Here is a 72,089-nt window from a genome sequence, read left to right on the forward strand (position 1 = left end):
CTCAAAGAACAAGAAAGAAGAACTAAATCTCAGGGAGAATGGAATACATTTCCCAGGTCTTTTTCACTCTTTCCTTTTTCTTCATTTTCTCCCACCCGGATCAGCAGCCAGTCCTGTGGGGAAAGTGGCGGCAACAGCAGCAAAGGCAGTGAAAGCAGCTGGCTTGGGAAATGGAATCAAAAATGTGAAGGAAAGGAATTTCCTCTCTGTGCAGTTGGCTGCAGCTCCAACAGGGGCCCCACTGATACATATTTTTTCTTTCTTTCTCTATCCTGCTGCCACTATGGCACACCTGCAGAAGTGGCAGTTTCTGTTCAGAGGACAGAAAAGGGAAGCCCAAAGTAGCCAGAAAGTACAAGGATGTTAGCAGAGCAGAAGGTGAGGAAAGCAACCCCATATAGGTATTTATGAAATACAGGGATCTTCTCCAATCTGCACATTCAGGAATCTGATCTTAATTAGCGACTTTGGAAACTAAGCTAATGGACAGTCCTGCACCTCAGCTCCAGACTGACCAGTGGGAGGCACACACGTGGTAGAGACCTGAGTTGCACTGAAAAAAATTTGTAACTGAACTGATGTTAGAACCATAGCCACTAAAAAGTGGATAGAAACTTGTAGACTAAACCTAACCAAGTCAAGTGCCCACTAAAACAAAAACAAATCAATATTTTCCATAAGATTTAAAAAAGACACAAGGTCTTATAACATAATGTTAAAAATGTCCAAAAAGCAATATAAAATTATTTGGCAAACAGAGAACCATGAAAAATCTTAACTCATGAGGGAAAAGACAATCAACAGATGCCAATGACAACATAACACAGATGTTGGAGTAATCTGACAGCCTTTAAAGCAACTATTTAAAAAACGCTCACATGAACAATCATAAACACTCTTGAAACAAAAATTAAAATATGAAGAATCAGCAGAGAAACAAGATATAAAGAAAAAAACAAATGAAAATGTTATAATTGAAATACATAATAACTGGGGGGGGGGCAGAATTTCATTGGATGGACTCAACAGTAGATGGAGATGAAAGAGGAAGGAGCCAGTAAACTTTATATAGATCAAACAGAAATCAACCAATCTGAACAACAGAGAAAAGCTTTTTATTTTTTTTATTTTTATTTTTTTAAAGAAAGAAAGATTCAGGGACTTGGCAGACAAAAACAAAAGGTCTAACATTCATCATGCTATCAGAATCCCAGAGGAGAACAGAAAGAGTGTGGTGATGTGGTGTGAAAATAACACATGAAGACATAGTGGTTGAAAACTTACCAAGTTTGGTGAAATACATATACCTACAAATTCAAGAAAGTGAGAAAACCCCAAATAAGTTAAAGCCAAAGAAATCCATCATAATCAAACTGATGAAACTAAAGACAAAGAAAAGCTCTTAAAAGAAGTCAGAATAAAAGAACACATTGCTCATAAGGCGGGGATCAGCAAAGTTTTTCTTAAAGGGCTAAAAAATAAATATTTCAGGTTTGCAGGCCATATGATGTCTGTCACAACTACTCAATATTTCCATTGCCTTGTAAAAGCAGCCACAGACAATATGTAGACAAATGGGGGTGGTGTTGTTAAAATTTAATTAGAAGATAAACAGGCAATCAGTCCACAGGCCAGTTTGCCAGCTCCTGCTAGAGGGAACAAAGACACAACTTACTGTGGATTTCTCCTCAGAAACTATGGATGCCAGGAAACAGTGGAGTAACATTTTTTAAAGTATTATTTGAAGAAAGAAAAGACTGTCAACCCAGAATTTAACATTCAGTGAATATATCTTTCAGAAACTAAAGAAAACTAAGAGAATCTGTAGCCAGCATACATGTTCTAAAAGAATTGCTAAAAGAGTTTCTACATGTTCTAAAAGAATTGCCAAAGGAGTTTCTACAGAAAGAAGGGAACTGATTCTGGAAGGAAACTGGAAACATTCAAGTGAAGGAACAGCAATAGAAAAGATGTTAGAATAAATAACACAATTTCACACAATTTCTACCAGAAAATACAAAAGAACATCTTTCAATTCATTTTAAAAGGCCAGTAATATCCTGATACCAAAATTAGACAGACAGTACAAACACAAACAATATCCTTCATGAACACAGATACAAAAATCCTCAAAAACAACAAACAAAATCTTCAATAAAATATTGTAAATTGAACCCAGCAATATATATATATATATATATATATATATATATATATATATATATATATATATATAAACACTAGAAACAAAAATTTATCCCAGGAATGTAAGGTAATTCAACACTTGAATATTAATCAACATAATCCAGCATATTAACAACCTAAAGAAAAAAAAAAAGACAACAACAAAAAAACAGGCACAGGTCCCTTCTATTTGTTGACTTTAATGTGTGACTTGTTTAACATGTGACTTCCATGCTTTTACCTAAGATGGCTTCTCTAGTTCCTGCTAGAATGTCTGTGTCCCAGACATCAGGAAGAAGAAAAAGGGGAAGCAGAGAGCATGAACGATTTTTTTAAAAAATATAACCAGGGAGTTGTAAATGTCACTTTTACTCATAACCCATTGGCCAGAGCTTGATCACATTGTCATACCAAGCATGAAAGAAGCTTGGAAAGTATAGCTTTACTCTGGGTGGCTATATGCCCAGCTAAAATTTTGGGGCTCCAGCAATTAAGAAAGAAGAGGAGAACAAATATTGGAAAGAACTAGCAATTTTTCTCACAATATTTGACTCTAAATAATGTTTCTTTTAAAAGTCAGATGTCTGTAACCCTACAATAATGAGTTATGTTGGCTCCTCAGTTTTCTTCAGTGGGTCTCAAATATTTTATCTCCAAGAATACTCAGACTAAAGATCTAGCTAGCTCTCTGAATGTTGAAAAGAATCCCTGAAAAAGAGGTCTTTTGTTACTCTCTACCAAGAATCACATAATTCAATATTTTGTTGAAATGGTAGATGGAATCCTCCAGTCTCCAAGGGAACTTTATTTCTTGATGTATGAGGAACTATAATAACAAGGAGGTCAGAAAAGAGCTGGGGAAATTACAACCAAGTTTGTGTTAGCCAAAGTTTAATATGGCCCTGTAAGACTTTAAAATTTTTTTTTTAAATAACTTACTTTCTGGCAAGTATTTCTGTATTAGTCAGGGTCCTCCAGAGACACAGAACCAATATTAAATATATATAATATATATAACATATAAAATAAGGAATTGGCTCACACTATTATGGAGATGGAGAAGTCCTACAATCTACCATCTGTGAGTTGGAGAACCAGGAAAGCCAGTGGTGTAATTTTGTTCAAGTCTGAAAGCCTGAGAATTAGGAGTGCTGATGTCCAAAAACAGGATAAGATGGATGTCCCAGTTCAAAGAAAGAGCAAATCATACTTCCTCTGCATCTTTGTTCTATTTGGGCCCTCAACAGATTGGATTATGCCCACCCACAATGGCTTGAGTGGTCTTCTATATTCAGTCTACTGATTCAAATGTTAATCTCTTCCAGAAACACCTTCGGTGACACACCCAGAAAGAATGTTTTTTCAACTATTGGGTCATCTCTTAGCCCAGTCAAGTTTACACATAAAATTAATTATCACAATCTTCAAGTATTACAATAAAAAAGAGACTTAAATAAAAGAAAAAATCCGAGGACTGACTCTAGAGTTAGAAATAGTCTGTTTCATTCTCTCCTTTCCTGTACAGATAATGGTTATTTGGAGGAGTGGCTGATTCCAGGGCTGGAGCAGGGAAAGCACAAAATCAACTTGAAGCATTTTATGGTGCCAGAAAGTAAGAAAGCGGTTAAAAAGTGATATGGAGGCATGTCAAAAGGACATAGGAACCAACAGGAAGGAGTACCTAATGGCCAAATCCAATAGTTGAGAAAAAAACAAAATTATAACCCATAATATAAAATGAATATTCATGAGCCAGAGATGATATAAATAAATAATCAAATAAATAAATGGGGGAGAGTGTAGTTCTTTCTTGCACTATAATTCCAATTAATAAATGTAGAAGCAATGAGGGAAATGGAGAAGCACTATTTGGCAAACACCTCTGTGACAGTTATTATGGGCAAGAGCCATTAATGGATGCTAAAATTAGTGGGTGAAATTTTGATGAGAAACAGGATATTTACAGAAGCTCAAAGTATCTCTTGATAAAATACTTATTAGTTACAGTGAGGAATTAATACAGTGGGAGAACTTGGTAGACCTGACTTAACAAACAGATCAAAGTAAAAATCATCAGTAATGAGCCATATTGTATCATGCTCCTCCAGGTAAGGTGCACTGAGGTCAAGATGAAGCAGGTCCTGGTTGGGACCCCCGTAGTAGAGGCCTCGCAATGTCCCCGGACTCACTGTTCCTTGACCTACCGATAGCTTAAAAATAGATTGTGCCCCTGCAGCGTGAGCTCGGAATGTCCCCTGTCTTAGAAAATTACTCTGGGGTTCATTGTCTTAGAAAATCACCCTGAAACTTGTGATTAATACCTTTAGGCTTATTGATCACAATCTCTATGGTGTAGCATTCTTTCCAGGCTACTCCCATCATTGTTCCTGGGTTGCTGATGCCACCGAAGAACCATGTCACCAGAGGAAAGGGTCCATGTAGGCCTCCCCTGCCAACAGTCATGTAGCCTCTGGAGTAACATACAGATTTCCCCTCTAACACCCTAAGCCGGTCTGAGAATGTTAAGGCAGTTTTTGGAGGTGTTAATCTGCTGCCTTCTCAGATCACCAGTGCTGACAATAAACGCTTATCCTATAGCCCAACTCCCAGTGTCCATCTATTGGCTGAGCGGTGCAGGCAGCACGAGCCCCAGACTCAGTTGCCCTCTGATTTCAACAACATAACTCCTGTGGTATTCTGGCCCAAAATTCATAAACTGAATTTCATCGTGAGAAAACATCAGACAAACCAAAATTAAGAGACTTGTACAAATAACTAGCTAATACTCCTCAAAAATGGCAAGGTCAAGAAAGACAATGAAAGGCTGCAGAACTGTCCAGATTAGAGGAGATAAAGGAGATATGACAAGTAAATGCAAAGAGAGATACTGAATTGGATTCAGAAAATGTATTAGTGGGACAATTGATGAAATTTGAAAACGTACTACAGGTTAGCTAATAGTATAATATCAATAGCAATTTCTTGGTTTTGAGAATTACACTATGGTTATGAAAGATAACATTTGAGGAAGCTAGGTGAGGGTATACATGAAGTCTTTGCACTGTTTTTGTAACTTTTTTCTAAGTTTTAAATTATTTCAAAATAAAAACTTTTTAAAAAGGAATACAATGGTAATAAAGCTTGGGAGGTTATCACAGGCATTGCGTAGGTTCTTCTTTCCCTCAAAGGTAGTTGAGTTGATCTTTGAAAGGGTTGTGTTATATGTATTCTTAAAGCAAAGCCTATATTGTATATCACAAATTTCTAATTCACCCTTCTCTAGATTTTTATTTTTCTTGACTCTGTATTATAGCTTAGCAACCAGAACTCTATGAAGTATTCTAGATATGGCAATACTGGGATGAGATACTGTTTGGTATCCAATATCCTTTCCTGACAAGACCTGGGATTTTATTTAACTTTTGGCTGCAACAACATGCTGGGTCTATGTTTTGAGAGATCTGTAAATGGGATTTTAAGATCCATTCTCCAGATCATGATAGAACCGAGCTTTACAATTTTGTTAGAGGACTTGGATTATCTGTCCCTCCCACCCCCACAATAGATTATCCCAATTTGCATGAATATTTCTTTTGTGTGTTTTTTTTCTTTTTTTCTATGCATTACCAGAATCTATGGTTCCTCTGCAGTGAAGAAAATGCTTGCATCTGGCATGTTCAGACATGGTTGGCGCTATCTGTTCAATGCCGGGATGGCTACATTGGAGCTTATTTGCATGAAGGTTGAAGAGCTCCCTGGAAACAAATGCATGGGAATCCTTGCATGCAAGTTCAGACAAATCTGAGCATTTCTGACAGTATGGTGGGGCAATCTTACAGAAGACTGTAAATAGTAAAAGTCCATGAGGATTCTTCCAGGAGAGAGTTCCTAAGATGAACGCTCCAGGTGTGCAAGCATGACCCAGGAAACAAGTCTTAGTTGGGAGGGGGGCTGATGGCGGTAGATTGTGGAGTGGGAGGCAAATCTGAATAACATATGGTGTAATTTTGGGATTTGGCTGCCATCAAAGCCCAACATAGAGCAAGGAAATTTTTGGTAAAACAGGATCTGCCCACTGAATTATGTCATACATACTTAAAACTATGGCACTGGCGTCATTGCTATGACATTGGATTCCTTACAAAAATGTAACACAGATGTGTAGGGAGTCACTCCCCTATAGCTCAGAAGCTAAGAGCTGGAGGGTCCCAGAGAGAACCACAGAATCCAGCCCAGGAATAAAGGAAATCATGACAGCAAGAATACCATATATTAGAGGTCAAACAAAATAGACCTTTTCTCTATGTTTCTTATTTCTTCAGCAGCTCTGCTATCATACTCAAACAGGGCTCTCAGTAACAAAATAATGTTTACTGTCAGTCAAATATATCCAGTAATTCTATTGGATTGTTTAGTTTAGATGTTAAATTGCATAAGGTGTGTCTTCTCTGCAGTTGTTATTGGGAGAAGTCTAAACATGGACCAGTAAGACCTTTTAAAAATATATTACCTTTCTTTACCATTTCTTGGTCATAATAGTTGTTTCTGCTATTAATAAACAATTTCCTTAACGTTTTTCAAAACTTATGGGTATTTGTCATTCTTAAAGACATGCAACATAATCAAACAGGACTGGAACTTCATGTAGCCTATATAATATTGGATCTAATTATCCCTAACTTCAAAACCATTTGGGAATGAGAATTTTGCTGTCTCCCTCAGTGGTTTCTGTTATCACCGTTTTTCCATATGCTATATACATTTTACACATATTATCTCTAATCTGTTGAGGCAGTAGTATATCCATTTTTCAGATGGGAAAACAGAGGCTCAAAGATTACATAACACCTAGAAAAACATCATTTTGAACTTTGTCTACAAAATTTAGAGTTTGTGATTATTCCAGAATGCCATAATCTCAAAATATTCAGGCAATCCCAGGGAATTTCTAACAGATTCTAGATGGTTTTTACTCTCTGATGCATTTAAGTAGCATAAATATTTACTTCTGGCAAATCACGTAGGGGTTCTGCTTCCTCTAGAATCATATTTCTTTGAAAACCCATTAAAAGAAAACAAAACAAGAACACAGTGTACTCAGCAATCTTTTAAAAAAATAAAGGATAACTGATTCATTTGCATAAGGTCTCTGGCCTAATTCTTAGGCCTTTTGGAGTTACCTTGGGCCTTGAGCATATGCTTATTTTTATATCTCTACTTCTAGATCTCATTAAAAAAAATTACATCCTTACTGGCATCCATTAAACAGTACTTATTCCATCTCTACATAATAGCTGGAAATGGCAATTTTTTAACCTATTAGAGACCAAACTTTAAAAGTGATTTTAAATTACAAATTCACAATTTTGCTTCGCATACACCTAATTTTAACAGAAGCTTTGACTTCTATTAAGTTGTCCTGATAATGTAAGTAAGGAATTAGGGACTTAAGTAAATTATACCTGTAAGGATAAAACATTTTCTATCAAGATATAATACTTCCCATTCATGTGTTTTCAGTTACTGTGCCGCATAGAACATAGATATTTATGGACTTACATTTTGTGAAATATTTGTTTCGTCCAGTTTTCATTTAATATCTTTCTGCTTTATTCAATCTCTGTGAATTTCACAAGGGACACTTTTAGAGCATTTAAGATAAAAAGGGATCTCAAAAATAATTTGGGGCAGAAAAACGAATTGTTGTCTAGAAGTTCAGTGATTAGTAACGTAATCATCGTTTCACATTTTAAGCAGTGCAATGTATAAAATGTCTATTTTCTCTGTCCATATTTTCTAACCCATGGCAAGAAACTGGAGTTACATACCTCCTCACAACTATAGCACCAACTCTAAAAATTCAGATTTTTATCTAAGTAAATTTATTGGTTGGTACTCTGTTACCAAAAGGAAGGTTTTGTTAACTATTACTACTGTTCATCATTCACCATATACTTGATTCTTTCTGCCTTTGCTTGGTTTCGAACATTTGTTAAAACCGAAAATGTTGTAACAAAATTTAACCTGATTATTGGTACTTAGGAGTTTGAGTATCGTAGGTCTTTGGGGGAAAAGAATACCATGGAACACGTTTTCTATATTTTATTATTCACAGCCATAACTTAAACTACGAAATATAAAGAGAATATCTAAAGCAAAACAAACCAAAAAAGACTGAGTCCAAAAGAAAAAAATTACATTTATCTTAAAATTTGCTACTTTCCTTTTATGATTTCATCAGTTTTGATATTCCTTAGATGATATCAGCTATCGTTTAGATAAATAGATTTAACTATTAGAGAAAAAAGAACAAACATGGTGGCATGAAAGGTGCTCCTTGATATTTCCCCTTGAAGTTACAAGTTGAACAGCTGTAATTCAACAAAGGATTCCCTATGCAATACACAAACATGTCTGAGAGATCCATGCATCGAATCATCTGAAGGTGGGAGAACTGGGGTGAACAGGGAAAGAGGAAAGGGAGAAGTGCACAGATCAGGGCCCTGGGATGCAGCCCAGAGCTCACTGTGGCCCCAGGAGAGGGGAGGATTGGGACTGTAGGTGCGCTCTCTGTGGCCCCAGCAATTCTGCCTGAGGGAGTAGCATATAATACAGCTGAACCCAGCGATGGGGCAGAGACCGAATACAGAAGTGCAACAACTGAGGTCTAGTAGCCCTCACTGCCAGGCAGAAAACAAAGCCATGAAGCCTGACTGCCTCCCCCCAACCTCTCAGAGTTCATCTCCCCCACACTCTCCCTCCCAGTGTTAGCAGCAGGCCCAGAAAAATCAGTAGCAGTGTTGGATTAAAGAGCAAAATATTTATAGCCCCGAGAGCTGGAGAGACAGTTCCTGAGTGGCAGGTGCACACTGTGGCTAATTGCAGTGACAAGAGAGGAGCTGTAGGGGCAAGGCAGCTGTGGTCTGGTAGTTGCCATTATTCAGAGGCGAACAAAGCCACAAACACACCAGCCACCCATCCCAGCCAACCCCGCTCCCATCTTTCATGGTTGATCACAGTGGGGGCACCCAGGGCTGCAGAGACACATAGCTCTGCATCTGGCTGCAGGGGTGGCACTGGAATTTTAGGGGCTCAGAACCCCATCGCCCACCACATCCTCCCATGGGGGTGCTGCCCTGAGACCAAGGCGAATGGGTCACAGAGGAGAAGCCCAGACCCCACCCAGGAAATCTCCCACTAAGCGAAGCCAGTAGAGTAAGAGAAAATAAAATGCTCCAGCACTACTTACTGGGCAGCAAACTAAAGACCTCTTCATATCAACCTGCAGAATTCGCTACTGCTGATGCCCAGGAAGAGAAATAGTCCATTAATTGCTACAAATAACCAAGGTAACAAGGCAGCTCAGAAAGAAAAGGAAAAATCTCCAGAAAGTAAACTTAAAGACATGGAACTATGGGACTTAAATGGCAGAGAATTGAAGATTGCTTTTCTGAAAAAACCCAACGAGATGCAAGAAAATTCAGACAGGCAATTTAATGAACTCAGAAATAAAATCAATGAGCAAAATGAATATTTTACTAGAGATTGAAATTTAAAAAAAATCTACAGCTGAAGAACTCAATAAAAGAGGTAAAGAATGAAATAGTCAGCTTAGTAAATAGAGGTGACCAGATGGAGGAAAGAATTAGTGATATCGTAGACAGAAATCTGGAAATAATACAGATGGAAGAAGAGACTTGAGAGTTAAAGGCAATAAAAGAACTCTACCAGAACTATCTGACTCTACCAGAAAGAGCAATATAAGAATAGTGGGCATACCAGAAAGAGAAAAGAGGGAGAAGTGCACAGAGAGCCTATTCAAACAAATAAATAGTCAAAGAGAACTTCCCAAAACTATGGAAAGCATAGGTACTAAACTCATGGACCTTGAATTCAGAGAGGATTTTAATTTGAGTTCACAGGCAAGGGAGGTAAAGCAAAAATAAATGAATGGGACTATATCAAACTAAAAAGCTTCTGCACAGCAAAAGAAACCATCAACAAAACAAAGAGGCAACCAAGTGAATGGGAGAAAATATCTGTAAACAACATCTCCACATCTCCAATGAGGGGCTAATACCCAAAATATATAGGGAAGTCATATAACTCAACAACAACAACAACAACAACAACAAAACAATCCAATTAAAAAATGAGCAGAGGAGCTGAACAGACACTTCTCCCAAGAAGACATACAAACGGCCAACAGATATATGAAAACATGCTCAACTTCACTAGCTATTAGGGAAATGCAAATCAAAACCACAGTGAGTCACCACCTCACACCTGTTAGAATGACTATTATCAACAAGACAATAATAACAAATGTTGGAGAGGTTGTGGGGGAAAAAGGAACACTCATACACTGTTGGTGGGAATGTAAACTGGTACAGCCACTATGGAAAATAGTATGTATGTTTCTAAAAAAAATTCAGAATAGAATTACCATACAATCCAGCAATCCCTCTTCTGTGTATCTACCCAGAGAATCTGCAAATGTTTATTGGTAAATATATATGTACTCCTATGTTCATTGCAGCATTATTCATGGTGGCCAAGACATGGAAACAACCAAAGTGTCCTTCTATAGATTATTGGATAAAGAAGATGTGGTACATATGTACAATTGAATATTACTCAGCCATAAGAAAAGATGAAATATTGTCATTTGTGACAACATAGATGGATCTTGAGATTATTATTCTAAGTGAAATAAGTCAGACAGAAAAAGTCAAGAACCATATCAATTCACTCATATGTGGACTATAAAACTGAAAGCGACAAAGGAATAAGACAAACAAAGAAACGAAAACTCATAGACACAGACAACAGTTTAGTGGTTACCAGAGGGGAAGGGGGAAGGGAGGTGATAGAAGGAGAACTAACTCTGGGTGGAACACACAATGCAGTATATACATGATGTATTATAGAAACATCACTTGAAACCTATATAATTTTACTAAGCAATGTTACCCCAATAAATTTAATTTTAAAAAGTAAGGCAAGATATTTACATTGCTCTATGAAAAGTCTATAATGAGATAATTTTTTTCTCTCAGAGAAAGTCTCTTTCTCCCACTAACTCTGGAATATAGAACATATTGAGAGAGTGTACTACTTTGCCTAAGGAGTGCAGAGGATTTCTGAAATTGGAGATATCAAGACCCAAACTGTTTGCTTGAGACTTAAGTTAGGAAAACCTGTGGGGATGGATTGAGGTGGTCCTGAGTCCAGTTGTAAGAAAAGGTAACAAAGGCACTGGAATAAGATGACCATGTATTTAAAATGGATAGAACCAATGGCTGAGTCTAGAACTCAGCTGGGGTATAACAAAAGCAGACATTGGTGGACTCTAGACCTGTTCCACCCAGTACTCTTGTGAGTTGACTTTCACCTGGAGTAGTAGCCGTGTAACTGAATCAAAGCTTCTGTCACTTTGAGAACCCTGCCCAAGTCGATATGGAGCGATTTTTCCAGCAAAACACTGAAGAATGAGTTTTTCTTCTCAAGAAGAATTACAGCAGAGGCAGGAATCTACACCTGGACAACAGTGGGGGCACCAGTCATATCAAATCGGGCAAGTCCCTTTGTTTGAGTGAGCGATTCCTCACTGTAGCAAAATTCCTCCACAATGGAGAAACTTACTTGCTGTAGACCACAGGTTTCCCGTGTATGAGGTTTCAGGCAGGCAACATAAATGAGTTGGCTTGATGGAATCATCGATGAATTGATTATGTCAACTGCTATTTGTCAAGCATTTGCCGGAGCACTTGGAATGAGTGAAAAAACCAACCCAACCCAATACAAGACAACAATACAAAACAATCCGTATCCTTGGGGAGCTTACATTCTAGCAGGGAGCATTTACATCTAGTTGAGTTGTATGAAGGTAAATGTCAGCTAACAATCTCAGTGTTGGCAATAAAATAGGCGGGGTGTGTGCCAAACGGGACTGCACATGCCCTGTCTGAAGGGGGCAACCATGGTTAGCCCAGGGGATCATTGCAGGCAGGAAAGTGGGCCGAGCATCATTATCCTACCGATTTTTAAGCAGAAGTTATAAATCAGTGTTTTTGTGTTTAATTTCCTGGTTTTCAAATGCAGGCATGTTCCAACATGAAATGTTGTGAGGACTATGTAAGATGTTATTGAGGGAAGATGGGTGATGGGTGCATGTAAATTCACGATACTGGTTTTGCAACACCTTGTGACCTAAAATCATTTCTAAATGAAAAATTTTAAATAAAATATTGCAGGTACTAAAATGTATGGTATGGATGTGGCTTATACGTTGTCAGTTATAAATTTTGCTCTAAAAATGATTCTTAGGTTAAGGAAATTTTAAAGCGCTATAATATCCATTCATTGGTTAGTTCGTTCTTTACCCATCTATTTATTCAAAAAACTACTTACTGAGAATGCATTATGTGTTTCTAGGTGCTGAGGCTGTATCAGTGAACAAAACAGATCATGAAACTTAGTCAATGAGTAAATTATATTTTAAAAAGTGATAAATGGTATGGAGAGAATGAAATGAGGTAAGGGGGTTGGGGAGTGCCAGGTATAGAGAGGGTGGCAATTTTAGATAGATTAAGAAAGTGATCCAGTTTTTGTTGGGCACTACCCTGCTAGAACATAATGCTGAGGTGGAGGGGTGGATATTGTCTTGCTACGGAGACTCTGCCAAGGACTGGTGATGAGCAGAATTCTGTCTGTATTTCCTAGTGGCTGTGCTTAACCCAGTCTCCAGCCTGGCAGTACAGGGACCCAACCAGAAGTCATCATTGCTGAGGGTGATGGAGGTGGTCTCCCGACATAGAAGGGGAAGTTTAAGATTTCAGTGAGATTAGAAGGAAGTAGTTGGGTGGCAGTCTCTCCTGTCACCATCCCTAACTGAGAATCAAAGACTTTTAAGTAGCTTGTTCACAGTCACCCAGAACACTAAGAATTATAAAGAAAATGACTTGGAGTCCCATTGCTAAAAATAACTCTCATTCTACACACACATATGCATGTGTGCACCTACACACACATACTTGTGTTTCTGTACATTTTTACTGAATGTATTTCCCTATGTTATTCAACAGTTTTTAGAATAATGACTTTTCATGGCTGTATAGAATGCCATCATTTGGATGCATACTACATATTTAAATATTCCCTGATTGCTGGACATTTAGGTTGGTTTCTATTACTTCATGATTATATGTAATATAGCAATGAACATGATTGAATATAAATGTGTGAATCCAGGTATTTAAAATTGTGAAATTCTTCTTGCTAAAATGCATTCCAAAACTGTTCCAGTTTATACTTCTACTACCAAAATAATTGAGAAAGATTGTTTCCCTGTACCTTTGCCAATACTGTATACTATCATTTAAAAAATCCCAAATCTTTTTTAGCTTGAGTGGCAAGGAATAGAATTATTTTGTTTTACATTTCTTTGGATGCACTAAGCTTTAAGAAAACTTTGTTACTTGGGATCTTACGTAGGGAATCTGCTGAGTGACTCTTGGATTGTTAAAATGTTTTTCTATCCATTTAAACCAAAAGTTTTTAGCTTGGGTTTATCTGCCAGCTCGATATGTGACCTTGGATAATTGATGAACTACTCTGAGCCCTTTTCTTCAACTGTAAAACGATGATCACTCAAGTTCCTTTTGTAGTTTTTAAATGAGAAACTGGACGCATTTAACGTATGATTTTTTGATGGGATGGTTCTAAATTATAACATCAGGATTGGGCTGTTAAGTCAGATTAAACTGCTATTTAAGGCTGACTAGTACAGAGCTGCTGCAAATTCCATTTCATATTTTAAAAAATTCACAGCGTCTGCATAAACTGGTGTTTTATATGATGAGAAGTAACTTAAATATGTAAATATTCTACACAGCCTCTATCTTTTAAAAAGCATTTACTTTTTTTTTCTTCCAAACAGAGAGAGGATTGTGCCTGGCCATAAGATTCATGGTTGCCAATTAAACCTCGTAATGCAATTACTATCCTATTTCACTCATACCTGTACACACTCCCTCTAGTGGTTCAAACTGTTTAAAATATTTGTTGAACATTCCAGACCAACTTAGTTTCTAGCTGTACTGCTAGATGTACTGATGTTTAAATTTGCTCTCTCATAGTCTTTGTCTATCCGGAACAATTATTGTTTTTAAATATATCATTTAAGGTTTTAAATATATCATTTAAGAAATAAAAGATGGAGGGATGATTTTTGTGCCATTTCAATTTAGCACAAAAGGAAATGAGGTAATCCAGTGACTCAATTTAACAGAAGTTTATTGATCAGTGTGTATATAGTATTAAGGTAAACAAAGAATTACAGGACAGTCTCTGCCCCAGGGTGCTGACAGGCTTGGGGGTGGGAGGTGCTGTGCTATTTCCCATCATGCTTTTTTAGTTGCTGGCTTCCATCCTCACCAGGGTCCTCTGAGATGTTTGTGATCCCACTGGGTTTCCAGTCCCACGGTCCATGCTGCCCTCCACAGCTGAGTCCTTGTAACACAACCATGAGACTCCTTTGGATCGTAAGGTCTTCCTTCTCTCAGCACTTCCTCACTTTCCTGGGGGAAGGGGAATGGCGAGCATGGGAAACTTCCTGTTGCTTTGTTGTGCCACTCTGGGGCCCCAAAGGAAGCTTCATTAGGAGCTGTGTCTGCCTCCCATGCTTCATTTCCACTTTACCACTGGCTGTAGATTCAGCCTTGATGGCTGTAGATGGGGCACACGTTCCATGTCTCCTTTCAGAGCGCTGCTGCTCCTAACCATCTTGCGTCTCTCTCTCTAGACTGCCTCCTCGCCCCAGCTCCCAGAGCTCAATGCAAGCAAGGGGTGGGGAATCACATGCCTTTCTGCCAAAACTTTTGACTGAAGAGCCAAAAATTATAGTGTCTGTTCCTAGTTCCTTCCTGATACTTCCATCCTGCCCCCTTGGAGCAGTGTCAAATCTCATGGCCTAGATAGCACGGGGTCATAGGAAAAACATGTCAGTTAATTCCTCCCTTATCCTAAGACAAGGGATATCCCAGGAGGAGGGGTGTCAGCCTTATAAAGCTGAACAAAGTTTAAGAACAATGAGGGGAAAAGAGAAACACTTCTTTTGGAGGTTATAAGACCATTATTACCTTTAAGAAATTTCAAGCCTTGGCTAGTCTGAGGATGAAAGAAGAACAAGAAGGCAAAGGGTGTACATGGTGGGTGAGGCAGTTTAATCCCTCACATTTATTGAACACTTACTATATAGCAAGCACTGTTTTAGTGCTTTAGATGAATTAACTCATTTAATCCTCAAAACAACTCTAGTACATCCCTCCCCCCTGCAAATACAGAAACTGAGGTTCAGACTGGTTAAGGTATTTGTCCAAGGAGAACACATAGCTACTAAGTGGACGAGGCAGCCTGGCTCCTAAATTTCTACGTGCTGCTGTGGAGGGTGAGGTCCTGGTGAAAGGGCAGCGGAAAGCAGAACCCAGGGATTTAGTTGTAGATCAAGGATATCTGAACAGCTGTAGAGAGAAGAGAAGGAACTGGTTGAACGGGAAGACAACCTATCGTTTAAACATTTATTCAATCACTAACACACGAGAGGAAATAGGTGATAGAAAAGAGCAGGTAGGAGACACGGTCTCGTTTGGGCGTGGAGATGCCTCTCCCTGTGAGTTAGCCAGAAGGTAAGGTCTGAGTGAAGCTCTGAGAAATTCTGAGCTTGAGTTGGTGTCGGACTGCTGGAGAAGGAGGAAGTTATGAACCACTGGTAGGATGAGTTAGATTTTCTTGCTACATAGAGATCAAATTGACTGAGAGTGAGAAAGGAGACTGGGAGTCTTAGGGCTGTAAAAACTGTCTGGAGTAGCTTCTGTGAGGAATGCAATAAGAAGTCAAACCGCTAGAAAGGAAAAATTTGCTGAGTCATATTAAAGTATTATTATTATTATGGCCCAATTATGGACCAGACATGATACTGTGTATATTATATACCTTCCTTCACAGTAGCTTTGCTTGATAAAGATTATTACCCCAATTTAACTGAGGAGGAAAATGAAAAGCAGAGAATTTAAACAATTTGCTCATGGCTACTCAGCTAAGTGGCAGAACTTACACTCACATTCAGGTGTTATGAAGTTTGGAGAACTTGACAGCCCAGCACAGGTAGCTGTGGCATAGGACACCGGGAGATGACATTTGAGACTGTGAGAATGGGGAGATGGTACAGAGGGTGGAGATGAGGGCCTGTCTGTTGCCAAAGCCCGTGTGTTCCTACTCCCCAATGGCAGAGTAGAATGAGCCAGGAGGCGGTCCCATTGGTACACTTAGTATCTTGCCCACACGGGTCTTGGCAACTTGAGGACAGGAAACATAGATGAGAGACAACTAGAATTGGGGACTGATGTGAGATAATGATGACCTAGGGCGGGTGAGAAATGCTGGAGGAGGGTCCTGGCAGCTTCAGATCCTCTTGAAGGGTAGTAATGAGTTAAATCACTTTCAATTCAGTTTACATTTAGTGCCTTTGAAATTTATGCCTTTGGTCTAACTTTTTACATTGTGTAGAGTCTTGGCTCTTTAGATGCCTTCCTATGAACTGTTTTTCATCTTTTTATGAGATCACACTGAGTAGCAGGAGACCACGGGTTTAGTACATCTTGGTAGAAAAGTCTGCATCTTAAGGACTGGTTGGGAGTATGTTTTTCTAAAAATTCTGTTGTTGATATCTATTTTCTTCTCACAGCCGTGTAGATGAATAAATTCGCACCCTTTATTTTGTCTTTCTAAACAAAATAAAATATGATATCTGCTCAAAAACATTTAGTAAAGAAAAACAAGTTTGAAAAAAAGGTCAGCAAGACACAAGGACATGTGATATTTGCTGAAAGCGCCTGTCGGAAGAGTCTGAGTAATGTAGATAGGCCAAGGGAAACAAGACACAATTAAAGTGAAATTCATTCCCTCTAGATAGCTGAAAAGTGAGTTTATGAATCCTGAGAGGTAGGAGGCTAAATGAGATCTAATTTTGTCTTATTTAACTTGGCTTTTTAAATGGATAACCCTTGGCTCTCTCTGCAAGTATCACTTTTGTCAAACTGACCTTAAAGTATAATGTGTTTTTCTTTTTGTAAATGTGAAGTGTTTTTGATCATGCAATAGTTACTCAACTAATAAGGTTTTCAACTATAAATGTAGACTGTGCTCTAATGGAAACCATATTACCAGTGGAAAGAGTTCCATTTTTTATTATCATAGTCTAGCTCAAATAGTTCTCACAGTGGGACCTCAAACAGGGCCCAGAAAAATAGCTCAAGAAATAATACTTTTGCACAGATTCACACACTTAGTTTAAACAAACCAGAAAAATAAGAGACTGGGTCATCCAGATAAATAGCTATTCATGATTAGGAAAAAAAAAAACACATTTGAAATATTTTCAAGGCCAAATTGTCTTTCAGCACAATAGGGAAGAGTTACACTATAGAAAAACCCAAGTCAGACATAATTCTCAAGCTAATTGTCTTAGGGTTTATATTGAAATATGTAATATTTTCTAAAGGAGATTTAACTTCTTAATATTTTTTTGTTTTGCAGGGTTTCCCTGAAAATCTTAAGGTCTTGGCTCTAGGTAACTAGGGTCTTAGTCTAAACTTGGCTATCAACTCTTAAGGTGCATCACTTAGGCAAATCACCCATTCTCTCTGGGATTCCATTTCCCATCCATAAATTAGGGTTCTGAACTAGATGGTTGCCAGGTTCTCTTCCATTTCTAACTGTATACAAGGTCTGCCAATTAAGTTCACGAACTCATCCTAGAAAAAATGCTACATACCTCACTGCTGAATATCACTATGGTCACCTTCAAAATACTCCCTGTGGGAAGCTATGCACCAACACCAGTGCCTAGTTCACCCCTCAAAGCAATTTTGGAACTCTTTTTCTGGAATGGCCATCAGAGCTGTCGTATTACCCTTGATGTCCTGCATGTCATCAAAATGTTTTCCTTTCAATATTTCCTTTATCTTTAGGTAAAGAAAGAAGTCATTGGAGGCCAGATCAGGTGAGTGGGAAGGATGTTCCAATACAGTGATTTGTTTACTGGCTAAAAACTCACTCACTGGCAGTGCCCTGTGAGCTGGTGCATTGTCATGATGCAAGGGCCATGAATTGTTGGTGAAAAGTTCAGGTCATCTACCTTTTCCAGCCTTTTCAGCACTTCCAAATAGTAAACTTGGCTAACTGTTTGTCCAGTTGGTACAAGAATTCGTAATAAATAATCCCCCTGATATCAAAAAAGGTTAGCAACATCGTTACAAGTTCGAGAACTTAATTGTCAGACCTCGTATGAGCTTATTTGACTTTGAGCCTTTGCGAATAATCTGAATTTGCATTAATGTTGGAAGGAGAAGGTAGTCTCTCAGGGTCTTTGGTTTTGTTCTCTCTTTCTTAATTTTGGCTTAAAAAACACTTCAGACGGCCTTTTGCTTGAGAAACCAACATGTCATGTCCTAGGAGAGCTGGGATCTGACCTGGCTCCTTGTGGGAAATACTTCAGATCTGGATGTAAGAAGGACAAGAGGACCATAACAAAAGCAGGGTGGACAGAGAAACTTTCATTCTGAGTATTTATAATTGCCCTTAAGTCACATAGGTTGAATTCTTGCCTGCCTTTCTACTGGGGCCGTGTGAAAGAATATTCTGCCATAAAATGTTAACAGTGTGAGTGATCTTCACTGGGTTTAAGGATTCACTGATTGTAAAAAAATGTTTCACCTAGAAAGACAGTGAGTATGTATTCCTAGAGCCTATACCCGCTGACCTGGAAGGAGATTCCCTAGAAGTATGCTAAGTGGACAAGGGAAGCCAGCTAGAGTTTCTATTTATCTAACCAGATAATTGAGTGAACTAAAAGGTCTTTTATTATCCTTATGTAGATTACATACTTTGTAGGGTATCCATAGTCATTATTAAAATTATGTGTATTCCTGTCTCACTTCTGAGCACCTTCTCTGAAAATTTGTACATACCCAGGAATGCAAAGCATATTCATTGTAGCATCAGTGGAAACAAACATAATTAAGTAGGCAAATGCACTTCAGAAATTACCTAGTGCCTTCTGCATTAAAATAGAAATGACTTTTGGCTGCTTGCCTTTACTCATGAGGATAATTGTTAAGTGCAGATCTGATTTTCCTGGAAAAACACGTTTGAATCTCAACAGGCTTGATCTAGTCTCCCATCCCCATGTTCTTCATAGTGACAGGTGATTTATGGAGTTGACTGTCTCAGAATTTTAAATACAACACTCTTAAGACTAGAGTCAAGATAATCTCACATAGATTGTAGGTAAACTTCATAGATTGAGAAATGGTGCTGAAGTGAGCAGAAACTCATAGAATGTCTGAGTCAAATATTTTTGTTATATAGAAAGAAGGGAGTTGGAGTTGTATTCTTGATTATCAAAAGATATCAAATAGCTTCAAAACTTCCCACTAAAATTGTGTTTTAATATATTTTTGCTAAGACATAAGGACTTATGCATAAAATAAGTCAAATTTCTTGATCCACACTGAGTTGCATGTTATGTCATCTTCTGTTGATTGCTCCTTCTTAAAGCTAAAAGCGGACTAGTATTCATTGTCCTACTTACCTATTTCATGCTACTACAAAAATTTAGTCCTCAGTAGCTGATACTTTTTGTGATCAAAGACAGTTTAAGTTGTAAATATTCTCTTGGAAAATATTAATAGACCAATAAAATATGAAGTGAGACCTATGAGAGTAATTTTATGAAATAGTATTATTTTGAGATAATTTAAGAATATTAAACACATCCTGTTTCATAGATATTCTTCTTTATTAAATATTCTTGCTTATTCATTATAGATCTAAATATTTAACTAGTTTGTCAGTGTTCTTTATATTTTACTTTAAAGATGTTAACATATTTAAAGTTAAGTTTGATTTATTTAAGTAATATTTAGAGTATCGAGATTCACAAATATGTTCTTTTAACTTTAAAATTATTTTTAAACTTTAATTATACAAACAATAAATGGATATATTTGGTAAGTATGTTCATTGAATGGAATAAATGACATATTTGGGGCACAAGGATTAGGATTGTGATTTGGGTTTGTGATCCTAGATGTGGGACAAATTCCTCCCAGCTTTTTCTCCCTCCTCAGAAAAGAGGTGGTTGACCAGGAGATTTCAAAGTTCTTGCTCATTGCTCTACTTTGTGGTTCTTCTTTGAGGGGTCTGGAGCTTTCCAGAGTGCTGTACACTTAGCAGATGCTAAAGAAGCATTTGATTGTATTGTAGCTGATCTAATTTTCACAGCATTGAAATGTACCCAAAATTTAAATATATGTTTATAAATTCATCTCAAAAGTATGGATAAAGTGAAAAAGTCAGAGCTTGAGGTAATTTTTCACACTAAAAGAACATATTTATGAATCTAGATATTAAACCTAAATATTAAAGGCAGAAAACACAGATCTCTAGGGACCAAAGGGAAAAAATATGTTGGTGATCATTTCTTAGGGGAGTATTATACTTCTTTAAAGTAAGGAATCTGTGATTAAATTCCCATTTTTTAAGAGAAAAGTATATTTATATTGGACTTGAGACAAGTTGTCTGTTAGGTGCTTCCGTTATTCTCCTAGACTCTTATATATTGATTCAGAAGGTGTCCACACTGTCTTTTTGTTTTTCAATCAAAGGTGCCTGTCTAATTGCTACATAAAGAATCCATGATATTCTCTGTTTCAAATAAGTTAGTTCTTTTATAATTGCTCTAAAATGCTCCCCAGAGCTGAGATAAATTTAGATTTATAAATTATGAGGAAAAGAAAGGGATATATGTATGTATATGTAAACGACCCATTTTCTCTAAAGCTCTTTTCTACTTCACTGTGAGGTAGAGGTCAAAATGAAGGAGGTATGCTTTACATAAATTCTTTTACTGAAAGGAAAGGCTCAGGAATTTAAAAAAAAACTAATAAGTAAAAGATGTAAAAGACCCTAAATTTCATATCATTGTGTAGTTAGGTAATTTATTTTTATGATTGAAAATATTTGACCCTTGAGCATGTTAAATATTTTTACTTAAATGGAACTCAGTTATGATTACTTAAATTACTGTTTTCTTAAAGTAATATGGCTCTGATAGAATTACTGGAGTTTTATTTGAAACTATCTGACTAGAACTTCTTCAAGGGTTTTATCCTTCTTTTTTTTTTAGATTAGTATATTATTATTTCTTAAAAAAAACACACAGTCTTTGCTTAAGAATTCTTATGTAAGAGTAACTTGTTAATTGTGTTTATTATTATTTTTCACTAAATTAGTAGACTGTAGTCTTGGGTTCTCAATACTCTGAAAACAATCTAACAAACATAACATAGTCTTTGTAAATCAATAACTTTATTAATTTTAGAACTTGGAAACATAGGGATTCAGTAGCTTATTTGTGTCAATACCATGCTTTCATTGCAAAGAAAAAAGTACACAATGACATTTCCTTTTTCCTGATTATTTAAAGAGTAGCTATGCTTTATTGAGGGTTTACTGTATGCCTGGACCAAAGTCAAGGTAGACTAAGCTACTATATAGAGACCGAACAATAAATTAGTGGTTTAAGGAATGTCAAAATTTATTTCTCTCTCAAGAAATAGGCTGGGCTAGTCGTTTCAGTCATTCAGGGACTCAGCCTCACAGTAGTTTGTGTGGTCTTTTAAGATCCCTCGATGCCATTCCAGATAGCAGGAAGTGGAATTTCAGTGTAGAAGACTGTGTGTGCAAAGTGTATGGTCTAGGAAGTGTCATTTTACTTATAGTCCATTGGCTGGGGCTTAGTCACATGGCTGTTAGTAGCTGCAAAGGGGACTGGGAAAAGTCTCTGGCTGGGCAGCTATTTCCCAACTTGGGCTCTACCACCATCAAAGAAAGGCAGTATAGTTGGTAGATTCTGCCATGAGATTTTACATAATTATCAGATTTAATTACTGTAGTGAACAAATATTACATAGAAAGGATAACCAAGGCTCAGAGGCTAATTACTTATCCAAGGTCATACAGCTTGTAAGTGACAGAGTTAGTATTTGAAACTAGGCCTGTTTGGCTCCAAACTCCATGTTCTTAATCTCTATGCCAGAGTATAACAAAAGTTGTAATATAGCCCAATCAATTGAGTTTAATGAATTGTAAATATTTCTTTTCTTCAGATAGGTTTTCCAGAGAGCCAAAATACATATCATGCACAAAGAATGAATGTGTTGTTTCACTTGGCACTTAACCTTCAGGTTATCATTAAATAATTGAGGACATTCTGGAAGTTTTCTAATTTAATTCAATTACTTTCATGTCGAATGCGTGTGTTGTAGCCCATTTTGCTGAGTTGAGTTGACTGAGTCTACACGTATTGCTGATCATCTTCTTGCTTGCTTTTCTCTGACTCAGAAGTGGAAAGCTGGGATTCCCTTGACCCATTGCATCCAGTGGTTGTCACCAGGTGCAGTTTTGCCAATGAGATATAGAGGGAATATTCTAAGACTGGCTTCCCATCACAAATAAAAAGAGAAAGTCCCTTAAGGAAAAGTCTTTGGGCCTACTTGCCTTACTTTTGCCTGGGATGTGGATGCGATTTCCAGAAGTGCACTGGCCACCTCACTTACCTGAGGATGAAGGCCTAGAAGATAGGGATGCAGAGAGGGAAGATGGAAAGTTTCTGCTGGACCTTGATACATCCTCCCTGGAGGGCTTATCTCTTGTGGTATTTTCTATGATTTGTTGCAGAAAGCAATCCATGTACACTGAATGTTTTACCTCCAAATTCTGCTCTCTTCCTTTTTTCTTTCCTTCCATTTCCCTTCCTTCCTTTTCCCCTTCTTCCCTCTTTCTTCCTCTTTGTCTCTCCCTTTCTTGCTTTTTTATTTTTCTGACTTCAGACAGTGGCAACTTGAGATCAATCCAGAATTTAGCATTTGCCTCTGTAAAGGAAGTATTCAATGGGTGTTGAGCAAAGGGTGGTGGTGTGGCTGGAGAAACCTGTCGCGGGAAAGAAACTACTCTCATTCTCCTTTTTCCCCTCTTTGTAATTCTAGGCATTATAACCCTTCTATAGCCAAATATCTTTATATAATAATTTTAGGGGGAGCAATTGTTTGCTTTTAAGTTTCAGGGATACAATAAAAATGCAAATGCTTTGTCTTACTGGTTATACATCTCATCCTCTTTTCCTCACTGGAATTTAGTGAGTGGCTATTTAACTATCTTGTGGTAACATGAAAAAACAAACTTCACCTTCTGAGAGGATTTCTGTTAACTGAAATTCAAAGTGTTTGCCTTTCTTAGAGGAAAGGAACTCTCGATTTGAAAGGAATTTGAGTTTTTAAAGTTAACTTGTTTCCTTTTTCTTTTTTCAAAAGTATCATACTTTCTGTTTCTTTTAAGCTATCCTTATAAGAGGACTGACAATTAAGTTCAAGAACTTGTTGCTAACCTTTTTTTGATATCAGCGGGATTATTCATTATGAATTTGTACCAACTGGACAAATAGTTAACCAAGTTTACTATTTAGAAGTGCCAAAAAGGCTGCATGAAAAAGTTAGATGACCTGAACTTTTCACCAACAATTCATGGCTCCCGCATCAAGACAATGCACCAGCTCACATGGCACTTGTCTGTGAGGGAGTTTTTAGCCAGTAAACAAATACTATTGGAACACCCTCCCTACTTACCTGATCTGGCCTCCAATGACTTCTTTCTTTACACAAAGATAAAGGAAATATTAAAAGGAAGACATTTTGATGACAGCTCTGATGGCCATTCCGGAAAAAGAGTTTCAAAATCGCTTTGAAGGGTGGACTAGGTGCTGGTATCAGTGTACAGCTTCCCAAGGGGAGTACTTCAAGGGTGACCATAGTGACATTCAACAATGAGGTATGTAGCACTTTTTCTAGGATGAGTTCGTGAACTTAATTGTCTGTCCTCGTAAATGACGTAAGGACACTGAGGTGACGACTGAGAGGGAGGGAACAACAAGAACTCATGGGATGGAAATCAGTTGCTTGATGCTCTCAGACTGTTGTCCTTGTATGTTTCTGAAGAGGCAAAAATCACGCTCCATTAGAAAGGGACAGCACGAGGCTTGCTCTCTCTGCTTTGGTCTGTTCCTGGTTTCTGAAGATGGGATGTGAACATTCCGCTAGATATAGTACTTTTGGGCAGCCCCTTGGCACTGATGTCAACACTGTCCCTCTCTTCCAAGCTGTCATGCAGTGAGGTTGAGACTGGAAAGTATGCATGCTGTTAACCTCAAGGGACTGATGTGGTCCTGGGCCAAGTGTATTATCAGCTGTTTGAATAAATAGACCATTCTGTTAGTGAAGGTCATTTTCCTTGTGCTTGTCTTTGGGAAGGAACATATTTAAAAAGAAACATGGCACAGAAAATGCTTTGGTTTTCTTATATATGTACAAAAAGTTATTCCCTATTTTATACTCCAGATAACGCATGCTCATATTTCTCTGCATAACTTTTGGATATCGGAACAAAAAAAAAATAAGAGAAAATGGGCCTCAGCAGAATTTAATAATAATAGCAAAGGATCAGGGCCATTGTGTGACCTTGCAGATTGTACACTGCACAAGTCTAGGGGGTGCCATTTTATATTTTGATGTGGACAGCACTCCATGGAGTTATGCAACTCAGTGGCCCTGCAAACACTGCTGTAGCATTTACTGTGTGTCATGAGAATAATCTATTCAATTAATCATTATCCAATCCTATGCAGTAGATCCTGATGTCCTCATTTTACAGACAAGGAAACTGAGATACAAGAAGCTCAAGGTCAAAGTAGTGGCAGAACTGGGATATGAAACCAAATCTGGCTTCAGAGACTGAGCTCATCACCACTATGTCATATTGCCCCCGAACTAGTTAGAACGCATCCATGGGAAATATTCTTCGTTCACTCATTCACCATTCTCAAATGACTTTTTGAGTGTTCTGGGCATTGTGCTAGCCATTGGAGTAAAGAGGTTCAATAGTACCATTTTTGGCTCAGTTTAAACTAAGAAAATTGTAGGGCTGTATTTTCCTGGAGTTTTGAAACAGTAGTGTTGTCATGAATTTCTGAGGTGAACTGAAGAAAGGGAACAGTGTAGTTGATTTGTCAGGGTCCTTTGGCTGCACAAGAGCAAGCCTGGGATACAGTATATGAAATTCTAGGTACTCCTTGTTGAAAGACTACTATTCTTCTGGATTCCAAAACGAATAAGCAAGCATTTTACCTTCCTCCTTGTCCTTTTCTTCCGCATTTTTCTCTTCTTCTAATACTACCTGTCTCTTTTCCTCCCATCTTTCTCTGCCCATATATTTTCATCTTATTGCCTGAATGGTAACTCAGAAGAATGACTGAAACAAATCTACCCTGTTAGCGAGGAATGTGTTAATTCAATAATCTCACTAAATATATAAAAAACAACGCTAAATGAAATATATAAACATTTTAGTTCTGAAGGTAGAGACTTAAATTGTGTTTTATTAAATGAATTGGGTAACCTAAACTCACACTTTTATGGTCAAGTAAGTCGAATATGAGCCAAATGAACTCACAGAGGAGGCAGTGTAGGAAAAGAACAGAAACATATAAAGAGGCAAAAATCCATCTGTAGTCACCATGTTCCTTGTGCATTGTAGTCTCAGGCCAAAAGACTTCTCAGTGAACATATTTTTCCCCTTAGGTTGATCTATATTGACAACCACCCATGGACACTAATTTTTTAAGAGTAGTCTGTGGCTTGAAGGAGGCAGAGGAAACCCTGTACTATATTTCACTGAGGCACATTTGCCATGAAAATAACAGTTATTGCTGTTGCCAGTCAATGGTCAGTGCCTTTCAGTATGAATATGGGGAGTTATATAAATTTTGTTTATGCCAAGTTCCTTGAAACTCTGACAAGTTGGAGGTAGGGGGATGGGAAAACCCGGGTTGAATTATCCCTATGTTCTGTAGTTGTTGTTAGGGGGAAAAAAGCTGCAATGGCAGGGCACACTGGGGTGCAAATGTAAGTAATATTTAACTCAGTCTGTTAATAAAGAGCAAGATTTGCCTGCTGGTGCCCCAGTAAGCCATGCCTCATAAGCATTGTGGTTTCCAAAATTATTCCAAGTTAGGCACTGCTACAAGCAAAATATGCTGCTGGCTGTGAAATAATGAGAGGGATAATAAATATATAAAATTTGGAATCTCCTGTTGAAAAAAAATGAAAGAGATTTTATGAACCCAACCAGTCAAACTCAGATGAAAAACCCCCAGTGCGCTCGCCATGATTAATGCCCTGGCCTTCCATGTAAGAAACTCAGATTCAATTTCCTATTCTGATATCTTGTTCTGGAGGCAGCTATGGTTGGGGTCATTACTGAGATAGCAAGTTCATCTGGTGTTGGTAACTGTGTGGCTCTGAAGTCCTGGTGAGAGAGAATGAAAGGTCAAAGCCAAGGTATGTCAGCATGTACCCAAGAAAATGGCCGTGTGTCTCTACAGAACTGGATGCAAATATTAGAGAGGACATTTAATGACAATGACATTGAACTTGATATATCAACGTGGAATACTCTTGTCAATCATCCTTCTGTTTGTACTGACCCTGGGAAGTTGTCAAATGGGTCTCATAAAATCTCTAACAGTCGAGGAAACAAAGGCTCAGAGAAGCTTGCCCAAGGTCACATGATTGGTAAGTGCTGGAGCCTAAAGGAAAAACCTAATCTTACTGCTGGCACAGAGCCCTTTTCTTTCATCTCTTCAGTGTCACCGTTTCCCTAACCTGCTGTAAAATACACATGCATGTGTGTGCACGCACACACATGCTCTCTCTCTCTCTCTCTCTCTCTCTCTCTCTCCTTTCTCTCTCTGTGGGGTATGAGCAAACCAAGCATCCTGTCTAAATTAATTTATTTCATGAGATCATTTCTCCACACTCCATTTCACATTGCCTGTGGAGACATAAACCTAGTAAAAGAATGAGGACTTTGGTCCCTATATTTGGCCCTAAATGTCAGCAGAAAATGTTTTCTTAACTCAATGTGAGCCCTGGAAGGCTTGTTTGCTTGACTTTCAAATGCTGCCAGCCAGAAGACACATCAACTCTAAAAGGCTTTTATAGAGAAGGCTGAGTCCTGATGGAAACTTTATGCCTGTGAGGATGTTACTATACAGAAAAGATATGGAGGGTACGTAAATTTTGGTAAAAATTCATCCTCAGCTGGAAATTCTGGTCCATGGGTTCCTAAGCAAGCTTCATTTTGTGGATGTTCACTTTTATGAATATGATCGTAATAGTTTTATGGTCGTAATAGTTGGTACAGCCTCATCTCAAATTTCTTAAGTAGAGGAATGTCTCTTAATTAATCATTAAGAAAAAAATAGAAGAATAAAGCAAGAGGAAAATTACATGTTTGTCTTATTCTAGATAATGTTTTAAGCTCGTTGACCTCACTGAGCTCAAAGAAACATGTTTGTGACACCAAGAAGTAAAATAAATTGCCAGCTTGCTCGTATCAGACCTCCTTTCACATTCAATAAATGATGTGTGATTACAGGCAGGCCATTAACATTGTGAGGGAGGATGTTTTAGGAGCCCCTTTACTCTCTCTTCTGAACATTGGCGCTGTGGCTGAGTGCCACGGCATTCTAATCTACCTGTCAGGAGCTTTAAGCAAGATGTTCTGGTGGATTTTGAGCGTACCTTCAGAGGTCCTTATGTGAAACTAGCCTCCCTGCAATTAGTGCCGTTCTCAGAGTGGTGGGAGCCAGCAGCCACTACGTAGGATAGTTTGGGGTACACAATGGACACTTTCTCCCCAATTTTTACACAGCCGTGATTTTAGAATGAGACTTCAAAGGACCCTTTCAAAAGAAGATGCATGACATCTGGAAGTGACAATAATCCATTATTTCTTATTTATACCCCACAACACTATTTCTCAGTCTTAAGTATGTATAAGAATCATTGAAGAGCATATGAAGACACAGGTTCCTACCTCCCTCTCCCACAATTCATTAGCTTGGGGTTGGGCAGAGAATTCCTGTTTTTATGAGTTCCCATGTTATGCTGTTGCTGCTGGTCGGGGCATCACACTTTGAGTAACACTATTCTAGAATTAAGTTTTCAGATTAACCAGTTACCTAATGGGGATTTGAAGGAATGGGAAAGAGAACAGGATGTAATGTAGAAAGGAGGATGAGAAAAGTTTCAGAATTTTGGAATGGCATAATGAAGAACGAATATAAACATGGGTTCCCCAGACGGGAGCTCTGAGAAACCAATGAGAGACGGATGAAGCATAATAGAGGAAGGCAGAGAGAAGAGGACCTCATCATCCTCTCGTCACACACTTGACCAAGGCCAATGCTGTGACCTACAATTGCCATCCACGCACTTCCTATTTCCTTCAGGTATGAATATTCCTTCAGAACACTGAGTGCCATACCCTTTGTAAAGTAAACTTTAAGAATGATGAATCAATCAGCAAGATGTGAAGCAACCATCGTTGTTGAATGACTAAGAAATTCTACCTGCCTTTACTGTTGAATCCATTCAAATGAATCATGGGAAGAAATTGGAGGGGGGCAGTGCAAGTGGGTGGAGAAGGGACTGAGATGCTAGGTGTGGTTTGGGCTGGGGCGTTGGGATACCGTATACTGTTCCATTGAATTCACGTGAGAACATTCGATGTGGCTCTGCCTGGTGGGGGTCCTTGGTAAACTTTGATTGACCATGTTGTCTAGACTGGCAAAGTTTCAGTGCTGTTCTTTGTTGTTTCAGAAATGGAAAGATTGAGAAAAACTGCCAAGTCTTTGAAGTGTGTGCCTGTGGGGCTGGGCCTCACAGCGGCTCAAGTCTGAAAATCATTAAGTATTTCACCACTGTAATGACTCAGCTGGGGTTAGAACATCACCAGATTGGAGCGCGACTATTTCTAATGCACAAATTTTAATAATAATTGAGAGATGTGGCTCAGAATATAACCCACCCAGAAAAACTCATAGACTCATGTAGTTTCTAGCAACCCAAGGACGTTATGGTACCGCTCACACCCACCAGTCCCGTTCCTAAGCAGCACCCACTTCTTTAGACTTTCCTGATTTCTCACTGTTCCTCCCTCATCAAAAATTGCCTCCTGTGCCCTAACCACACACTAAAATAATGAATGACTGTGGCTAGGTAATTTGATGAACACCATGACTGGCTTTTTTTTTTTTTTTGCCATTAATGTCTCAGCTCACTAATTACCTTTTCAGAGAACCTTTCCCTGACCACCCAATGTAAAGAAGCAGTTGTTCTTTATCATCTCACACTGCTTTATTTTCTCCACGTCATTTACTACTCTCAGAAATGGCCTTGTCTTATTTATTTACTGGCTCCCTCCCCACCTTCAGTATTGACTCCGTGTGAGCTGAGATCTTGTCACTCTTACTGACTACATTATCTCCAGTCCCAGGACCTATGTTTGACACAAATATTTGTTGACTACATGAATGCATTCAAGCCAAGGTGAAGATTAGTAATGTCTATAGGTTAGGTCTGTGGGATAAACTACATTTTAACAAGACCCTTCATTCTTTAACTCAAAGGAATGAAAAATGGGGGAAGTTTGGGTACCCCTCCACACACTGCTCATTTGGGTCATGGTGGGAACCAGCTCCATACAGATGCTGGCATGCTCCATCACAGAAAGGACTTTCTGGCCAAAAGGACTAATTGGAGTGTCATGCAGGGGATGGAAAGAGCTTGTCAACCCAGATTCACCCTCCCCCATTCTGTGAGTGCCTCCCTAGAGGCAGTTCTGTCTGACAGTGGTTACCTATTATTAGGCTATAGGTTTTAGAGGGAAGTGATGTCATTTCAAAGCTTTGTACTAAGGTAAAATAAGCTATAAACTCTAAGTACACGAACTCTTCTTATCTTGGCTGAAAATGAGTCCTTATTCATGTTTTAAATGGAAGACAAGTATTGCCCTTTACCCTTCATATCCCTTCTGTTTCCAAAAAGTCCAGAGAAGGGAAGTAATAGAAAATAGTGATTGTGATCTTCTCCAGGATTTGTGGAGACGCCATGTTTTTGCTGTTTGCCAGAACTCCCTGAGTTTGAGAAAAGTGAAAATCTAAGTTCTGAAAGATATTTATTTCTCAATGATAATACCTCCCCAAGAATATGCCCTAGAACAGTGATTTACAAAGTCTGGTCCTGCAATAAGCAGCCTCATTATCACCCATGAATTTGTTAGAAATGCAAATTATCAGGCACCACCCCCGTCTCAAGGTGTTAGTAGGACAGGGTTCCAGGGGAGGTTCCAGGGGAGAATCCTTTTTTGCCTCTTGGAGCTTCTGCTGGCTGCCAGCATTCCTTTACTTAAAGCCACATCAGTTCAATCTCTGCCTCTGTGGTCACCTGGGTGGGAACAGCAGTTTGTGTTTTGACTAGCCCTCCAGGTGACTCTGATGCATGCTGAAGTTTGAGCGTCCCTGTCTAGGACTAGAACCTTGCTACTAAATATGTGGCCTGCAGCCCAAAAGCTTCAGTGTTACCTGGGAACTTATTAGAACTTTAGAACCATGGGCTCTGCTCCAGACACACTGAACAAGAATTAACATTTTAACAAGACGCCCAGTGGATTTTTATGAACCCTAAAGTTTGAGAAACACTTGATCTAGAATCTACCTAGATTGCCGTGTTCTGGTAATAGGTCATATAAAAAATAGAGGATGATATTAAAATATTGTATCTTGATTTTTGCACTACATTTTTAGGAGCTAAGTTTTTAATTTTCTTAAACTAACACATTTGAAGAATAAGAGTAATCGGGGTCTCTTTTTTTCATGACAGTTTTCTTAAAGTGTGCTCTGCAGATAAATCCTCTGGAGTATTGATTAAAATTCATATTCTTAACTATATCTCAGTTTAATTAAATTAAAATTTATGGAGGCATGCCTTGAAATCTGCATTTTTAAGAAGCATTTTGGTGATTCTCATACATTTTGGTCTAAAAGTTATGAACTTTTGTCTTGAATATAGTTTTTTAAATCTTCAAATTTGCCCTTGAACATTAATAATTATCAATATTCTAACAAATAGATTGGCATGAAAATCAATGCTATTAGAAGAAAAATACTGAATAAGTTTATTATGAATTAATATGTTTATAATTTTAATAGGTTTGGAGAGTTATTTAGAGCTGTAATTGCTTCCTTTGATATTTCTTTTTTTAATGAGAGTTTATTGGGGTGACAATTGTTAGTAAAGTTACATAGATTTCAGGTGTACTCCTTTGATATTTCTGACAAGAGCAGATCGAAAGTCAGAAAGACAACTTTTCTGAGAAACATAGCAATGCATAAAGGTCTTGGAGAAAGAGTCCCCATTCATGTTGGTCAAGAGTTTCTTTTTGTCTTGCTATTATTTTCCCATCAAAGTATTTTCCTATCAAGAATGTAAACTGTCATGAAACATTAAAAATGAGATTCAGGAGAGCTCATCCCTTCATCCCCGTTTATGCCTTCCCGCCTTCATTTTGTTGAGGTTGCGTGAGAGCTGCCAAGACATGCACACTGGTTAACAAATGGCTAATTGACAGTCACCCATCTGCTGATGTGATATTTGGCTGTTTTCAGATGGAGTCAATGATCATTAGATTTTGTTTCCCCTCATGGGGGAAAGCTGTGACATACTGATTACCTGATAGCGTTAGAAAGATTTCTGATTGTTTATATAGACTGAATAAATCTTTCTTAGGTTTGTGGTGCTGTCCCACATCTAGTTTATATCTAAATCCATATAATTTAATTATATTTGTAATGGCAAACAATTACTGCAGTTTTGTTTTGTTTTTTACTTTTCAATTATAGTTGATATTCAGTATTATTTTATATTAGTTTCAGGAGTACAGACAACATGGTGATTAGACATTTATATAATTTACAAAGTGCCCCCCTGCCTTAAATCTAGTTACCCACTTTGCAGGAAATTATTTTGAAATTATTTTGCCCCTAACTATGCCCATGCTGGATGGAGAAGGAAGGGCACAAAGATAGATGGACAGAATCAAATGAACAGAGACAGAAACTGTGGTGAGTGGCCGCTGGGACTCAGACAAATCTCTGCCAGGTGAAAACTCAGTGAAAGATTGAAGGAGGGTTTGCATATTGGATTATAAGGAACCATGCATTCCCACAGGCTTGCAAGAAGGGCCATCTGCAGGAACCAAACAGGTAGAAAAACACTTTTCACCAGGAACAAGGATCCAACAGATCACATCAATATGCTAAAAGATCTCCAACTAAGCCACCAAAAAGTCTCATACATCGAAGATGAAAAGAAACTGATCAAATATGCTTCCTTTAAATGCTGCCACTAGCAAACTAAGAAACCTCTACTATTGCTTGAACAGACAGCTGGGAGGACATGCAACTACGATAAAACCAGGTTCTATAGAAAACAGTCACTGCCTCCAAGAACTTGAAAAGCGTCAGACTTAAAGAGGTCCACAACCTTGATGAGCAGGAAATGCTGCCTTTTTCGTTTATTACAAAATATACTAATACATGTTAATTGCAGAAATAATAGAAATAAAAATAAAGAATTATCCTCAATTCTAGCACTCAAACACAGAGCCACCAAGTTTTTTTTTGTTTGTTTGTTTTTTTCTTTTTTAGGTCCAAGTGTCTTTTAGTCTCTTCCAAGGCATTTGTTATTTCATTTATTCCAATTAAAATTTGTGATGACAATGTCTGGTGTATTAACTATATACCCTTTTTATAAATGTTTTGAGTAACTCTAAATGAATTCTCTGAATTCACGCATCATTTATTTCAAATGAGCAAACTGGAAACCAAGAACTATAACACCTACAAGGAATTCTTGGGGAGGGAAGGGAAATAGCAATGAGGATAGTATTTTCCCACTGAAAAGTACTTAAATTATCCTTATTCTAGGAGCCCAAGTGAATATGTACTTAACAAATACTTTTGATGTAGTGGGGTCTCCCCTCAACCCCCACCCAGAAGAAGGGTAAACCAGATTATAGGGAAAACAGGTAACAACTATTTTCTTAAAATAATGTATGGTTTATTTTTTATAACTATCTTTAAGAACTAGATTTAAATATACACTTTCATTAGCATTAACTTTATTTTACTAAAATGTATTTGGGGAACAAGATGTCCGTGTAAAAGTTGGCATTAGACTTCGCTTTCTACAGTGAAATATCTGGAAGGATCATTAAAATGGAAATTTTTAGAATAAATTTATCCCTGCTCAAGTCCTTAAGGCATGTATACATTTGTGTGTGTGTGTTTCTGAGTGTCCCAAAGTGCATGTTTTAGTAAGTGAAAAACCATCTGTAAATATGTCTTCTACCCTTGAACCATTCTCCACTGATAATTATTCATGTGTTACGTGCACTTTTGCACATTAAGTTGGTCTAGGCCTGTTTAGAAGCTCTGATAGAGCTCAACTCTTATTCATAGAAGCATTTGCTTTGTTGGGATTACTCATGTGATTCAGTTGCTTCCATAGTAAATACATTACTGTGTGATTATATTTAATAGGCTCCTGACAGCCATCAAACAGTGTCTCAAGTCAAGCTTTGAGGCAGAATACTGGACAGTATTTCAAACTTAGTTCTCTGACTGGAATGGAGTTAAGAAACTACATTTGATACAAAAGAAGTATTGAGTTGGCAGGATTTCTGAAAAATCTTCACAGCTTGCTGAGCAAACTGGTAGTCTAACATTTTGGAAAAAGAATTAGGTAGCTCATTAGAGGTTCAAGTTTATACTCATTGTTATGTTAGAATCTATGCTCTATCTAGCATTGGACATGGAAAAGATAAGAGAAACAGAAACAAGCTTTTAATTAAAAAACGCTTATTGCTTGGTTTTATTTTAAACTGGTGATTGGTAAGCAATAAATATTTTCATTTTGTTGTTTTTAACAGTATAGTTCATGTTCTTTCTTTAAAAGGCCGAACCAAGTGGATAATTTAAAAATAGCAAGTTTATAATTGGCAAGATGATGAGACAAAGAAAAAAGACAAAATCAAAATTATAAAAGACGTAAGAGGTGGGAGTCAGTGTGGTGTGAGTGTGATACCCAAGTATATTTATAGAACCTGGTTTAGATTGATTTAATTATTTCTATAACAAAATTTCCACCCTTAAAGTCATCTATCTACCTATCTATCTCTATCTATATAAATATGTTTATCCATAAGATGTATATTTAATTCCTATATTAATTTGTATGCACATCTTTACACAAAACAAACACCCACGGTATATTTTAAATGATCTGATTAAAAGTGTGTATATGAGTGTTTATTTATTCATTAATTTATATTTAACTTATACTATTATATCTAGGGTTGTAAAAAACTGGGTAATAGCAGTTTAGTACCTTTATTTTTCTCATTAAATTTTGTTTTAATGGGTCTCAAAATTCTGTGACAGATTTTTGGTCAAGTTGTTTCCATTAAAAAGCACTGATTTTAAAAGCTAGTAACTTAAAAACTGCCACAGACAAAAAACAAATGGTCCATAAAACATTCTTTCCTTCTGAAGGTTTTGCAATGTATTGTAATCATTAACCAGTCTTTTACTATTAAATTTAAATGGCCAATTGAGACAAAGAGCTCTGAGACCGTTCTCCCACCACTGATTAAGACTGGGGTGGCAGGCATTGGGGATAATATTCATTGAGCCTTCTGAGCTTTCTGGGCAGACTTGGTGACATTTCCAGCTCCAGCTGTTGTCTTGTCCACTGCTTTGATGACACCCACAGCAACTGCCTGTCTTGTGTCATGAACAGTAAAAAAACCCAGAGGAGGGTAGTCAGAGAAGTTCTCAACACACATGGGTTTGCAAGGGACCATATCTATGGCTGCATCACCAGATTTCAAAACTTCAGGCCATCTTCCAGCTTTTTCCCTGAACGATGATCAACCTTCTCCTTCAGCTCAGCAAAGCAGTGTGAGCCGTGTGACAGTCCCGCACAGGTGTGTATCCGGCACTGATTTCACCTGGATGGTTCAGGATAATCTGAGCCATGAAGCCAGCTGCTTCCATTGGTGAATCATTTTGCTGTCACCAGCCACACCAGCCACACTGCTGCAACGAACATCTTTGACAGAAACATTTTTGACATTGAAGCCCACACTGTCCCCAGGAAGAGCTTCACTCAAAGCTTCATGGTGCATTTCAACAGACCTTCAGTTGTAACATTGACTAGAGCAAATATGGCCACCATGCCAGGTTTAAGAACACCAGTCTCCACTGGGCCCACAGGGACAGGACCAATATGAGCAATTTTGCAGACATCCTGGAGGGGCAGATGCTAAGTTTTGTCAGCTGGATGAGTTGGTGGCAGGATGCAATCCAAAGTTTCAAGCAGCGTGGTTCCACTGTCATTGCCATCTTTATGGGTGACTTTCCATCCCTTGAACCAAGGCATGTTAGCACTTGGCTCCAGCATGTTGTCACCATTCCAACTGGAAATTGGCACAAATGCTACTGTGTCAGGGTTGTAGCCAATTTTCTTAATGTAGATGCTGATTTCCTTAACGATTCTCTTGTATCTCTTCTGGCTGTGGGGCAGCTCAGTGGAGTCCATTTCATTAACACCAATGATTAGTTGTTTCACACCCTGTGTGTAAGCCACATGGGCATGCTCATGGGTCTGCCCATTCTTGGAGACATTTGCTTCACATTCACCAACCCCAGCAGCAACAATCAGGGCTGCCCGGTCAGCCTGAGATGTGCCTGTAATCATGTTTTTGATAAAGTCTCTGTGTCCTGGGGCATCAATGGTGGTCACGTAATACTTGCTGGTCTTGAATTTCCACAGGAAGATATCATCCCTGTGAAACGGTGATACCATCCATGCTCATGTTCAGCTTTCAGTTTATCCAAGGCCCAAGTGTATTTGAAGGAGCCCTTTCCCAACTCAGCATCCTCCTCCTCAAAGTTTTCGATGGTTCTTTTGTCAATCCCACCACATTTGTTGATCAGATGACGAGTTGTGGTAAACTTGCCGGAATCTACGTGTCCAATGATGACGATGTTAATAAAGGTCTTTTCCTTTACGATTTTGGGTTATTTAGTGGTGGTTTTCACTATTCCTATGTTCTGGCAGCAAATCCATTGCAAATATTTTCAGTAAATTTTTAAAGTTCTTTTTTGTCCTTTTAGTAATATAATTGTCCTTAAAGACATTTTTGTTTTTTCTTTGTTCTCTTTATTATTTGAATTTTTCCTTTATAAACATTCATATACTATACTATTCCTACGCTGGTTATAATTTAACTAGTTTTAGTCATTACTTTTACTCTAGATTCCTAATTGAATTTAGCAGAGGCTATAGAAGATGAGATTTACCCTGCTTAGTTCTCTTTAGAAAAGTAGGTATGCAACTAACTTCCTTTTACAATTCATACTTTTGCTTCACAATTCTGACTTTCAGTAATTTTTTCTTATTTCCTAACTAAAGCTCAAATGAGAATTAACCCTCATCCATAAATCAATTATCTTCTCCATTTTTTTTCTTTCTTTTGTGGATTCTGTCCAAGGTAACCCTTTAATGCAATATGAAAATAAATAACACAATGAATGCAGAAGAATCATCCTCTAATTCTTCAGAATTCTTTTTCCCTCTGGAAAAATTTGAGAGGGTGAGATCTGAAGTCAAACAGACTAAATTCCCATTCCCAGCTTAATCTTTTACTATGGGTGAACTTGATTTTATTAAGTCTCAGTTTTCTCATCTGGAAAATGGGGAGAATAATGGTTATGTTCTCATTTGAATGTTGGAGAGATAAAATGAAGTAATGCTTACATACTCCTTGGGATTTTGTAAGTACTCAAAAGAAATTACATTATGATTCTAGTTCAGAATCTGACTTGAAGTATAAAATTTGAATCTTTAATTTAGTTTGGGGATAAAATACCTGTGTGAGAAATAAGAAGTTCTTATTTAATGTACCTATGTGTGAATGAGTTGAATGTGGGGGATTTTAACTTGTTAGCTCATTTTCAAATGAAGCGTTTGCAAACAACTACGACTTACAGAATAAAACAATACCCCAAATGAAAACTACACTCCGTGTATAAACTGCATATTGCAGAAATTACCCGAAAGTGTTGTTGTATAAAGAGATTTACTTTTCTGGAGCTTATTCAGCTATAATTACGATGTTATATAGAAGTTGAGTTCTCACTCCTGGGTAATAATACTTTCATTTATGGAGATTTTACCAGGCACTTTTACATGTGTTAGTTCATTTTGTCTTCACAGACTTCTTCCAAGACAGATAGAGGAAAACCAAACCTAGCTGTAAAATACTTTATTTCGCAGGTGAGGAAAACCAAACTCCGAGGAAGGTAAATAACTTGTCGTAGGCCACAGAGTTCCTAAGGAGGTACAACTCACTTTCTGTGTCACTAGTTCTTGCATTCCTGCCCCTCTCCCCCATCCCATGTTGCCTCTGTCAGCCCCAGCAATGATAAGGTTCAGAGTTAAATATAAGAGATCAGAGAAGGGAAGGTGTTTGTTCCTACTCTTACTGTCTTCCAGGCCCTGTCCTTAAAAAGGGTCATGAGAGAGGTAACCCTCTACCGTGTTTCCCTGAAAATAAGACCTAGCCGGACAATCAGCTCTAATGCGTCTTTTGGAGCAAACATTAACATAAGACCTGGTATGATATGAGATGATATGATATATGATTTATGATATGATATATTATATTACATAAGACCCGGTCTTATATTATAGTAAAATAAGACCGGGTCTTATATTAATTTTTGCTCCAAAAGACGCATTAGAGCTGATTGTTCGTCTAGGTCTTATTTTTGGGGATACACAGTAGTTTCCTGCCCCTCTGGATGCTACCTGGATATAGAAATGTCTCAATATGGCACTGTGAAACTGAAATGGGAGAGCTCAGGGTAAGAAAAGGGGGGGCTATATAGTTTTAACCTAGAACTACACTCCATGTATAAACTGCATATTGCAGAAATTACCTGAAAGTGTTGTTGTATAAAGAGATTTACTTTTCTGGAGCTTATTCAGCTATAATTACGATGTTATATAGAAGTTGAATTCTCACTAGAGAGAGAGGAGGGCCAGAGTTTGGAGAAAGGGAGGTGAGAGTGTGGAGAACATGTCTGCCCTGCTTATCTGCCTAGCCATGAAACAACCTCCATGCCTCCAATTCTGAAGCATCTATTTACTAAGGCAGATAACAAGTAATAATGACCTACTCACTCCTTCTTGGAGCTGAGGGTCAGAGGGAGTAAACAAAATTGTTTAATCAAATCTTTATCCAACTCAACAATAAAACAACAAATAACCCAATTAAACAATGGGCAATGATGTGAATTGATATTTCTCCAAGAAGATACACACATGGCCAAGTGTGTGAAAAGATACTAAACATCATTGGTCATTAGATAAATGCAAATTAAAAGCACAATGAGATAGTACTTCACTAGGATGGCCAAACTAAAAAAGATGGACAATAACAAGTGATGGTAAGATGCGAAGAAATTGGAATCTGTATTTGCTGCTGGTGGGAATGCAAAATGCTGCAACAGCTTTGAGAAACAGTTTGACAGTTCCCCCAAAAATTAAACATAAAGTTAGCATGTGACCCAGTAATTCTACTCCTAGGTGTATACTCAAGAGACTTAGAAACGTGTCTGCACAAAAAGTTGTACACTAATGTTCACAGCAGCATTATTTATGATAGCCAAAAACCTATGAACAGTCCAAATGTCCATTAACTGATGAATTGATAAATGAAATGTACATGGTACATCCATACCATAGAATATTATACAGCCAAAAAAGGAAAGAAGTGCTGATACATGCTATAACATGGATGAGCCTTGAAAACATGCTAAGCAAAAGAAGCCAGATACAAAAGGCCACATATTATATTCTTTCACTTATATTAAATGTTCAGAATAGGCAAACCCATAGAGATACACAGTAGATTACTGGTTGCTATGGGCTGGGGAAAAGTGGAATGGAGGCTGACTGGTATTGGGTATGGGATTTCTTTCTGCAGTGATGAAAATGTTCTGGAATTAGTGGTGATGGTTGCACAACTTTGTGAATGTACTAAAATTAATTGATTTCATGCTTTTAAAGGATGCATTTTATGAAATATGAATTATAGCTCAAGAAAATATATCCCTGTCCAAGACAATGGTAATTGCTAAAATTTATTAAGGGATAGTGCTACAAAATGTGCTATGAGTTTTGTGAATTATTTTATCTAATTGTAACAAGAACCATAGGGATGTGTATTCTTATTATTTTCACCATACACAGGAGGAAACTAAGGAGTATAGAAACTCAAAAATTTGCCTCAAATCACATGGGGTTTGATACCAGGTTCTGGTTTTTACCACTGGCAATAGTGCCTCTGTGATAATTATGGCTAGACCTTGAATGATTTTTAGTTCTCTCTGTATTGCAGACTGGGGTTAACTTTGGTGGTTTTAGACTGTTTGATATTTTGTACTTTCAGGATTCTACACCTGGACATTCACACTCTAGTGGAGTAGTTCCCCCACTGGCCCAGTAACAGACTTTGTTGGAGACTGGCTCCATTCCTTGTTTGTTCAAATGTTATTTCCTTGAAGCAGCCCTCTTGACCTCTCATTCTAACTGAAAGATCTCCTACCGGAGGCTCTCACTGAACTGTGTACCTATTTTTTACAGCACCTACCGTGTTTCCCTGAAAATAAGACCTAGCCGGACAATCAGCTCTAATGTGTCTTTTGGAGCAAAAGTTAATATAAATTTATTTGTAGTAAATAAGACCGGTTATAATATAATATAATATAATATAATATAATATAATATAATATAATATAATATAATATAATATAATGCCGGGTGTTATATTAATTTTTGCTCCAAAAGACACATTAAAGCTGATTGTCCGGCTAGGTCTTATTTTCGGGAAAACACGGTATTACATTCCAGTGGAGATTTGATTAATATCTGCCTTCCTCACTAGACTACCAACTACATGATGTTAGGAACCATGTCTATTTTGCTCACCATTGTACATTCACCAAGGAGCAGTATCAGTTTAATGACTAAACACTAGCCCTGTAGGAAGACTCCAAAAATCACCATACTTCTCTACTGTCTCCTACTGTAGAGTCCCTTTTCAGAAACTTATACATAATCCCTCTGGCTTCTGGATCCAGTGCTGAAACTCAGTTTGGGAGTGCTTCAGAACCACTACTGGCTCACACTACTGGAAAGTGATGCACTGATGGAAAGTTTTGGCTTTGGTTCTAACCTCCGAGACCTCTTTAAAACATTTCCTATGTGCTGTGCTCCTCCATGTTGACTGGGATTCTGGCTTTCACCTCATCGCTTGCCCCCACCAGCCCTTATGACTGTTCATTAGCATGAACATTAACTCTTCCACGATCCTAAACAATTTTACACCTAAAAATCTACCACCACCACTTAAGTGGTTAAACACACAATATTCCCAGGATATAAACAAGTGGAGTATTCCAGAAATGTTAAGTCAATTGCTTTAAGTTATGCAGCAAATAAGTGGGAGAGCCAGAGTGAGAAACTACTAGATTCTAAATTCCTTAAGGTCTCTGTTTTACCTAGTTGTTTTCCGAACCATGCCCAGCACAGTACCTGGCACATATTAAGAGTTCATCAAATACTTGTTGAATGAGAACACCAAATTCTTGCTGGAGGGAACTCTATTCTGCATCAGCTGATTCCCAAATTCCCACTTTATCTCCCCTCAACTAAATTTTCTAAGTTACCCTGTTTCCCCGAAAATAAGACCTAGCCAGACAATCAGCTCTAATGCATCTTTTGGAGCAAAAATTAATATAAGACCCGGTATTATATTATTATATTATATTATATTATATTATATTATATTATATTATATTATATTATTATATTATATTATATTATTATATTATATTACACAAGACCCGGTCTTATAGTATAGTAAAATTAGACTGGGTCTTATATTAATTTTTGCTCCAAAAACACATTAGAGCTTATTGTACTGCTAGGTCTTATTTTGGGGGAAACACGGTATATGAATTTTGGGGTTAGAATGTCCAAATTCTAAATGTAACTAAACCCAGCAAAACAACTGCACTTTCTCGTTTTTTTCATATCACGAGTGTTGGCATCATCATTTTTTATCCACCTCTGGTTGAAATCCACCTTTTTACTACACACAAGCAGCAAGTCAAGTCCTGTGGATTCTTTGGGCACAATACCTCTTGTGTTTTCATTTTAATTCCCACTGCCAGCACCCCAGTTCAGACTCTCATTACCTTTCAACTAGACTTACTAATAACAGTTTCTGACTTACTCCACCTCTGGGCTCTCCCAACTCCAATAGTGTCTGGATACTGTTTCTAGATTAAGTTTTCTGATTCTGATACATTCTTCTCAAAAGCTTTCAACAACTCCCCACACTATTTTGCCCAACTTCAAATTACATGGAATTCAAAGTCTTTCTACAATGATCCCAACGTACCTTTCTATTCTCATTTTTCCCTTTTACGTACACAATCTCTCTAGGCAAGCCAAAAGCAATTCTTAGTACACCCTGGACACAACTCATTTCCCTTCCCCATAGTACCTATGACTTATTCCTTATGATCAAATGTCTACATCTTGGCCTGAATATCTCAAGCGAAATCTCGCCAGGAATTTTTTTCTTGGTTTCTGCCACCCAATGAAGTTTTTGCATCTTTTGACTCCCTAAAGATCTTTTTATGCCTCTTTTGTGGCATGTCTACCTTGTGTTATAGTTTTTGGTGCACATGGCATCGCCTGTAGTAGATGATGAGATCAGGGTTTGTGACTTACACAACTTAGTACCCTGTCCACCACCTTGTGTCTTGTCTATAGTGGGTAATGGTGTAATTTGAATAGCTTTAAAAAAATCATCTATTTCTCCCATTTGCATACTAAAAAACCATTTCCTTGTATTCAACATGTTATAAGGCTGATAAAACCAACTCCTGTATCTTAAGCTCATTGCTTAGCTCATTCACGTATCCCACCTATATGAAACTGTTTCCTAACTTCATGTACTTGAGTAAAATTTATAATTAGAAAATATCGACTTTTAAAGAGGGCCTAGCATATGGTGAGTAAAAACTTTACATAGTTAATTCTAGTTCCGGTTAATTTTTAATAGGAAAAGAATGAGAGGAAAACTTAAAACATAACATTGAAAGGCCCCAATAGAAGAGCCAATAGACTAGTCTTCGTTCACCCAAAGAATGCAAGTTTCTGGCTCCTAAAAATATTTACAGTTATCCGTTTGGCTGCTTTTGAATAGCAGAGACTGGCATTAGTGGGATTCTCCTCTCTTGGGGATGAAAAATGAAGTTTGAAAGAATGTTCATTACCATCAGGGTATGTGTTGATCAGACTGATTTTTCATCTGCCAACATGTGTATACTGGCTTCTGTCTCATCTAGAGACCTCTGGAACTAAAAGTAATTGATCAAATTAGCTCGACTATAATCCCCCACTAGTTCTGTTACGATGGCAGCTTATTAACCTTAGTACACTGTTTATTTAAACCATGTGTATAACATCATGAAAACCACCCCCATTTCATCAAGCATGATGCAGACTATGAAAACCAATTTGGTTTCAAACTACTCTAAGATATGGTCTTTTAAAGTTTTCTTCCCTATATTAAATGATAAGATGTAAAACCTCAGTGCTTAGTCATTTGATTTTTTATTCCAGCTGGCCCTCCCCCAGTGAAATGGAAGCACTGCATGCAATTTGGAATCAAGCAAACCAAAAATATCAAGCAAGTTTGCTTCAGTCCCCGAAAAGGCAAATTGATGACAGAAACTGTTATTTTGATTTTCCTCTTCTCCTTTATTTGCCATGTTTACTTTTCCATACTGTATAAGGGTGTCTTCCACCACAGCTTGGTAAGATAATGCCCAGCAAGGTACTTATGCTAGAATTAGCCATAGGACTTGTAAGCTGTTCCCCTTGGGTTGTGATTTGTCTTCCTCTTGGTGTCCTTATATATCCAAGACCTGATCTGCTTTGATTAGAAAGGTTGGTACGTGCATGTACCATTCTCAGCTCCCTCGACGTGCTAAGTTCCTTGGCTCCTACAGTGTCTCTGCTGTCACAGTTCCAACAGCATCCCACAGCCACAAATTCCTTTTTAGCATAAGTACTAGCACCTACAAAGCCTGATTTTTGAATATAGGTAGAAGACACATGGAATGGCAATTCAGAAGGGAACTAGTGCAGTGCTGGTGGCACCAATATGAGCCAAAACTCCCAGAGGAGACGTGAAATACAAATAAAGGATGGAATGCAAGACAGATTTACTCCATGGGCACTTGCAATCTTTATCATCTCGGGTGATCAACCTAGCCTTCAGACTGTGAAAATTCATTAAGCTAACCTTCTATGTGTTATTAACTCTTCTTTTAGGTACTATGAGGGGTTAAAAAAATGTATAAAGTCATGGTCATTGTCCTCTAGAAATTGATAATTTAGCTTAGCATTTTAAAAACTCTGTTCTTTGGAATGCTAGTTCTAAGACATGTTCTGTGGAAAAACAATTCCACCTACAAAGAAGTTTGACTTTCCTCTTAGAAAGTCATAACATACTAAAGGTCTTGAGAAACTCTGAAGTGGAGAAATACGTCAAATTTTTTAAACCTAGAGATTGCCACCTTTATTTTGTTTGCCATTTTTATCATGAATCACTTTTTTTCATATAACACCTATAACTATCATATGGAATGTATTTTGAGAAATGCTGGCTCAGTAGGTGTGAGTACAGGGATTGTGTCCTCTATTTCTTTTGTGTTACCATGGAAATATCTACTAGTTTTTAGAAATACTTGGTTATATGAATGGTCAAACTCAGGTGGTTAGAGAAATAGCTCTCAAATTTCAGTCCAGAGACAGGTGTCTGTGGTCTTCATTAGTATTTCTTGGGGAAGGCGTTGTAAGTACAATTTCCAGGACTCTATTCCTGAAGTATCTCATTCAACAGGTTTGAGGTTGGGTCTGAAAATCTGCATTAAAAATTTCCCAGGTGATTCTCAGTCATGGCTAGTTTAGGAACCACTGGTTAGTATCTAATGAAAAAAAAAATGAGGCCAAAGTTGAGTATTTGGTGTCTCTTAGTTAAGGTTGTTCGGTCCATAGTCACGAACTAAATTCTAGTGTTGAAAATATGTGCCCATATTAATCTATCTAGAATGTGAATGAATTTGGCCAAGTCCAAAGCAGTGAGCCTGTAGGTATGTCAGATTCTCTTCACGTACAAAAAACAAATCTTCAAATTTAGTGCAAATCCATGATTTTGAAGAACTTGGACTGGGTGAAGAGAAAATGGAAATAATATAATAATATACCCTGTATCCCCAAAAATAAGACCTAGCCGGACCATCAGCTCTAATGTGTCTTTTGGAACAAAAATTAATATAAGACCCAGTATATCATATTATTATATTATATTATAAAGACCCAGTCTTATAGTATAGTAAAATAAGACTGGGTCTTAATTTTTGCTCAAAACGATGCATTAGAGCTGATGGTCCGGCTAGGTCTTATTTTCGGGGAAACATAGTAATATGTGAGGTGTGATCAAACAATATGGTGAATATTTAAATAAAAAAAAAATTATTATAGTAAAAGACACATTGCCATTAATCCCCCTCAAAACACTCTCTTTCGCTTCAAACACACTTATCCCATCATTCTTGCCACTTTCTGAAGCAGCTCTGGAAGTCCTCTTTCCTGAGTGTCTTTAGTTGCGCTGTCATGGCTGCCTTGATGTCCTGAATCATTTTGACTTTGGGGAAGAGCCAGAAGTCGCACGGTGCCAGATCCAGTGAATAAGGTGGATGAGGACACACTGTAATGTTTTTATTTGACAGAAACTCCCATATACCAGAAGCGATGTGTGACACAGAGCATTGTCATGATCAGGGTGATTTATGGCACACTTCAAAACACACCTTCTCTCAACCGTAGCTCACACCTGACTGACTGCACCAAACAAGTTGAAACCTGTCACACACTGTTACTAAGGTTCATTGCGCCACTTCCCATATTGAAGATCCCTGCCTTTCTGTTGGATGGCACTTGGCAGCAGCACTCACCATATTTTGTGACCACAACGGGAAAGATTTCATAGTAATAAATAACAGATCCTCAAATGACATCATACAATTCAGGGTTCAATCTAGCAGTCTCAACTAAAATCTTTAAGGATTGTATGTTATCTTAACATTACACGTAAAGATATCAAAACTTTGCACTGTAGTGAGTTATCTCATCAAGGATGGATCAGTGGTCAAGAATTGACTATATAATCCGGTATATCTAATGACCTGAATTATATTTTAAAAGTTGGATGGTGATGAATAGATGACATAATTGTTTGTATTTATCGTGGTAAAAGGTCCTAGGGCACAATATACAAGATAAACACTCCCCTGCTCTGGTCACCTCCTGCACAAACTAAAAGCACTGCCTTCCATCTTGCCTGCTAGTGGGCTCCTGCTTCCTGATATCTGACAGCTTCTGACTGAGTGACAAGGAGAAGGTCTTTAAGGCTTTTCGGTACTCAACTTCCTCAAGTCATATGCCAACTAAAGTGCCCCCAAATTCGTATTGTCATACTGCACAATTGTTAAATAATGTAGAAAAATGACTGTCCTATCAGTCTGCTGACTTTTCTGTTTTATGTTATTTTCAAGAGAGAGGAATCCCTCCCTCTTGTATATTATAGTTTAACTCTGTTTCGTGTTAATTCAATCTAGAAGAAACCTCAGGGAAGTGTAGTGTCTTCCATTCTTTTAGGTAACCCAACTTAGCCCTTAAATGGGTATTACACTGCCATTATTGAAACTCTCCAAACTAGAGAGATTCCAGGGTTTTTGTGAAGCAGTATATATTGAATAAATAACACATGTATTTCTAGCAGAACTGTGCTAGAAATGTGGGGGAAAGGAAAGAAGCACAAGTACCTGAACTGTTCTATCACTCCAATTGATTTCTTATTTTCCACTGATCAAGGGAAAGTTAGAAACTGAAATTTAGAAATTGAATATTTCCAAATAGAGAAGGGAACTATTAAGGTGAAAAGAGGTAATTGGAAGGTTCAGTATTAGATAGCTTGACTTGTAGGGTCATGTTGTTTGCTACTCCTAAAACTGGGCAAGAGAATGTAAATAAGATAAAGTAGAAATATTTTTCTAATTGTAAGTATAATCAATACACTGCAAAAAGGTTAAAGTATACAGAAAGATAGAAAGAAAAAATCATACACAATCTCGATGCTCAAAGATAAAAATATTATTATTTTAACGTAACTCCAGACTTTTTGTTACACACATTTATTGCATAAAAATGAGACCGAAGCTATTTTTCAAACTAGGTTTTTTACTCAATAATTTACCTTGAAATTTTCCTGTTATTAAATATAACTTTACATTATCATTTAATACTGAAAGATTGCTCTCCAGGAAGGTATATCCAGTTTGTCCCCTGACCCACAAAATGAGACTGCTTATATTAAGACAAATCACTAATACTTGGTATTATCAGTTTTTAAATACTTGGGACTGTTCTAGGTTAAAAAAAAAATCTTCTCTTAAAATTAGCTTTATTTGAGTTACAAGTAAAGTTGAACATCTTTTTACATTTTAGTGGCTATTTGTATTCTTTCTTGACTTGCCTGCTCATGGCCTTTGTCCATATTTCTCTTCAGATATTTATCTTTTTCTTACAGATTTTAAATTGTTCTTGACATATTCATTATTTACTTTTAATTTGTCATATATGTCACATTTGCCCAGTTCATTTTTATATCTTTACTTATGTGTTTTCCTTTCTTTTTTCTTTTTCATTTTTTCATACAGAATTTTCAAATCTCTAATTAAAAAAATTTGACTAAAGTTTTCCCAGAGAGTCTGTCTGTTGTTACTGTTCTTTCTTGATTCAATTATAGAAAACAAATATAATATAAGACCATTAATAAAATATGGGAGTGACTATCTAGGTTGAGTAATGAATGTTTTCAGTGTTTTGTAATTGTAAGCAGATGATATTTTCTAAGTGTTTAGACATTATTTAAAATTTGAACTAGAATGTCTTTTTCCCCAGTTAGTGTGTGTACTAGAAGACACACACGCACACACTTTTATAATTTTCTAACTCACTTATAATTTAGTATATAAGTACATATGTGCATGTATATACATAGCTTTACATTTTAGCCTCTTGTGAAGAGAAATATTAATATTAATACTTATGTGGAAACATACACAGAAGTTTAACAACTTGATAATTTGTGTATATTTGCATATATTCATAGATATACATACATTATGACTCAACATTTATTGAGCTCACAGATGTATGAACTATAGAAAATAACATAACCATAATGTGGGTAATAGAAATGGAAGTTTGTTACAAGTAGTTATTGCTAACAGAACTCACATCTGCACTATTTTTTTAAGTGTCATGAATCTGATCTTTCTATTTTGGTAACTGAAAGGTAGCAGAAAGGGCAATGATTCAGCTATGGGCCAATGTAAGAAGTTTGGGTGAATGCTTGCCATTTACATACCATTTACACTCACACACTTGCAAAGCAAATAGTGATCTTGTTGCACATGTGTTCAGTCAAATTTCCTCTGAAGAAATCATGAAGTGAGCTGTCACCCACAATTCAAGTTAGTTATATGTTACCTCTGGCTTTTAATGAAATTGCAAAACCCATGGGTCCAATTCTCCCTACTTGGCTCTGTACATGTAAAGGGTGAGTTGAATAGAAATAATTAAGGACAGAATGGGAACTTCTGAAAAAACTAAACTAGGGATTAACTCAGATGTACCAGGAGTTGCTTAAATTCTTTTTGACTTTGTCTTATAAACATAGCCTGTTTTAGTAACCTTGACTACTTTGCAAAGTTGACTGGTCGACATAACATCTCCCTGTGAGGTAGGTTCCTAAGCATTCAATCAAACACAAGACCAAGAGATAGAAGTAACAGTATGTTTACTATTTGAATTATTACTCCAGGACAAGTTATAATGACTCTTTAAAAGAAAAAGGTTTTCACACTTGTGTTTCTGATTCAGTTGGGGGCCTACTTTTATTGCCACATGGACTTTCCAAGACTCCAAGCTCGTTTTGATGACTGGTGCAAGGGTATAATATATTTCAGTAATTTGGCATTTGTTTATTATTATTGTCACTGAATCAACACATTGGAAATTTATTTTTAGTTAATGACTGCTGTTGTACATGAGTGAGTCTCTCAGACGCCAATAGGATACACCAAGACCTTAATGTCAATTAAAAGTTGAGTTATGGTTTCCGTATTTATTTTTTTCTTTTTGGGAAATTTTATAGATTTTTGGGCTAATGCTGAAAGCAGCATTCTAAGATATAATCCTTTTGAAAATAGATGCAAGACACTAGCAACTGGTAAAATGTAAACTATATATAAAATACACATAATTTTTTGGTACAGCTTTTATGAGAAGTTAAAATAATCTTTTTATTCTATCATAAATTGATGTTTTAAAATCTCAAAAACAAAATATGATCTGTAATATAATAGAATCTGAATTTCAGGAGTTTGAAGAAGGTGATGATTCTGAATCAATGTTCTCTTGAGTGGATGTGAGATTAGAAGGCATTAAGTTTTCAGTAGTACTTAGTGTAATTATACATAGCAAGGACTATCCACTTGGTTATGATGTTTAAATTGGATCTCATGAGGTTTCTGTGAGGATTTGATAAAATTACACATAACGTTTCTAGCATATTGCCTTGCTAGCATAGAGCAGGAGCTCAGGAAATGTTACTCCCTTAAATTAATACACCCAGGCTTCCCTGATACTGGCATCACCAGGCATTGTTATCCCCATTTTACAGATGAAGAAACCGAGGGTTGCAGACGTGAAGGAACTTTCCCAATTCACATAGTGTTAGAGCTGGGATTCAAACCCAGGTTTGTTGATACTTGAGCATAACCACTATGATATTCAATAATATTCCTCAAACTTTGGCAACTTTATCTCTGGTAGTATATATGAAATTATTTTTAGGTGGAATACAAACATATCTTTTTAAATGTAATGCATATATATGTGTGTGTGTGTGTGTGTGTGTGTGTGTGTGTATCTATATCTTTCTGTATATTTATTTCTACTAGCCTCACAATCCATTTCCCCCTGCATTTTATTTCAGTGTTATAGAATAAGAGAAATCCTTATTTGCAAAGAAAAATAGCTGCCTTATAAATAAAATATCTGCAGTATCCTTGACAAAATTCATGAATAGTTACCTTATAAATAAAGTAAAATATTTGCAGTATCCCTGAAGCACCTGGGGCAAGTTAATTTATTTGAGCCTTTCATCTGTAACAAAAGGGGGCACTGGACTCTTATGAGAATTAAATGGGCTAATATTCATAAAGTGCTTAAAAGAGTAGCTGTATAAATGCGTGCTAAATAAATAGAGAAGATGGTATTGAATGACTAAAGTTTGAGAAACTTGCAAAATTATAGCAATGCACTTTATCCTGGGGACTGGCTTCTATAGGGGGTATTCAATCAATGTTTAGCTAATAAAATTAAAATGAATGGCGGGGTGCAAGTAATCGTGGAAGTTGAATTTCCTTGCTCAACCTAGGAGTGTCTGATAAAAGATGCTGTAGAAATGGAGACTTTTCATGGGATAAGTGTGGCCTGGCAACACAGCTATAGGTGTCATGGCTGACATTCTGCCACAGGAAATAAAAAATCCAAGCTCATCATCTGCCAGCACGAGCCATCACTCAACGTCCTGGTGCTTTCGGGAAGGCATGAAAAACACTGTCTTTTCCTCCTGGATTCTTCCCTTCCTTTTTTTTCCCCTTCCCTTCCCTTTCTTTCTTCCTAATAATTTCCAAATTAATTGGTAGGGCTAGACTTCAGTTCTCCCTCCTTGTAGCCATGACAGAAATGCAAGTACACTACGATTTGAAAAATGATGATGTTACATAAAGTCTTTACAGTGGGATCTGGCCTAGATATTGTTCTCAGGAAAGATCCTGGTGACACTCAACAACAGCCACTTGGCCTTTTGGGAAGTGAAACATTATGAACAACTCCCTTCTCTTCACAAATCTCTCACACTTGGCTGTTAGAATTTAAACATTCATGAGTTAAATGGCCACGTAAAAGTGATGGTTCTACATTAGATCAGACATAAAGAACTTCCTTGAGTCAAGCAAGGGAGTTAATGAAGAAAAATATTTCACTTATATGCAAAAAAATTTTAATTTTAATTTACAGAATTATGAGCAGTGTAATGTTCTCTGCTCAGCAGTGCCACTGTTTTATGCATCCTTACAGTTAATAACTTATTCTAGGTATTAAATCTGTCACATTCCTTTTACTTGGGTCTGCAGTGAAGAATTTACAGCAGGAGACCTAGAACTGACCCAGCATTTTCAACACATAACACAGATATGAATCCAATTAGTCTTCATCTAAATGCTGACACTTAGGCCCTGCATTGATATGTGACATCTGAACCAGTCATATTTAATATCTAACTCATCAAAGCCAATCCAGAATTAAAGGCAAAAGGATTATTTCATATTCACTTTGAGGATAGAGTCTGAACAACAACAAAAAGAGAGTGTGTCAGCCTGCTCTCTGTAATTTAGATACTGACATAAAGCATGTTTTTAAAAGTTGGTTAAAGAACAGAATATGTGCTCCCCCCTGGTGTGCTGGTCTTTCCCCCTTCACCAACTATTCTGTGAAAAAGAGAGTTGCTTGTACAAGTTCATAAAACAAAACAAATCACTTCTGCAGCAGGAATATATCAGTGGCTTGCTGCTCAGGTCTAAGGGTTCCTGCCAAATGCTCGGATCATTTCTGTTTTTATTCTTTCTAAAATCAGCAACTGGAGCTGCTTAAAATGTTTTCCATATAAAAATATAACTAGATCAAACAGTGGCCTTTCAAAGGGAAAGGGGTGGCCAGGGGAGAGTCCTTTGAAAAAATAATTTGAAAGTTCAGAGTTGTGGTATAAATAAAAATTACTTTTAATAGGTGTAAAATGAGGAATTTTATTTTATCCCTTTATAATGGAGAGAAAGGGAGACATTCTAGGACTAGCTGGAAAGTGGGAAGTAAAAAGATTGTGAATTGGAGCTTCAAACACGGAGGAAAGGAGCCTTTTTCTTGTCCTCAGTGTTGAAGAAAGCAAAAGGGACCAGAAGATTAAGAAATATTAGCATCAGGAGAGAGAGAGAGAGAGTGCCTGTGGGAACGTGCATGTGCTCAAAACATGCTCACGGCTTTTTGTAAAGATTAAAGTCCAAGTCAAAGCACAGGAAGAAGGTTGGTCAAAAGACCAACTTTCTTACGGTTGATCAAAGTTAGGTTGTATGTGGAGTTAAAAGGAAAACATTTTGGGGATATGTTTTATTTCTAATGGATGATATAATGAAGGGAATTAATATCCAGCAACCCTCAAGAAAAAATTTCTTAACCATCTTTTTACATTGCGTGAATTTGACTTTGGCTCTTTGTTATATTTATGTTATAAGAGACTAATTCCCAGTCTACTATAGTCAAAAAGCGGAACAAAGCCAACACAATATAAAGCAATCCAGAATCTCCAGAACTTGAAGTAGAAACAAAAGAGGAAACTTTGACACAAAAAACTCAAAACAACAGCAGGAACAATCCTCTTCCACCAAACACACAACTTGTATATTTGTATGTGTATGTATTTTAATCCATAGAAAACCATGATCTGGAAAAACACCAAAATCTTAGCAGTGATTGCAGTTTAGGGGAGCAGCGGGACTGGAGGATGGGGAAGGGGGCTTTCAAATATTACTTTATATCTCTTTTTGTAAACATACTACAGAAGGTAATGTAACAAGCACTCAGGTACATGCCATTCCGATGTAACAACTGTTAGTATTTTGCAGTCTTTGTTTTAGATTCCTTCTCTCATTTTTTTTTTTTTTTTAAGAAATAAAACATTACAAATACCATGATGCATTGGTCTATGTTCCCTGCAAAGGATTTTGGAACTCACTCTAGGTTGCTTGGGTAACAGTCCAGCCGGGACTAGGGGCACCCCCATCTCCTTGTTGGAGAGGCTACACCCAAACTCAGCTTCCCACGGCACCGGTGGGCATTAACCTTAGCAGGGGTTCAGCAAATTTCCATGGGCCCCACGATCCTCAAATGAAGGGCAGCTGATTTTCCCAGACAACTTTCTAAACAACTGATATACATGTGGGGACAGAGCCCCAGAAAGTAGTTTACAGGCTCTCGGCCTCACGTGGAGGAGTGCTGGCTCGGGTAGTAGATGGCCGTCAGCTGTGGCTGATTGGCCGTCAGCTGTAGCCAGTTAGCCAATTAGCCGCTAATATAACTGCTGTGGCTACGGAGGAGAGTGGAGGAGAGTGAAAGAGAGTCGAAGGTGGGTTGCAGACAAAACGGACAGCAGGTCGCACGTCCAGGGAACCCAGCCTCCAGTGAGACTGTAGTGGTATGACTCCCCCATCTATGGCTCCGTGGGTGTTTCTTTTTGGCCTCACCATGTCCTGCGTTCTTGTATGGGGAGCGGGAGCAGAGACCCCGCAGGCTTCCCCGCATGACAATACAAAATCCTGATCTCCTGGCACCAGGCAGCTTGTCTATTCCCCCACCCACAGGGCGCCTTTCTTGCCTTCCCCTACAAAACACACAGAAACAGGAGGGCAATGTCCCTCCACTAGCCCGTAAACTCACCTTTGTCTATGGGATGGTGGAGAGACGAGGAAACCCCGAGTCTTCTCTTGCTGATGCTCAGTATCTATACAGACTTACCTCGGAGACATCCCTCGCGAGCTCCCTTCCAGACCACCGTAGTAAAGCAAGTGTCGAAATAAAGCCAGTCGTAATCTTTTTTTGCTGGTGGAGGGTCTTGCCTTCTATTTGTGAGAAATGGAACACCTGTGAAGCACAATAAAGCGAAGTGCCATAAAACGAGGTATACCTGTGCACAAGTTTTCTCTTTGCTCAATGAGGCTCATATCTTAACACTTTCCAGGTGACTTGTGGACTTTGTTTTGAACCTTGGTGTAGAACAGCTGGTCACTCAGATGGGACTCACCTGACAGGACAGGTGATAACCATGAAAGAACATAGCCTGCAAAACACTTAGTTTTCTTCTCTTTGTAACCTTCTCAAATCCCATTTCTATGCTCCCAGAGGCAACCACCATCTTGAACTAGATATGTGCAGATGTTTTTTTACTTCTAGTACATATGAATGTATTTGTACATTACATGTAGAATTGTTCTGTGCTTTAAAATTTTATAGTAGTGATTTTATTCTCTTTCTGCAATTTGCTCTTTTAGTTCATCATTAGAAAGATCTATAAATGCTGGGCTTTTAAAAATTGTTTTTTTCAGTTATAGATGACATTCAATATTATGTTATATTAGTTTCAGGTCTATAGCATAGTGGTTAGATATTTATATAATTTATGCATCAATCCCCCGATTTGTCTAGTACCCACCTGACCATATATATTTGTTGCAATATTATTGACTACCGTGTTTCCCTGAAAATAAGACCGGGTCTTATATTAATTTTTGCTCCAAAAGTTGCATTAGGGCTTATGTTCAGGGGATGTCATCCTGAAAAATCATGCTAGGGCTTATTCTATTTTTGGGGAAAATGTTATATTCTCTATGCTATACTTTACATCGCTGTGACTATTTTTTTACCACCAATTTGTACTTCTTAATCTCTACTTTTTTCACCCAGCCCCCAACCTACTCCCCTCTGTCAACCCTCAGTTTGTTCTCTGTATCTATGAGTCTGTTTCTGTTTTATTTGTTCATTAATTTTGTCCTTTAGATTCCACATATGAGATCATATGGTATTTGCCTTTCCCAGTCTGACTTATTTTACTTAGCATAATACCCTCTAGGTTCATCTATGTTGTCACAAACAGTAAGATTTCATTCTTTTTTATGGCCGAGTAATATTCCATTGTATATATGTACACACCTTCGTTGTCCAGTCATCTATCAATGGGCATTTTGGTTGCTTCCATATCTTTTTTTTTTTTTTTTTAATTAAATTTATTGAGGTGACAATTGTTAGTAAAATTACATAGATTTCAGGTGTACAATTCTGTATTACATCATCTATAAATCCCATTGTGTGTTCATCACCCAGAGTCAGTTCTCCTTCCATCACCATATATTCGATCCCCCTTACCCTCATCTCCCACCCCCCACCTCCCCTTACCCTCTGGCAACCACTAAACTATTGTCTGTGTCTATGAGTTTCTGTTTCTCATTTGTTTGTCTTGTTCTTTTGTTGTTTTTGGTTTATATACCACATATCAGTGAAATCACATGGTTCTCTGCTTTTTCTGTCTGACTTGTTTGGCTCAGCATTACTCTCTCAAGATCCATCCATGTTGTCACAAATGTTCCTACATCATCTTTTCTTATCGCCGAATAGTATTCCATTGTGTATATATACCACAACTTCTTTATCCATTCATCTATCGAAGGACATTTTGGTTGTTTCCATGTCTTGGCCACCATAAACAAAGCTGCAATGAACATTGGAGCACACGTGTCTTTTTGAATTAATGATTTGGATTTCTTCAGATAAATACCCAGAAGTAGAATTGTTGGGTCATAACATAGTTCTATTTTTAACTTTTTGAGGACTCTATACTGTTTTCCAAGTGGCTGAACCAATTTGGAACCCCACCAACAGCGCACAGGATTCCTTTTTTCCACATCCTTGCCAACACTTGTCGTTTGTTGATTTATTGATTATTGCCATTCTGACTGGTGTGAGGTAATATCTCATTACAGCTTAATTTGCATTTCTGTGATGATTAGTGACATTGAATATCCTTCTATATGTCTATTGGCCGTCTGTATGTTCTCTTTTACCCATTTTTGTTTTGTATTTCAAGTCCTCTGCCCATTTTTCAATTGGGTTGTTTGTTTTTTGTTATTGAGTTGATGAGTTGATGGTGATGATTCTGGATACTAGCCCCTTCCAGGTGCATCAAGTTTCCTTTATTAAATTGTTTAATCAAATTAGGCTGTCTCCATTGATTGTATTCGCTTGTTAACAAGCATGCACAAGCCTGTTTTATTGTTCTATGTAGACCTCGAATATGCATTTGTTTTACATTTCCCTTCAAACTTATCAAGGGAAAATACTCACCAGCCAGTTTACTTGTCCATCAATTGTTCAAAGGGACCATGGAATTTTTATCATGAATGAATGTGTGGACTGAGTCTATCAGTGGGTAAGATCGTATTTCTCTGACTTGAGACACTATTGATTATAAGATTCACCATTATTTTACATTCTAATACATATACTATTATATATACATATACACACGCACACACACACACACACACACACACACACATATATATATATATATATATATATATATATACTATTATATATACTTATATAAGAAAAAAATGCTGCCTATTAAACTATGATGATGCTTTCCAATGACTTAGAATTTTTGTTTTAGACTTATTTATACTCCTAGGTCTTTCTTGCAGTTCCTTTAGCATTGACAGTATAACTCTGAGGTCTTTTAAAGAACCCTCAGCTTTTGTCATCATTTCCTATTTGACTACACTTGGTTTTGTGTTTTTATCATTTAAGTCACATGACACTGGCACACCAGCTTTTTCTCACTATAAAATTTTTTTTGATCTAGTCTCAGCATTTGTTAATTTCTCTTATACATACACCACTTGCCATGTAATGGTCCTTTTGTGCTTATTTTAAGATTAAAATGTCACATGGCTTGGTGTACCTGTGGTGACCATTTTTCCTAGGTCCTGTATTCTCAAGAAAATATAAAGTTTTGGTCACTATTCCAATGGCAATTATTTGCTGCACTAACATCAAATGTACAACACCACTACTCTGTTTCTGTGCTGTTCTTATCTGTAATAGGTTTTTATTTCAAAGTTGAATCCCAATGTAATCTTTTTGAAGATATTTTTAAGTTAATGTGAAAAGTCCTAACAGTTTACTCGGGCCATATGTTCATCGGATGGACAGTATCCCTTTTTATTTATTTTTGCTGAAATATGTAATAGTATCATTATAAATTGAATGCATTATAAATTGAATGCATTATAAATTGAATGCATTATGAAGCCACAGTATGAGGTAGCTTCATTGAAATATCAGACTAGATTAATATAAGAATAATTTGCCCAGGGGAGGTGAGGGTACATCTGGAACATTCGGTCCAATCCTGAGTGACACATTTACAGAGAGCTGTTGACAAATGTGTAGAAGGCACTATTATTGACAAGGAATTGTTCTGTTGACACAACACCTTGTCCTATTAAGAAGAGGTATACTTGGTTTGAAGAAAGCAGCTTGAAAGCTGTCTTCAAATGTTTGAAAGGCTGTCATGTTGAAGATGGATTAGATTTAAGATGTGTCCCCCTGAAGTCAATACAATACTCCACATGTTGTCAACCAGTATGGAGCTCAGTGGGAAGATACTCTTCCTTTTCCTTGAGGACGGAAAATGTAACCAAAGATTGCAGTTGCTTTCTTAGCAGATACCATGTTTCCTGGAAAATAAGACCTAGCTGGACTATCAGCTCTAATGCGTCTTTAGGAGCAAAAATTAATATAAGACCTGGTTTTATATGATAGTCCGGCTAGATCTTATTTTTGGGAAAACATGGTATATCACACAATTGGCACATGTTACACTTCCAATCAATGAAAATCCAGTTCTTTCCACACGACTTGTGTTTAAGACAGATCTGCCTAATTCTGTGCATGCAAAGTTAAATTTTGTACCTTAGTGACAAGTTTTACATTTCTCTTTATTCAATGAAGTTTTATTAGATTTGCTCTTCAAATTCAGTTTGCTGAGGATTTTTTTTTTTTTTTTTTTTGGTAATACTAATTGTCTGAATTTTTTCTCTTATCTAGATTTTTGTAATCCACAAACAAGGTATAATTGTTCTACAATTTTCATCCAAGACATTAAAGAAAAATTTTGAACAAGATGGAATTAAGTGCAAATTAGTGAAGGACTCTACTGAAAGCTCCCTCTAATTTAATGTGAATTCATAAATTTATATTATTCTTCATTTTTTCCCATTAGAATATCACAAAATGGAGATATATTATCTTTATGGCTAGTCCTTAAAAACAGGTGAATGGTATGATTGAAAAATAAAATTAGCCTTGCTTGTTATAAATTGTTCTTAGTACAATCATGCTGGCTAATTACAACCATTTCCAAATTGCTTCCAAATTATTTAAATATCCTAAAATTGTCATTTTCTTTTTTGTAACTGGAGATCAGTGTCAAATTTCTGGAAGATATCTTTATCCTCCTATTGAAAATTGTTACCTTTTTTCCTATTTCCCACTCTTCTGGCGCCTCTTCCATTTTCTGTGTTTCCTCAAAAATCTCTGACATATTTTGCATGAATGCACCTGAAGGGTCTTTGAGTTACTGCAGATGCAATTTGTTTGAGCTAGGCACATAAACTTAAAACAGCATAATTATTATAGTGACCATACATGGGGGTTAATTTGTAGAGTCAGGGTGTAAAGTGAAAATTGAGTACAGCCAAAAGTACTCTTGAATTCTTTTAGATTGCACAAATAGAACATGATTTTAGTATATAATTCTTTATGCATGTGATATAAACATAGTACAGTCTAATATACATTATATGTAATATACATAGCAATGTGTAGTGTAAAATAACATACCTATAAAAAAACACAGTGCACATATTATGAGGGCATACAGGGCGAGACCCACCCAGGGGACAACATACTCCAGGGTTCATTAAGGCAGACCGCAGAGCTTGAGGGAATTCCAGGAATGAATGTGAGAGAAACTTACAATTTTCCTGGCTCTGATTGCTTCAAGTTCCCATGAAAAACATACCCCTTACTGTCATTCTAGTGTAACTTGTCCTCTATCTTGGGCTTTATTTCTTCCTCAACCTTGCTTTATTCTGCTCTGATGGAGTGGTGCATACCAAAAAATCTCAAGGGTAGAAAGTCAGAATATTTGGTAACCTTCAGTCAAAAAAGGATCCTACCTGTCATGCATGGCAGATTTTATTTCCTACTGCGTCCTCCTCCCCCTTTAAATCTGTTACGAATTCTTACACAAACTTACTTTTCATCATTCCAGTGTCACGGTGGTCTCTCTTTCCACATTATCTAACCTGTTATTCACACTCCAAATCCTTTCTATTAAAAGGAACTCCCTGCAGCTAGAAGATAATGTGACAGAAGAACCTGTATCCTCAATCTCTTAAATTTCCTGATGGTGGTGGGGGTAAGATATATATATGAAATCTTATTTTTTTGGGGTGCCAAATGTATACAAGTAGACACTTTGGTCAATGTTGCTCAAGCAGTAGTTCCCCATAATCAGAAGTGTCTGGACGTTGATGGTCACCACTTTGAGCACCTCTTGTAATTGCAGGAGTTAAATGTGACTTGTAGTCATCTTTTGTCATCGGTATATAGTGAGTATTACAATTTTTAATACAGGTTTTCCTTTTTAAAAATGTGTATACATTTGTTTGACTCTCTCTCTCTATATATATATCTATATATCTATATCTATATCTATATCTATATTTATATCTATATATCTCCTGAAGTTCTGTTTAGAAGAAGAACCAAATGCTAGGAACTTTCAAATAGATTCAGAATTAGAGAGCCCTTATATCAAATTCTATCTACTTAGGCAAAGAAATGTGAAACCTGAAGAGGTTGCACAGATAGTTCAGATAAACATCTTCTTTTCACTCCCCCTCCCCCACACACAAGCTATTGAGAATAGTATTTAAAACCAAACCTGGGCTTTTTGCATTTCCTCTATTTATTGTTCACACTGTGTAGTAGCTCACTCAATTCTCATGCAAACATGAAACAAAGCATGTGTGGACTGTCCACCTGAAACATGGCCCCTGAGACACAAAACAATATCACATAATGCAAAACCTGGGCAATGTTAGTGAACACACTACACCAAGCTCAGGGGGACTTAAGATGATTTGATCTCCTTTGGTAAATAAGATACAGTGAAACTAAGGCTCGTTTCATTTGGAGGTGGGGGGTGAGGGTGGCTGTGGAGGAGGGGAGCTCAGGTAGGGAAACCATCACTTTAAAGGGATCTGTACAACAGGAAAGAGGCAATAGAGGAAAACCCGCTGTGAAGTATTCCATTTTTGTGATTCTTTAATAATTTACAAAAGCAATGGCACATAAGGGAAGTTTCCTTTCTTTGGGGAATCATAAATAAAATAGTGGTGTAATCAAAGGACAGAAGAAAAAAGAGACTTCAGGTATTTAATTCTTATTTACCTCCTTCTCCATTATGTATGACTCCTGGGCAGGTGGGAGGGTTACAGAAAACAATCACTCAGCCTGCCCTGCCTGCCAGAGCCTTCCAAATTCTGAGCCTGCTGCCCTCATTTACTGTTTTCTACTCAGTGACTAGAGAAGGGTTTGAAAGGGTCTTCAGGAAAAATAAAAAGGTGGTGAGGAGTCTGTTGGATCTGCTATCAGAGTTTGTTCATCTCTCTGATTAAAAGAGCTCGCCGCAGTTTAGGGTTCCACCAGCATCTCCAGAGAGCCTGTGCTTCTGTTGGAGGAACTTCCAGAAGCTTCTACATGAGGCGAGGGCAGGGAGTCAGGAATGGAGACAGTGCTTCAACTATCTGCCCTGCAGCCTGGGAAATGTGAGAAGCATGAAGACAACTCTGTGAGCATGGAGAGGCCTCTTTTCTCCCAAGCCTGGGATTCTGGCAGTAACTCAGACCATTTCTGTGAGCTGAGGACCACTCAAGCCTCTGTCCATGCAGAATGAACGCTATGCACTAGTATTTGGGCAGCGTTCACTGAACATTATAAAGAAGAGTATAATGTGGTGAAAGGAAAGGTTAACCAGGTGGATTCTGCAGAAAAGGACAGATGATTGCGACTCAGGTTTATCCAGAAACTAGAGATGGACAAGCCCTACCTTGAGGTTGTCAGGCCCACTCCTGTGAAGTGCAATTGTAAGTTCTTCCGATGGAAAAATAGCCCATTGTTCCCCTATTTAGTCCTTTTGAAATGCTTCAGAAACAAACTTCCAAACACATCTCTCCACAGGACCTGTTACTAATAAATATACAACACAAAGAAATCATAACTTATGTTTGTATCCCTGACTGGGCCTTATGCTTTGATTGAAAAGCAAAGATGACATACTATATAAGCAATTGCTAGAAGTCCCTTTTAGGATTTATAATGATATTACCAATAAGTTTTCAAACTATAATTTGATATGTATTATTAAAATCAAACACAACATTTTATGATTGCCATTTTCTAAATGCTCTCAGTATTACTTATATCTTGTTACAGTAAAAATCTGTATCTTTTCACAACTCATTAGTATTCAGATAACACAAATACACTACAGAACAATGGCCACTTGCCTAAGGTAATTCAGTGGTAGAAACAAGTCTAAAAAGTATGTTTCAGCATTAAAACTAGTGCATGAATATGAATCAGTGAAATAATTTATAAAAATGTGAGGGGTTTCAAAGCCATGGTATGAAAATTTGCTTTAATGATGATAAGTGATGGCAAAAAGTAATAATTAATCTTTTTTTAAAATTCTGCAGCATTTAAAAAGTTTTTAAAATATTTTTATTTAAAAATATAGCTAACATACATTATATCAGTTTCAGGTATACACCATAGTTATTCAACATTCATATTAAAGAAGCGATCACCATAAGTCCAGCAATCATCTGACACCGTACCATGCTGTCACAATATTATTGACTATATTCCCTATGCTGTACATTACATCCTCATGACTTATTTATTTTATACCTGGAAACTTGGACCTCTTATTCACCTTTACCTTTCCCTCTTTTTAAAAATTTTCAATTACAGTTGACATTAAATATTTTATATTAATTTCAGGTGTACAACATAGTGTTTAGACATCTATATCATTAAAGAAGTGACCCTGCCTACAAGTCTGGTACTCACCTGGCACGATACATAGTTATTGCCAAATTATTGACTATATTCTCTATGCTATACCCTATATCCCCATGATTACCAATTTGTACTTCTTAATTCCTTTCCCATTTTCACCCACCCTCTCAACGTCAAAATGTTCTCTGTATCTATTACATTGCTTCTGTTTTGTTTGTTTATTTTGTTCTTTAGATTCCACATACAGGCAAAATCACATTGCATTTGTCTTTCTCTGTCTGACATACTCCACTCAGCACAACATGCTCCAGGTCCATCCATGCTGCCACAAATGGCAAGAACCCATTCCCTTCCATGGCTGAGCAATATTCCATTGTACATATGTACCACCTCCTCTCTATCCACTCATCCATCAATGGTCATCCAGGCTGTCTCTACATCTTGACCATTGTAAACAATGTTGCAATGAACATATGGGTGTACATGCCCCCTCGAAGTAGCATTTTGAGTTTATTCAGATAAATACCCAGAAGTGGAATTACTGGATCCTTCTTTGTCTCTTGTTATAACCTTTGTTTTAAAGTCTATGTTGTCTGGCATAAGTATTGCTATCCCTGATTTTTTTTTCCATTTCTTTTTTCATGAAATATTGCTTTCCATCCCTTTACTTTCAGTCTGTGTGTCTTTCAATCTGAAGTGAGTCTCTTGTAGGCAGCATATGTAAGGGTCTTGTTTTCTTATCCATTCCACCCCCCTGTTTTTTGATTGGAGCATTTAATCCATTTACATTTAAAATAATTGTTGATAGGTATGTAGTTATGACCATTTTATTATTAACATTTTAAAAATCTTTTTCTTTTATTTCATCTTAAGAAGTCCCTCTAAAATTCCTTGTAATTCTGGTTTGGGTAGTAATGAACTCCTTTACTTTTTCTTGTCTGCGAAGCTCTTCATCTCTTCTTTGATTCTGAATGATAACCTTGCTGGGTAGAGTAATCTTGATTGCAGGTCCTTACTTTTCATCATTTTGAAAATATACTGCCAATCCTTTCTGGCCTGCAAAGTTTCTGTTGAGAAATCAGCTGACAGTCTTATGGAAGCTCCCTTGTAGGTAACTAATTTCTTTTCCCTTGCTGCTTTTAAGATTCTCTCTTTGTCTTTAATCTTTGGCATTTTAATTATGATGTGTCTTGGTGTGGGCCTTTTAGTTTTATCTTGTTTGGGACACTTTGCTTCCTGGGCTTGTATGTCTATTTTACCAGGTTACGAAAGTTTTCCATCATTATTTCTTCAAATAGGTTTTGAAGAAATCTCTCTTCTCCTTCTGGTACCTATATAATGCAACTGTTGGTAGACTTGATGTTGTCCCAGAGGTCTCTTAAACTATCCTTATTTTTTAAAAAAATAATTTTTCCTTTTTCTCTTCTGACTGGGTGTTTTCTATTGCCTTGTCTTCCAAATTGCTGCTACAATCCTCTGCTTCATCTAGCCTGCTGTTGATTCCTAAAAGAAGAACCCACACCTGGAAAATGGCAACTGTCCTTCCAGTTCTCGCCTGGAAGCCACACAACTCAATCTTTTCCTGTATGTTCCTGATTCCCCCGGAGTCACTGTCCCTCTGCTGGAGCCCAGGGTGAGTGCCTGCAAATGAGTGAGTCTGTGCATGGGCTCTTTAAGAGGATGTCTGGGTTTCCTGAAGTCTTCCATCCCACTGGGACAGTCGAACCCCACTAGTTTTCAAAGACAGATGGTGTGGGGGCTTCTCGCACCTGCACCAGTACTCTGGGCTGGGAAGCCTGGTGTGGGCCTGGGGTCCCTCGATCCTCTGGCTCTGTGGCTGGGATATCCCTCCTGATTTTTAACCACTACAGAGAGAGGTGTGAGGCTGGCCCACTTCGTGTCTCCACCCCTCTTACCAGTCTCTACGTGACTTCTTCTTTATATCTTTAGTTATAAAACTTCTGTTCGGTTAGACTTCAAATGGTTCTCTAGGTTGATTGTTCTATATTTTAGTTGTAATTTTAATGTGTTCATGAAATGACGCAAGCCCAGTGTTGACCTACTCCACCATCTTGGATCTACAGTCCACTCATTTCAGTGATAATTAATTTTGTGGTCAAAGTTTCGGTTTTTAACATGAACCATCTATTTCCCCAAGTCATTAGGAACACAGGATCATACAATAATTTTCACCTGAGATATTTTTCACACAAAACTAAGAAGAAAGTTTTCTTAGTAAAATGGCATGAGTTTTCTGCACATACAAATAGAAATTCTTTGTATAATTCTTAATCTGGAAGTAGAATTTGAAAAGAAAGCCAGTGATTATCATTATCTTTCACCTGGGTAGAGAGTTAGGAGGCAAATATGACCAAATACTTGTGATTGGACAAAGTAACAGCTGTGTGAATGTGATTGGCTGTTAGCAGATTGGCTGTTATTACTGTGGGCCTGGGGTAAATAATAAATAATAAAGCCAGGACTAAGGTGAGGCAAGAAGGCATCTGGCCAGAGGTGAAGTGCACTCCCATGACTCCCTGAGAGTGCCTGTCTCCTTAACTTTTGTATGGCTTCCCTCAGTCCCAGTCCTGGAGAGAAAAATCAATTATATGAGTTGTCTACTGTATATGTGGAAGATTATACATCAGAGATCTGAAAACTAAAACAAAGCATAGCTTTGGGCATTATAATTAATTATTATGTATTATCCTGCACTTACATTAAATTTCCTTCACCATGTTGAAAAAAACCCTCAGGTTAAATAAATCAAATATTTAAGAAAAATAAAATAATACTGTTTTGGGAGAGTTGGATGAAGAACCAATGGCAGGAAAATGACTTTATGATATGGCTGTTTAAATTTTCTTCTGAAGAACTATTTTTGCTAGCATTTCCCTAACGGCTGCCTATTGTGGGTAGAGAGCAAGTTGATTTCAAGTCACACTTTCATAGGTAGAAACCTTACTTCAATCTGCTTTATAAATTCTTACCATAATAGTATAAGTCAGTTGCTTAAGAAATAATTTCTGAAGTGATTGAAAATATCTTCCTTGATGTCATGCAATGTTGGAATATAAATTTTAATCAAGGATCTCCTCAATGTCTTCCCAGTGGTCTAAGAAGAAAAACGTTAGATATGGTTTAGTTAATAGTGAAGAATGATGGAAAACCTTTGAGGCTCTTCTGAAGGTGAAAAAATGTTTTCCTGCAAGTGGTTAATTTTGCAGTCACCAATTACACCCACAGCTAGTGTATATGCCAGAGCTGTATTGACACAAATGACTTACATCCGTAAATTCTCTTTTATCAGCACAATTGCCACAACTGTCCCTGAAGTACAAAAGATGCAGGCCCAAGTTTATAGATGCTCTCAGCATTTTCCTTTCCCTTCCGATTCTTTCTTCTTTGATGGGGGGTAGGCTTAGAATTAAACCAAGGATTCTCTACTTTTCTTTGAAGCAGCAAAGATGTTTGCTATGGGTTATTTTCCTTTTAATTTTAGCCTCTGTTCCATTAGGCTAGTTATTTCTGATGGTACTTTCTTAAATAATAAATTTGGTAATTGCAAAAATTTTAAGGCACCCTACTTGAGTATCTGTTTGCTAACTTCCTTTTCATTAAGTTTACAAAGAAAGATTTTCTGTTTCTACAAATTCACAAACAATGAATCTGTATACTTCAGCAAGGCCAAGGTAAATTACAAATATTGTAACTACACACAAGCAAACTGTTTCAATGTCAAAGGTTCAATACCATGGGGAAGCAATGTGCTGATGACAGCAATAATTCATATTTCCAAGTGCGCTTGCCATCTCGTCTCTGTAGACAGATTTCTTCTGAGCCACCAGTGGAAGCATCCTAGGGCGATGCGGCTTTATTCCCTCATGGCAGACAGGAGGAGGACGCTGTGAGGAAGCTGATGCCACCTGGCAGCCATGGTTGCCCAGACTGCTGGAGAGGCACAGATTGGAACCCAAGCCTCATCAGAGGGCAGCTGTGACAGTGGCATATTTCAAAGATGTACTGCACATTTCACGCAAGGTGTCTTTAAAATAATTGGAAAGTCTTCCTGGATTTCACAGACTTTTAATTAAGAGTGAACACATTTTCTTTGAAAACCAAAGTACAATTTGCCTATTTTATGTATCTGAAGGTAGATAGGAACTTGCAGACATATTGTTAAAAATCTGCAGTTGATTATGCTGTTTTCAAATTTAATAAACTACTATCGATTATTGGCTTCCTCTAAAAAACAAAACAAAAACAAAAATAGCCTGGGCACTTTGGCACTTTATAACTAAAAGAATGTAAGTTAAATGATACTACCTTTGAAGACATTCGCCCCGAGGTCAGCTTTCTCAAATCACTTAGAGTCTTAGTAGCTGATTTGAGGATTCATCCTGTACTGACCATGATGTTAAGGACTAAAAGGGTAGTTGTAATGGAAGAAGTGAATCTTTTGGGATCCCACATGAAAATGTGAGATATATCCATTCCCTCTTAATTAGTTTAGCTATTCTCTTCCAGAGAGGATTTCTGGATCTGGGTTTGTCCACAGTTAAGAAGAATCAATGGGAATGGCTCTTCAGGCCACAGAATAATAAAAATATAAGAAACTTTAAGTATCCAGTCTGCCTTTCAGCCTCTATGTAAATATGTATCTCGGAGAGGTGAATATCTATTAAGTGCTCGAGGCTTATCAGTGGTAAGACTATCCACCCCTTTGCCCCAGTGACTTTGTTCTTGCCAGAGGTTGGTCCAGGTTTCGTGGAACCTGAAGTTTACATAATTCAGGGGCCTCCTTTAAGCAAAATGCCACAACTCTAAATTAAAAATTAAGTCTAGGGCCTTGAGATACTAAAGCTTAGGATTCATTCATTTGCTTCATGGTAAATCCACCTTAGGGTCTTACACACGTGTATGAGGCCCACTCCTGACAAGCAGCACTGTGGGCTTGATATACTATTTACATTATTGAGATTTTGTCTGCATGAGATTCTCAAGGGCGTCAGGAAGACAAGATGGCTTCTTCACCACAGGAGTAACCAATGGAGCCAACTTTTAGGGAAATGGAGAGCGGCTGATTAAATAAAAACAGGCAACTAGACTTTTATCCCTTTCCTTACTATCTCTACAAAATGCATAGTTTTGAAAAGGCTGTAAAGCCAAACAAATATATAGTTCTAAAAGGGCATTTAGCCTTTTTAAAAATCAACTATAAGACCACATGTTCTATCTTTTTCTAGGGTACTAACCAGCCACTTCAATCTGAAAGGGCCATTCCCATTTTCAGCTACAAGGCAATGAACTGAGTTTGAAGCCAATTGTTAAACTTGATCATTACAGGTTGACAACATATCTATAAATCACTCCAACGGCCGTTGCCACAGAGTGCCATCTCCACAAAAAGACTACGAGAGCCCATGCAAGAAAGCCCACCTCCCAGTGGGTAATGACAAGACCGTTCAGGGCATGACATCCTCAGACACTGTCTTAATCAGTTCAAAATCACTATACCTAACGCTTTCAGCTAAAGTTGACTCATAGTTCAAAAGTGGTAGAAATGTCCCTCCCCCAGAATTGGTAGATATAGAATACTCGTATATTAAACTTCAGTCAGGATGGGGTCAGTACCAGGGCATTTTGTGTAGGAAGAAAGAGTTCTATTCAGCAGCATTTAACTGATTTCCTTGATGGCTTGGTGGAATTTGACAAGCCTATGTTTTCAGTGCTTTCTTCTGTACTTCCTGCCCCTTTGCTTCCTCTGAGGGGGCCCTTTTATACAAATCTCTCTTAATCTCTTGCACTCTCTTATGAAATAAATACTCAATAAAATATGTGTGTGATTTATTCCTTTTATTTATTACATTTTCGGAGAAGAATAAAAACCTGTAAGAATTGGATCATTGCTCTGAATATAATTCACTAAGTACTGTATTTTAGCACTTTAGAGATGGCCAGTACAAGTTGGTTAGATTCAAAAATAGGATCAGGGCCATATGGATGGTAAGAGAAATTAAACTAACAGTTTTATTATTTATAGTATGCCATCAGGAATAAGTTCTAGCTGATGTTAAAAGCTGGCCAACATTGAGATTATCCAGCAATCTGTTGATACTAACCAGCCTGGAACAGGGAACAAAGCTGGACTTCACCTAAATGAATGATTGGGATGAAAGACCAGAAAGACAAGGTCACCCGGCACCTGTAGGATCCCTCTTACCGCCCAGAATTGTTATGAGAATTAATTGAGATGATCTATATGACTGCCTTTTATAAACTATATATATGTCCTTATTTAAAATTTAGACATTATAATTGTCTGAGGATGGGGCATGTTTAAAGGGTTATGGGAGAAGGGAGAAAGAAATTCCCTTAAACTTGAATCCCACTGTGGTACTGATTTCTTCAAATGAAAGTTTACTTACTTGTGGACAGAATCAATGAGGACATTTCTGCTGTGGGTGGTGGGTGGATTTGGGTGATGAACAAGGCACAGAGTGGATTAAGCAGTGTGTTCTACAATCGGCTTGTGTGTGGATCTCACACATGGATTGCATGTGACTAATTCTTTGATCCATTTCAAGTAGATATTAAGGGCTCATTAGCACAAAGCTAAGCATATGTGTAGTGGGGCAGCTATATTTGTCAAACTAATATACATCTGTAGTCCAGCCTGCCTTACACTACAGGTAGGGAGTAGTCACAAAGAAGTTCACACAATTAAAACTAAACAAAACAATTTCCCTCGAAGGCAGATTTCTCCCCAGTGAGAGACTGTCATATGATCTTTAGCTTGGTTGAGGTAAAGAATATAGAAAGGGCTTTTTGATGTCATCCATCCATCCATCCATCCATCCATCCATCCATCCACTCAATAAACTTTTATTGAGCAACTGCTATAGCCCAGGTTCTGAGCTATTTTCAGGAGATACAAAGAGGAATAAGATCAGATTCTTACCCTTTGTTACCCTCACAAAGCATCTAGTTTTGCTGCAATCTTTACCACCACTGTGATGAAGACAGTGGGAAAGGAACATGCAAGTTACTATGGGAGCACTGGATAAGCAGGCCTCCCACAGTGTCAGGCCTTGTAAAGGTTGGTAGCTAAAGTCGACTGCAACAGATGCCCTCAACAGGATGGTTAATTAATGGTGTCACATATAATGGAAGGTTTGACTTCTGATGTGAACCTTATTGTAAAGAGAAAATATAGTTAATTCACACACACGTGCAAACACATACACACACACACACACAGTGTGTGAGAGGGTAAGGGCAAAATCAGAGACAGAAAGGGTAAGCATTTCCGACGCATTCACTTCCTTTTAATCTATGGGTAGACAATAGAGAGAGCTAGAGAGTGATGCCCTACTCCCTTCACAGTACTCTAGCAACTCCCATTTAAAGGACCTTAAATTCTACTGGGCATCCTGGTCTACCTCTAAATGGGCATATAAAGTTTCACATGTGGTAGGCATTTCATTGTTAAGTTGTATTATACAACACAACTTCACTCTGTCCCATGGACTTAGAATCCATTAGCAGACTTAAAACTATACTGAGCAAGCTAGTGTGTGTGTGTGTGTGTGTGTGTGTGTGTTAGGAGGTGGATGGGTATATAGATAGGATTATTTTTAAACCACAGGTGATGAACCATTCATTCTTAAAATCAACTTAGTGAAAAACAGAAGTTTAAAATTCGAATAGAATAAAATGGGAAAAAAATTGGTGTACAATGCACACTATAAGTGTAACTATTATTTTTTGTGAATTTTTTTCTTTTAGTTTTCTGACTGTGTATTTGTGTGCACATACGTGCATGTGCACTGGATTTTGATCTAAAGTATTTCTTACTAGGTCAAGACAGAAACAAATTGAAAGCCACTGGTGTTGGCCCTCCTGATAAAGTCCCCAAAGCAGGCCTGGATGTCTGATGTCTGGCCTCCTGATGTGGCCATGCCAAAGCCACGCCACAATTGCTGCTACAGGCTGTAGGCTGAGCGTTATATGATAGGAAGCCTGAGCTGGAAGTCGTATGACAGGGGCATTATGCAGACATTCTAAGCACAACACTGTGAGCACTTGAGGATTATTAAAAATTCCAGAATTTTGCCATGATGCTAGTAGGGTGGCCATGGATTTTTGGAATGATATTTTAATCAGGGACTGAAATGTGTGACTAGTAATGCATGGGTACTTTTGCTCAGTTTCTCCTTTGCCATCCTGTGGTGGGGCTGGTTGGTTCTGAGAACCTGGCTTCCAGACACACGGGAGGACCTCAGGAATCATTCACTGGCAAAATTCTACAAGTATCAACTTTCCATGTGGTCCATGCTGTCCACCCCAGTCACTCCCAGCTATGTATTTTTGGGTTAATGTATTAGACTGGGGTTATGCTCTTAGAGAGTGAGTTGGAATGTAGCCAAACAGGGTGATGATGTTTCTGAGTTCAAAGAATTGGGTTCATTGGGAGGACCAACCCCTCCCCCCAAAAATATGTCTTTGTTTTCTAGCCTCGCTGTGTTCTTCTGAGACTTTTTGGTTGTTGTGAGAAACTGTGATAAATGATTACATCCCAGTAGATAAGACAGGATGGAATGGAAAGTACAAATGTAAAAGAAAGAAGATAATGTAAGACTCTAACCTCTCCCCCACCAATTTTTGCTCTTAAGGAGGTAGAAATCTTTTAGTGCAGCCACCAATAGCACATACCTTTTAGTAACTGGTAATTCTATAGACTTTTAAGGCTCCCAGAGTCTCCTCCATTTTTATGCTTTCCTGTACTATGTCATGCAAGCACTTTAAACCTACTTTACTAGGGTAAGATTTGGGAGATCTAAAGAAGACTCCTCTCTCCTCCTTTCCCATCATCTTCCAAGGCAGTGGGAAAGGAACATTGACCTATTGTTCCTTGTAGCACATTGAACTATCATATTACTCAAAAGTGCTGAGGTTAGCCAGAATAGTTAAAATGTGAGGTCTCTGTAAAAATTGAAAAATGGGAATATGAGATGCTATAAAGCAGAAATAGAATACTTTGTGAGTGCGTCGTATAGGGGAGTTTCCTTTTACAGTGATAAATGCAATTCACGCACATTGGTGAACTTCTAGATCTGGCCGGCATTGGTCTCCTTCAGGCTCTTCCTTCCTGAGTGCCGCACCTCTGTCTTATTTGACTCTATACTCCTCGCACAGTGCCTGACAATAATTGTTTGATGAAGGAATGTTTCATCAACTCCAATAGAAAAAAAAATTTATATAATGTCTGTTAAAATGAAAACTAGTACAAACTAAATAAATCACTATGTAATTAGAAGATTAGCAAACTCTTCACTTGAACATCTTCACTTTGGATAAATCGCACAAAGAATTAATATTAGAGACCGCATCAATTCATCAATGGGATGTGATTTGTTCTGTTTTTCCATTTATAAAAGAATAAAGCTTTTCAAGATGAAACAAATGATATGGCGTAAAGAAAACAAATGATCTGGCTGAAAAAGTGAAGCTTTAACTTCTTAATAATTGTGTGTGTATGTGTGTGTGTGTGTGTGTGTGTGTATGGGAAAGGGTGAGAAAAAAATTAAATAAATAGCTGAAGGGAGAGATAAATAAGGAGACAGACAATGTCTCATTTACATCACGCTGTGAGACCAGATATTTGTTATTGAATCCGTGGAATGAGAATGCAGCTCTTGTTTATTTACATTTGTTCTCAGTTTGAAAGACAGCCCAAGTGGTAAAATAAAATGAGAGTGCCTCAAATGCTTTCTAAATTTCCCCTTAAATTGAATTTCTTGTTTTATCAGGGAACAATACTTGCACTGATGTTAGCCAGACAGCTAAAAGGTCAGCAAGTTCCCTTGGTTGCCTTTTGTCAAGGGTTTTTGACTTGTCTGTGAATAAAGATCTCCCAGGAGGAAGGCAGACCTAAATTTCCTGTCATCTGGAAGACAGCAATGAATTTGAAAATGTTACAAAAAGCATAAGGGACTTCAGGCACACCTTCAGACCCACCGTGGATGCCAATTGCTGCACATGTAAACACGTACACAGAAATGTTTTGGATTTGTTCTGTCAGCTTTTGGTTGTGAAACAAATTGTTCTACCGCAGCCCACCTCGAATACAGAATGAACCTGAGGGCTTCTGTTTTTGTTGTTGTCGAGGTTATCACTTTACACCTCATCTGAAGGTACCATTCTTTGTTCACTCGCAATACGCAGTGCGAGAAATGTGTTCTGTTTGGAGGAGCTGAGGGAATTAGCACTGGCAAGGAAGGCCCTGTTTTCCTGATCACATTTCTGTTACTTGACCTGCTTCAGATCTTGTTCATCTATTTTTCAGTGGCTGAGATTTCTGTATATGTGGTAACAGATAAGGCTTAACTGCTAACATCCAGACAAAAATAAACGAATCTCTCCTGATAAATGTTAGTCATTCTTTGAAATGAGTGAATTATTGTTGTTTTTTTCCAAAATAGTCCCAATCAGAAGTATTTTCCCTATAGTTTTCTTTATGGAAGTTGGTTCTTAGAAAAGGTAAGGGGACTTTTTTTCACTCCTTTTTAAGCGGGGAACTTATTGTTGTCTGCCCTGAGCTCCACTTAGGTGACTGGGAAAGGAGATTAGGCTGCATGGTAGTAGGTTTCCCTTTTAGGCTATAAAGAAAGCACACAATTTAATTCCTGCATTATTTCCAGTATTATCACAAGGGGATTAAAGAGA

At 37.6% G+C, this 72,089-nt stretch overlaps 1 pseudogene; it reads right to left on the minus strand.

Annotated features, from left to right (window-relative positions):
- Positions 1-34,944: 34,944 nt before the first annotated feature.
- On the minus strand, positions 34,945-36,340 carry LOC109445548 (elongation factor 1-alpha 1; annotated as a pseudogene).
- Positions 36,341-72,089: the final 35,749 nt, after the last annotated feature.

Source organism: Rhinolophus sinicus, linkage group LG03, assembly GCF_036562045.2.
Source record: "Rhinolophus sinicus isolate RSC01 linkage group LG03, ASM3656204v1, whole genome shotgun sequence".
NCBI classification, from domain to species: Eukaryota; Metazoa; Chordata; class Mammalia; order Chiroptera; family Rhinolophidae; genus Rhinolophus; species Rhinolophus sinicus.